Genomic DNA, 72,089 nt, shown 5'->3' with positions numbered 1-72,089 from the left:
CTGCTCCAAGCCCAGTGCCCTGCCTAGGAATGAAGCGGTCTGGTCTGATGTCTGACATGCCTGATGTCGCAGGTCGCCCTTCCCCTAGTCTTGAAAAATAATTGTTTTGATTTGTTTGATTGATTTAGGCAAACCAGGCTCACACACATAAAATGATAACAAAAGTAATAAATCACTCAGGGTCAAAAAGAATGTATTAATTTTCCAGAAGTAAGTAGGTAAGCTTAATATATAGAATTTTTCTATAGAACATGAAATTGTGGTAAACTCTAAACCTTGTATTTTACCTGTATTGTCTTTTTTCTGAATTTTTTTTAGAAAAAGCAATATTCACATACCACAAAAAATACAAATGTATAAAATTTATGGTAGGAAATCAGTTTGCAACTGCAATCTAGCTATTTTTCTTTGCCTCACAAATCATCTTAGGCAAGGGAGTGAGAAGGGGAAGGGGAAGCAGAGAAAGGCCCTCCCACCAAGAAAGAGACTTAAGCACTTCCCAGCCAGGCAAGAGCAGGGAAAGAAGGAGGGAGCGTGAGCAGATTCCAGGATCCTTATGTCCCATTTCCTCCTCTTGAGGCAGAGTGGGAGGGTTACTGAACAAACCCCCAGAGAAGTGGGGAGAATTGCAGGAAACCAGAGGCCCTGTCGCTGCCTGGAAATGGGGTGTCAAACAGCAGATTCGGACCTCCAAGGACTCCAGACAATAGATTTACTCTTTTGGTTGGACCTGGAGTGGGTCAAAATGCAGAGAGATGGCAGAGGCAGGAAACTGCCCCCTGGGCTGGCAACGTGCAAGGCCAATCTGTTGACTGCTTGATGGCTGTGATCTCTCAGATCCCAACTCTCCTCTGTGAACGCTTTCCCATTCCCTTGGATTGAATCGACCACTTGCTTTCTCCTCTGTATCTCTATCCCACGGTTCCCACATGTACATTTACCTCAGCACCTGGGACACCCCCTCTCAGTTACTTTTCATCAGACCGTCAACCTTTGGTCAACCCATCAACCAATGAAGTAGTAGCGACTCTGTTTGTGGCATCGGCACCAAGCGCTGCCCTGGAAATGATGATGAGTGTGCATAAAAAAAAGTTACTGAATGGATGGATATTTAGTAGCAGCAAGAGGAGAGTGTTGCTTTATGTTTGTAAATGTTTACTCTTTTTTTTTTAATATTTTTATTTATTTCTAAGAGAGAGAGAGAGAGAGAGACAGCGTGAGCAGGGGAGGGTCAGAGAGAGAGGGAGACACAGACTCCAAAACAGGCTCCAGGCTCTGAGCTGGCAGTCAGCACAGAGCCCGACGCGGGGCTCGAACCCACGAACTGCGAGATCATGACCTAAGTGAAAGTCGGACGCTTAACCGACTAAGCCACCCAGATGCCCCTGTAAATGTTTACTCTTCATAGCCACCCAGTGAGGTGGGTACTATTATTACTGCCATTGTCCAGAGAAGATGAGATTCCTGGTTGGTCCGGAAGGAAGTAATGAAGCCCTCAACGCCAGCATGGCGGGAGTGATGGGCAGGTGGGAAGGATACTGAGCAACAGAATCTCTAGGACTTGATGTGGGTGCACAGTGGGAAGGGAGGGTGGTGACTCTGACTGTTAGGTTTCCAGCGAGGGCGGCTGGGTGGGTGCTACTGCCATGTGCTGATGTGAGGGCATACAGTGGTTCCCCTTTGGGCCTGTCTGCTCAGGGTGTCTGGGAACACCCAAGGGGAAGTCCCATCAGCACCTGGATATATTGGTCTGGAACTGAGCAGGGTGTCCAGGAAAGAAACCAGAGTCATTACCATAGAGATCTGCCAGCCACCGTGCACACACACAAACACATGAGCCACGAAAGTTCTTTCAGTCTGTTACACGGTCAGAAATTCCAACAGTTAGCAGTTTATCAAAGCCATAAGCCTATTTTAAAAATGTAAAAACTTCAGGGGCGCCTGGGTGGCTTAGTCGGTTAAGCGTCCGACTTTCGCTTAGGTCATGATCTCGCGGTTTGTGGGTTCGAGCCCCGCGTCGGGCTCTGTGCTGACTGCCAGCTCAGAGCCTGGAGCCTCTTTCAGACTCTGTGACTCCCTCTCTCTCTGACCCTCCCCTGCTCATGCTGTCTCTCTCTCTCTCTCCTAGAAATAAATAAAAACATTTAAAAATAAAATAAAATAAAATAAAATAAAATAAAATAAAATAAAATAAAATAAAAATGTAAAAACTTCAGGACAAGGTTTCCATAGTGTGTGCAATGGCATTCTGGAGCCAAAGGTAAGATGGAAGAGGCTTTATACAAGGCTCTGTAGGTGAAAGGTTAGGGAGACCTTCCTACCCTCCACCTTCAGAAATTCTGACCAACAGTCCATCAGAAATTCTGGGGAATCAGTAATCAAGAAATCGGTAATAAAGGAATCAGTAATACAGAAATAGATTTAACCTAAAAAATCATTTGTCTGTATACTTGCTGAAGATAAACGCAAGGGTCCAGTGACACTGTCCTGACGCTTACACCAGGAAGACTGTCTCCAGTTCCTGCTTCTAAGAAGAAAAGACATTGTTCATCCATTCAATCATTTATTCTACAAACCTTTATTGAGCTCTACAGTGTGACAGGCACCACAGAGTAAACGCATTTTATCTGTATTGTAAGAGGCCTTAACCATCAGAAGAGTTTCAAGTTGCACTGCCTTAGGGGTACTGAGGGGCTCCTTGCTCATCATGAGATGGGATGGTCACCAACTACTTTGCTGAACGAGATTACTTGCAAAGCTAATATTAAAATTTTAATGAATGTTTGTTGCAAACATTCATTGGCTTGTTTTGACCCATAATCTAGCCAACTTCACCCCGTGTCACAAGTTCTAGACTTCCCTCCAATGTTGGGTGATGGCTCTTGGGAAGGAGCAGGAGGGATTGAGAAAGGAACTTATCAGTCTGGGGCCAGGTGCATCCTAGATGGTCTGGTGGCAACACCCACATCCCCACATCAGGCCTCATTAATCACCCACTCCTCTGCTGACTCACACTGGAACGTGAGGGACTTGTTCTGGGCCTCTGGGCATTCAGGAGCTCACCCTCTGCCTAACTCCAAGCACTATCGTCCTTTCATGCCAAGTCTGTCATGCCTCCCTTGGAAGCTGGGTCACCGTCCCCTTAGTACACTGAACTAGATGGCTGATGGTCTTATCCCATTTGAAGATACAGATATTTTGATATGCAAATGACAAAAGATGGAATCATCAACCTGAGAAATCTGAGGACAAAATTGTTTTACGACCACTTTGTCATGCTAAATAAACAAAGCATTGGACTTTCAGCTTCTTCAACTGGATTTTAGCTAATATGTGGGCACTGGGTGATTTTATTCCATCTTCAGGCCTCTCTGCCCCCCATGGACTCCCTTCTCTTCCTCATCCTCCCTGATTCCCCCACATCCCTGAGCCTCACCTCCAGCCCTGAGCTTCACTCCCTCCTGCTCCAGCTGCTCCTATATCTGCTCTCCATCCCTTCTCTCTGATCCGCAGATATGGAGGAAGAGTCAGAAGTGGAAAACAGTAGCCATGGATAACAGTAGGCAGAAGTTTGTTCTTTGGATATTGGATGTCAAAATGCCCATTCCAGGGGCGCCTGGGTGGCTTAGTCGGTTAAGCATTCGACTTTTGCTTAGGTCATGATCTTGTGGTTCGTGGGTTCGAGCCCCGTGTCGGGCTCTGTGCTGACTGCCAGCTCAGAGCCTGGAGCCTGTTTCAGAGTCTGTGACTCCCTCTCTCTCTGACCCTTTCCTGCTCACGCTGTCTCTCTCTCTCTCTCTCTCCTAGATATAAATAAAACATTTTTTTTAAAAAAAGTCAAAATACCCATTCCAGAACCTGCCTCAACTGAACTTATCCACTTTGGGCCTAGGGCACCAGGGTTTGGAGAAGAGAGGATAAAGGAATGTCTGAATTGAAAGTGATTTCTTCCAACAGCAGACCTGGACCTCCAGAATGTTCTGATTTCTTCCACTTCCCCTCTGTTTCTGCCTGTGTGGTTATGAAGCAACCATATTAAAGCCAAAAGCAAAACAAAAAGCAGAACATGAGATCTGGGTATGCAAAGGGCTCCCAATGCCTAAAAAGAAAGGAGCCATATCAACTCACAGAGCGTAACTCTCAAAGTATTTTGCCAAGCGTAGAGATGTCTAAGACCAGCATCTAATGACCATGACTGTTAGCCAGAGGAAAGGCCCAGCCAAGCCCAAAGGAACAGGGGTTATCAAGAGAGGCAGTGGAAGGTCACACAAGTCCCACCAGACCAGCAGAAAATAGATTTTACGGTTCAGGGCAGGGCATGAAGGAGACGCGCATGGACATCTCACTCTGCCAACAGCAAGGAAGGTGTCAAAGGCTAATGGAACGAAGTCAGAGGAACACACCAGCCCACCTAAAGGGACTTTCACTTGCCTAAGATCAAACAGTTCTGGCACCTAAGTGGATAGTGTCTGCAATGGACTGAAACATCACAATGATACAAGAACAAAATGAAATAACAGAAAACTGCGTCTGTCACTGTTAGAAGTTTTAAGGGCACAAAACCCAGTTCTCTGACAACTGATAAATAAATGGACAGAATCAAGTATTTATCCTATCTTTACTGGATCGACTATATTTCAGGAAGTTTTCCTTTATAGAAGAATTCCAGCTAGTAGAAGCAAAGAGAAAGATAGAATCAGAAACTTGTCATCTGCAAGCACCATGAAACCGTGAACGCAGGCAGTGATCATTATGAAATGCTGGAACCACAGTGTGAAAGTTGATGGGGGGGAGGAGGCGCCTGGGTGGCTTCGTCGGTTGAGAGTTGGACTTCGGCTCAGGTCATGATCTCGCAGTTAGTGAGCTGGAGCCCCTCATCAGGCTTGCTGCTCTCAGCCTGTCAGTGCAGAGCCCGCTTCAGATCCTCTGTCTCCCCATCTGCCCCTCCCCTGCTTGCACTCTCCCTCAAAATAAATAAATACTGAGAAAAAAAAAGAAAGTTGATGGAGAGCTTATAATGGGAGGGATCAGACCAGTGCCACCTGAACCTGTGGAATGGTCTTAGCACCACCAGAGGTGGCCAGGAGCTAGTATAAGGCCCCCAGTGGGTAGTCACAGCAAATTCCCAGTTTGCCTCCTCTCACTTCTTCTTGCCTCAAAGGTGAATCTGAATATGAGCAAGCCTCTACACAAATGAAACAACAGAAAACCCTGCATCTGTTTCTGTTAGAATTTTCAAGGGCACTTCCAATATACAGGCAATATAGGGAACGGAAGAGCACCAAGGGACATGGGTGACACCATGGACATAAAAACAAAACAAAACAAACAAACAAACAAACAAAAAACCCCACCCAGAATGGGGAACATTCTATAAGACAATTGATCCACTCTCTAAGAAATCAATGGCATTAAAACAAAAGAGAGAAGGCTGCCGTGGCCCAAAAGGTACTTAAGAGACATACAACCAAATGCAACGTGTGGACCTCTTTAATCCTGAGTCAAACAACCCAACTATCAAGACACCTTTGAGATAAGTGGAGAAATGAATAGGGACAAGCATTAGATGATATTAAAGGAGTCATCATTAATTTTAATGGTATGTGTTTTATTTCTTAATATTCTTATATGAGTTAGAGAAGCATGCCAAATTAGTACAAAGAGAAATGATACATCTTGGATTTGCTTTGAAACAATCCAGTACAAACAGAAGAGGAGGATAGATAAAATAACCCTGGCAAAATGCAAATAATTGTAGCTGAATGATGAGTATCTATGAGTTCATCACACTATTCTACTTTTGTATATACTTGAAGTTTGTACAGTATAACTTGTATATACTGTAACAAAAAGTTAAGAGAAGGCAGAAACTGACCAGCTCTAAACTTGAGCAAATCAGAATCACCTTTCTGGGCTTTGGTTTCCTTACCGGTGAAATCAGTTCATTAAAATAACCAGCTTCCAGCTCTGGAGTTCTGTGGTTTTTTATCCTCTCTTTGATCTGGGAGCCACTTTTAAATGCTTTCCCAGTTATGTCCATGAGAAGAGGCATCTGTAGTATTGGTTGCACAGGAAGTGTAGGGGTTTGGAGGGAAGAAAGTAGAATGCAGAACCAGCTCAGGGTTAAACGGTGCTAAACAAGAGTTTATTGGTGTTTGTTTTAGCTAACCAAGGAACTGCAAAAGGGAAGACAGATTCATCTGATGCAACTTCCTTTTTTAATTTTGTTGTTGTTTGTCAGTGTGTATGTGCTGTTGGCCAATTTCTTGCAGAAACCTCTATGCCAAGGGTCTGGACAGAATTGCTTATTTACCAGTTGGCCTAATGCAGAGGAAATGGCTTTCTTCATCGGGGGTGATGTGGCTGGTCAACCCCAAAACTTCTTACCCAACATTTTATGTATGTATGTATGTATGTATGTACATAGGTATTTTAAAGATTTATTTTTGAAAGAGAGAGCTCAAGCAGGGAAGAGGCAGAGAGCGAGACAGAGAATCTCAAGCATGCTCCATGCCATCAGTGCAGAGCCCAACGTGGGGCTCAATCTCATGAACCACAAGATCATGACCTGAGTCGAAATCAGGAATCAGAGCCACCCAGGCACCCCAGCATTTTGTTTTGTATAACAGAGTTCGAAAAATGTATGGAAATGTTTGCAATGAGGCAAGAGAAACTTGTGAGCTGGGAAAGCAGAGGGTAGAAAGTTCTTGATGAGAACCTGTAGATTCTCTGTTATGAAATATAGAAACACCAGTCTGGCTTCTGCACCTTGTGCTTTCTATCAGTATTCAGGGTTATATTAGATTGGGCCAAATGACAATGAGACATTTGAGAGCTCACACGCTCTCTCTCAACATAAATAAATAAATCTAAAAAAATTTTTTTAAGTCACTGTAAAAAATAAATTGGGATTTATTTATTTATTTTGAGAGAGAGAGGGAGGGAGGGAGAGAATCCCAAGCAGGCTCCACTCTGTCAGTGCAGAACCTGACACGGGGCTCAATCTCATGAACTATGAGACCATGGCATGAGCCGAAACCAAGAGTCAGACACTTGAACCAACTGAGCCACCCAGGTGCCCCAAATTGGGAGTTATTTATATCTTGCTTATTCATCAAGCTATAGGAAGGTGACTGGATTGATCTAGAATTCTTTGCTCTCAGGATTCCTCTCCCAGAGCTTTAACTACCATCTAGATGCAAAGGCCCTTGGATGGATTTCTCTCTCTAGCCTCCTCTCTTCTGTGAACTGCAGACCCTTGTTGCCCCTTCAAGATTCCTACCTGGAGGTCCTGAAGGGTCCTCAAACCTCACATACCCCCATATGAAGTCATGGTATCCACTACCACCCCCAACATTCTACTTGCCATCCCCCCTTTTTAATAAAGGGCAACTCCATTCCTTCAGTTGCTCAGACCAAATCTTAAAGTCACTCTTGACACCTCTTACACTTCCACACCCCATAGCCAATCCACTGGCAAATCCTGTTGGATGCTTCCTTCAAAATGTTTCTGACAGAGTAAATGGGAGTCCCTGACTAGGACTGGATCACCTCCTTATCTCCCAAGTCACAGCTTCACCATCCGTATCTACCTTGAGAAACTCGGGACTTACCTCTTTTCTGACTTTGCTGTCTGCTTTCTCCTGGCACCACAAGTATCTCTGGACTCCCTGGAGATCCCTCAGCCCCAAGACACTCGTCCTCATGTAACTGTGCATCAGCCTTTCGGACTCTTTCTGGCAGCCCCCGCCAACTCCTGGAACCATTACATTGTCCCTTCAGGATGTTTGGTCAGGTGTCTGCTAAGTGTCCTGTGTCCTCCATTGTTTCATTAGCTATCTCCTTCACCAAGGCTAAGCCAGCACTGCCCAGGAGAAATGTAATGCCAGATACCATATGTTTGCACGTATAGGTGGATTAGGAGGAACTTAAGGGAGGACCATGGGGGAGAAGAAGGGGAAAAATAGTTGGGGAGAGGGAGGGAGGCAAACCATGAGAGACCCTTGAATGCTGAGAACAAACTGAGGACTTAAGGCGGGGGGGGGAGAGGAAAGGGGGGGGTGGGCATAGAGGAGGGCACTTGTTGGGATGAGCACTGGGTGTTACAGGTGTTATATGGAAACCCACTTGGCAATAAACTATTTAAGAAAAAAAGGCAAAAAAAAAAGAGAGAAAGAAATGTAATGCCACATATGTAATTCTAAATTTTCTAGTAGTCACATTAAAACAAATAGAGAAAAAAAGCAAGTAAAACTAATATAACATTGTATGTCAATTACCTTCTATAATAAAAAAAAGTAGGTGGGACTCCTGGGTAGCTCAGTTGGCTGAGCTTCCAACTTCAGCTGGGGTCATGATCTCCCGGCTCATGAGTTTGAGCTCCACATCAGGCCCTGTGCTGACAGCTTAGATCCTGGAGCCTGCTTTGGATTCTGTCTCCCTGTCTCTCTGCCCCTCCCCCACTCACACTCCATCTGTCTCTCAAAAACATTAAACATTAAACATTTTTTAAAAGTAGGTAAAATTAATTTGAAAAAATATTTCATCTAACACAATAGGTCTAACATGCAAAAACATATTTTATGTAGCCCAGTGTATTTCAACAAGCAAAAAGTATAAAAATATTCATGAGATATTCTACATCTTTTTTTCCCCATACTGTCTGAAATACGGTGTGTACTTTATACTTAGGATGTATCTCAATTTTGTTTTTTGATGGTTAGTGAAATGTAGTCCTACCAAAACATTAAAGCTGTGTTTAACAGAAAACATAATTTATCATGCTTCAATATTTAAATTAATTGGAATTCAATTCTATTAAATATTCAGTTTCTCATTTCAAAGTACTCTGTAGCCACATGCGGTTGACGGCTGCCATATTGGACTGTGCAGATCTGAATGAAACTTCACTTTCCCTACAACTCTTTCAAGATGTGGGTCTTTCCTAGATCTTTTGTGTTATCTGTGGGCCTGAAGGTGGATAGATGTCTTCCTTGACACTCCTTGTTGCTTGGCTGGGACATTCTCCCTGCTTCCCGCCGCAAAGCCTAGGTAGATACCTCTCTTCCTTGAAGACTTTCCTTTCTGCCTCACTGCTACTTTCTTTAACACACTGCAGTCATGGTCCTTGGAAATATCAATATCTTTAAGTAATATTCCCAACAGAAGACCTATCAGTTCTCCACCAATTATCTTGTCTGATCAGCCATTCATTCCCGTGATCATACCCTAGACCTGTTCTGCTCACTGTCAACACCCCCTCAAAACAGAAATGTCATGCATCACCCTCTCTTGACACCATCCACCCCTCTCTTATGCTTTCCCCTCAACAAGACCACCAGTGCATTGATTCATCGCCTTTAACTACAGCACCCCTCCTGTCTCGCGAAGCTTCAATTGTTAGAATCCTTTCCTCACCTGTGCCCTCAAGGCCCTGCCCAGTCTTGTTTCATTACACCCCTCTGATTACATCCATCTCATCTCCAGATCTGCATCTACACCCAACAACTGAGCATGCTGGAGAAGGGAGGCAGCACTTCTAACTGGCTTGCACCACCTTCAGCCATGAGCTAGCCTCAGTGGGTCTGCTGAGCTGGTCTGAAATCTGACAGTTCTGTATGCATTCATCCCTGATTCCCCTAGATGATATTTTACTCTCCTTGTAAAAGTGCAGAAGACTTCCCCTTAGCTACATTTGTCTTTTCCCTGGATAGATCACTCAGGGAAGTCACATGATATCACATTTTCCTGATTTGAAAAAAGAGAAAAAGCCCAACCTACAGGATTATTATGAAGGCTTTACTTAACTTTACATAATGTATGTAAGCCACATTGCCAAAAGTGTGCATATAAAAAACTAAGAGCCATTCTTTCTAGTGGAAACCCATATGCCGAATATGTTCTGATGAGATTTGGCTATTTTCTTTCCCTCCTTTCCTTCCTTCCTTCCTTCCTTCCTTCCTTCCTTCCTTCCTTCCTTCCTTCCTTCCTTCCTTCTCTCTCTCTCTCTTTTTTTCTTTCTTTCTTTCTTTCTTTCTTTCTTTCTTTCTTTCTTTCTTTCTTTCAAATTAACATATAACTGACATACAACACTGTGTGAGTTTTAGGTGGACAATGTATTGATTTGATACACATCTATATCCCCAAATGATTACCAGTGTAGTGTTTCCATCATGTCAAATAATTCCATTATTTTTTGTGGTGAGAACATTTAAGATCTATTCTCTTGGCAACATTCAAGTGTATAACACAGTAATGTTAATTATAATCACAACACTGTGCACTAGATGGATTTGGCATTTTCAATAATACTAATAAAAAGATAGAGAGAGAGAGTGCAAGTGAGAGAGGGAGAGAGAGACAGGAGAGAGAGAGAATTCCAAGCAGGCTCCATGCTGTCAGTGTGGAGCCCAATGCAGGGCTCAAACTCATGAACTGTGCGATCATGACCTGAACCGAAGTCAGATGCTTAGCCTACTGTGCCACCCAGGCACCGCAAAAGATGGGAACTTCTGATTTCCTGTTTGCTTTACCTTGAACTGAATCTTGTTCCCTTCCCCCAACTGAGTCTGGTGCCTGAGTTTCTGAGTCAGATGGGTGAGTGTGAACCACTAAGCCTGAAGCGGCAGGATTCCCCATGGCTGAAGATGAGGTAGATGTGCATCAAACAGACCTCACCTGCCTCCCTCCTACCTGGCTGCCTCCCTGTCTCTTCATCCATTCACCATCTTCTTACTTAAGCACTATGTATTATTGAGTATCTTGATCCCCTCCACTCATTGTCATAAGTAGGAATGGAGAAAAGCCAAATTTCCAAATTAAAAAAAAAAGGTGTAACTACTCATGTCCAGGCACCTCACCTGCTCCCCGCCCAGCACCAAACTGGCCATGCGTTTGGATATGGGCCACACAAAATCAGCCGTATATACTTCCCTGAGATCTGCTACTTCCATGAGTCTTTTGCCAACTCATGGCACTTGGGTATCAATGTAATTTTAGTCCTACAATTACTGGAGTGAAAAAAAACCCCATCAGGTACCCATATAATGTTATGAAGCTTTTTCTTGACAATAGTTGCTAATTAACAAATAGTCTCACTATTTCAAAGGGTTTTTCTCACTCGGTGTTAGATAGAACATGCCAATGATAATATTTGTTATGAAATATATATTTTTTTTTTACAAATAGTTTATTGTCAAATTGGTTTCCACATAACACTCAGTGCTCATCTCCACAAGTGCCCTCCTCCATGCCCATCCCTCCTCCCCCCCACATCCATCAGTCCTCAGTTTTTGTCAGCATTCAAGAGTCTCTCATGGTTTGCCTCTCTCCCTCTCCCCCACTATTTCCCCCCTTCTTCTCCCCCTTGTTCCTCCGTCAAGTTTCTCCTAATCCTCCTATACGTGCAAACATATGATATTTGTCCTTCTCTGCCTGACTTACTTCGCTCAGCATAACCCCCTCAAGGTCCATCCATGTTGCTACACATGGCCAGATTTCATTGTTTCTCATTGCCATGTAGTATTCCATGGTATAGATAGACCACATCTTCTTGATCCATTCATCTGTTGATGGACACTTAGGCTCTTTCCATGTTTTAGCTATTGTGGAGAGTGCTGCTATGAACATTGGGGTACATGTGCTCCTATGCATCAGCATTTCTGTATCCCTTGGGTAAATTCCTAGCAGTGCTATTGCTGGGTCATAGGGGAGTTCTATTGTTAGTTTCCCGAGGAACCTCCACACTGTTTTCCAGAGGGGCTGTACCAGTTTACATTCCCACCAACAGTGTAGGAGGGTGCCCGTTTCTCCACATCCTCGCCAGCATCTAGAGTTCTCTGATTTGCTTGTTATGAAATATTCTTGATGGAAAGAGAAATACCCTTTCAGTTAGTCTGTTGGTCCTAGACTTCACGAAATCATGAATCAGTAAAAGTTCAGACATGAGCATCACCTAGAGGAGTCCTCAAGTACTGAGTGGCATTGAGTGTCAGGCTGGCCAGGTTGAGTGCACCTCAGGCTTTACTTGCTCTGTGCCGTTACCAAAGTTCTTAATGATTCTAGTTCCTACTTTTCCCGTCTGTAAAATGGAACTAATCATAGCTATTCCAAACGGCTGCACTAAAGTTTAATGCAAAATGCATGTAAGACATTGCCAATATGCCCAGCATCTGGCTAAATTATTAATGAATGAGATGCAAGGACAGTATCCCACACAGCCAGTCTCAAGCCATGAACCCAAGCAGGAAACCTGTGCTTAATGAATCCCTTCATCAAATATTGTTATTTTTTGGCTTTGACTGTGCAAGATACACAGTCTTAACTACATGATCTATGTTCATCCTCTGAATCTAGGTATCTACCTAAAGAAATCCTTCATGAGTTTGCAATGCATAATCATAAAAACATGCTTCATGGTAAATCTGAAAGTGTAAGGTTTTCCAGAGCATGAGGACGTTGCTGGACAGTTTAATTGCTAGGCTGTGTGGATGAAATAGTTTGAATGTTGTGTGCATGTGCTGCCATCTTGTGGTACTTAGAGAAACACGTCTCTGATGCATTCTGGAGTTGTTAACTGACTCGGTGCATCCACCCTTTCTGGTTTACACACACATCCACACACATGTATCACATGGACGCCCATGCCTCCGCACACACACAACACTGGGTTTCACAAAGTGGGTCACTTTTCCCATGAGATTGTTCAAGGTTGTTCTAAATGTAGGAGAACAGATGGCAAGGCATTTTTATTCCTGTTTTACTCTATTTTTAAAATTTCCCCTGAGATTTCCTTTTTGATTCACGTATTATTTAGAACATGTGGTTTAATTCTCAAGGGTTTTGGAAGTTTTTCTCATTGTCTTCCTGTTATGAATTTCTAGTCTGATTGCTGAGCAACTAGTTTTCTGTTCCTTTCTGTGCTGTCCTGGCTAATCCTAGCTCACCTCTTGCTGTGAGGGGAGGGGGTCACAGAGGGACCCTCATGCCGTCACTGTGCCTCTCCGAGGTACTTGATTCTGGGAGCTGCCTCTCTGCTTGCCCCAGCGCACCGCCCAGTGTCAGAGGGACCCATCAGTGACTGTTCTTCCCCACTTCCAGTTCCTGCTTCCCTCTCTCCGCACCCCACCCCAATCTGTCCATAGTAAAGTCAATTACACGTCGCAGGTTTGCACAAGAAGAAATATCTGAGGTTCAAAGAGGGTAGCATTGCCACAGTTGATAGCCAGGGGTGCAGATGCAATGAGCAAGAACGCAGGACTGGGGCCTCCAGGTGAGTGGCCAGGCTTTGAGGACTCAGACAAGAAAAGGTGAGATGCTGAAGCTCAGGACTGTGGACCTGGGGGTCAGGCTGGCAGCCAATGGGGCACAGGAAACCAGGGTCTCATCAGCTTAAGCAGGGGAATATGGGTAGACGTTTGGCTCAGGCATCCCACCAGATGCTTCTGGGTCCTTGGTGGCCAGTGGTAGGACCAACCTGAGGAAGACATACTGTGGCGGGGAGAAAGGGCTCTGTTTCTGGAAGACCTTGATGTTGGTGGGATTGTCCTGGAAGGGACCCGGTGCTTTGCCAGCAGAGGCCTGAGACCCCCGTAGGGGACAGGGTCTATAGGTCATCACTGGCTGGTGGCCAGGAAAGGGGTTCTTTTATGTTATTTTTTTTTTTAATCAAACGTATTTATTCACATAGATTGAACAAAGAACTCAAAGAGGTTTTCTCTCAGGAAACCTCTTCCCCTGATCTGTCCCCAATCGCCTGCCCACTAAGAAAGCCATTTTCTCCTGTCTAAGCCAAGCTGCAAAGCTCTTCTGTCCCATTCCCTCCCTCTCCCCATGCCCCCAGCTCTGCCAGCTCCTTCTGTTCTGGGAGCTCTTACATCTCACCACTGCTGCCTGGTAATTCGTGGCAATAATTTGGGTCATCGTTATCCTTGCTCTCACATTCCAGTGAGCATTCTCAGTGGGATTTGCTTTGCCTTTTCTTTTCTTTCTAATTCGTCTTTTACAGCCTTCCCCCCCCCCCCCCCCCCCGCCCCCGGCACTTCTCTCTGGCTCTTACCACTCTTATGTGTTCTTGAATGATATAAGCTTTACCCAGATTGGTTTTTAGCAGAGGGCCTGTCCAGAGGAGGACAGAGCACTGTGGCCCAGATTCTCACAAATCTCACTGAGACTAAGGTTTTTACGTGTGGGGTCTTTTACCCCATCTTGAAAAATTAAATGCAATAGACAAACTCAAAAGAACGTAACAGTTGCATACCTGAGGCAGGAAGGGAACTAATCACAGAATGTCTCCCGGTGGAGCTATCCCTCAGCCCCAGAAACTGTCCCCTGTGATGATCTCTGCAGGTCCCTGTGCACTCCACCAGCCAATCCTCAGAAACCAATGTCCAGAATCATGGTTCTCAATCAGTTGCCTTTCATTCTTTCTTTCTTTCTTTCTCTTTTAAATTTTTTTTAAAAATGTTTATTTATTTTTGAGAGAGAGAGAGAGAGAGACAGAGTGTAAGCGGGGGGAGGGCAGAGAGAGGGGGGAGATGCAGAATCCGAAGCAGGCTCCGGGCTCTGAGCTGGCAGCACAGAGCCCAACTCTGGGCTCGAACTCACAAACCATGAAATCATGACCCGAACCGAGGTCAGACACTTAACGGACCGAGACACCCAGGCGCCCAAATCAGTTGCCTTTCTTTGTAGTTTGATTACAATTATTTGTATATTTGCAAAGGATACATTGAAAGGTTTTGCGTGTCTCTTCACACTTTGTTGCTCTTCTTGACCCTTGGCCACTCCACCGTGTTTGTGACTTGCTTGCATATTGAAGTGTAGCAAGCTTGCATGTCTGTACCTCTGTGGGTATGCCACTGCCGTGGTTCTACCACGATTTATTTCTCCATTCTCTTGTAAATGTACATTTGGATTGTTTTTAGTTGTGCTCCTTAGAACAAGATTCACCTGTCCTCTGGGACACGTGTGCAATGCTCTATCTAGTAGTGAAATTGCAGAGCCCAAGGGGCAAAGCTACACGCTCGACTTCATGGGATGAGGCCAAACTCTCTTCCAAACTGGTTGTACCAAACCCAGTGTAAATGAGTTCCTCCTATTCTACTTTCCTGCAGATGCATTAATTTTTGCGTTAATATTCACCCTTCACTTCTCACCCAGCTGCCAGTGACAGGTAATCGTCAGTTACAGTAACTGTAGCGCTGCTTAGGAGAAAAGTCTCCCCTTCTTCCTCCATCAACGTGTTTTTCATCGTAACGATTTCACCACCCAAAATCACTGTCTATTCATTGTTGTTTCCCCCTCCCTCTTAAAATAGAAGTTCCAGGGGACAGGGATTTATTTCATCTGCCTTTTCAAAGCCGTTCCTCAGGGTTTAGAACTGTGTAAGGCACAGTTCTCGATAAATACTTGCTAAATGAATTAATAAGAACATGAACTAAATCAGAACTATTAAGGTAAAAACACTAAATCACATAGAGCCTTAAAATTACACAAACACTTAGAAAGAGGCCCAGAGTAAAAAAGAAATCCACAGAATTGCCTGGGAAGTGTCCTAGTTCTCTCTCTCTCTCTCTTTCTCTCTCTCTCCTGTTCTCTCTCCCAGATTAAGTTCTCTGTTTAGGCACTTATTTCTGGCCATCATCCCTTCTACCCACTTTCTAGTCCCTTTTCCAACCACAGGCAAGTTTCTTGAGAGGACAGTTACAAATTCTGAATAGCTTCAATCCAATCTCATCTGATCTCAGAACCCGCCACTCAGAACCCCATCTGACCCTTCACCTCTGGACAGCGTGCCCCGGGTCGACTACTCTGTTCTTCTAGACCCCTCTTTGCCTCAATGGCACCACATCCACCTAACTCCAGCTTAACCCATTAGCATTCCTGCACGGGACCCCTCCCCCCTCCCATTTAGGATCCTAGAGACAGTGCTGGGCACAGGATCACACCACTAGTTGGAGGCAGCTCCCAGGAGAAACTGAGGGAGCGAGCGGGGGTTCTGCCCACTTGTGGATGCGGTGAACGGGCACCTCTGCCCCGTCCTGGGGTGCTGCACCGTGTGAATTGCACTCTGTAGTCTGCCCCATCTCTAGACAAGGGACGTCCACCCTCGATCCCCTCACCCCAGGCAGGCCTTTGCTGCAGACCTATAGGTGGCAGCCGGCACACGTCCCCGCCCAGCAGCAGGGAGGATTCCAGCGTGATCCTCCAGAGGACGTAGGCGGGGCGAGCCGCTAGGCTAAGACCCTGGAATCCCTGGGACCCCCAGGGCTTCTGGGCGGGCACAATGGACCTTCTCTTACAGGAAGTTCTGGAGAGCATCTCCAGGACAGCCTTGGGTTTTCTCTTCATTTCCTACTCTCCCTTTCACAAGCAGGTCCCTGCCATTGGCTTCAACTGCTGTCTACACACCAACCGCCCCCAAAGGCTTTCCTCTCATCCACACCTTTCCTCCGAGTTCCAGACCTGACAGCAAACTGCTCCGGACCATCTCCTCCTGATGTTTATTGGGCATCTCAGACTCAACCTTTTATTAAACAAAGCTTTTTTTTTTTTTTTTTTTTTTTAAGTCTGTGTCACAGTGAAAGGGTGCAGTGGACGCTGTCTGTGGCTCTGTCTTAGGGTGAGCACAGTGCCTGGCACGGTAGGGATTGAGTATACATGTGAGGGAGGGATGAATGAATAAAGCAAGATGCTGGGAGGTGGGACAGGACAGGGCCAGGGCTGGGCGAGGGGAGAAGCAGCACCTGTGGAGGAGCAGTGAACAGGCCTCCACGGAGGCTCAGTGGTAAATGCACTGAAGAAATCCCTCAGATTTGAGTGGGTTCTCTGGGTTGGAGATGGATAGCCATAGAGTCTTAGGGAATAGCTGGGTTTGAGATCTGGGACTTGAATGCTGTTGGGATTGAGGATGATACACTGCGGGGTTGGCGGAGGAATCCTTAGGTGTTGGCGCAAGGCATCAGATGGGTTGGTGTGGCTGGGGCTTGGGACTTTTGAGGGACACCGGGTGCTCTGATGGAGAGGTGGTGCTCTGTAGACTCACCCAGGGAAGGCCCTGAAATATGTACAGGAAGCGTGTGGCAGTCACAGGTGAAGAGAGTCCTCATTAGGGAAGCAGGGATGTGGCCACACAACTGCTGATGGAATCGCTCCAGTGAGTGAAAAAAAAACTGGGTTTGAGGGCTGGGGGTAAGACTGGGGGTCACTGAGGATAGATTACGGGTCTGGAGGAGGAAGTGTTAGGCCCTGGTGCAGGGGAAGGTGAGGCTGGAGCTTGGAAGTGGTGTAGCAACTATTCTTTCTCTGTTGGACCCTGACAAGTACAACTCCCTGAGTTGATCTACAGGTTCAACACATGCTTGTCAAAACTCCAGCTGGTCTCTTTACAGTAGTTGACAAGCTGATCCTAAAATTCATGCAGAAATTCAAGGGACCCAGAATAACCAGAACAATCTTGGGAATGAACAGCAAAGTTGGAGGAGTCACGTTTCGTGATTGCAAAACTTTCTATAAAACTACAGTAATGGAAACAGTATGGTACCAACATTAAGGGTGGATACATAAATCAATGGAATAGAGTTAAGGGCCCAGGGAGAAAAATTGATATTTATGGTGAATTGCTTTTTGAGAAAGATGCCAAAACACTTCAATGGGGAAAGGATAGTCTTTTCAGCAAATGGTGCTGGAATAACGGGATAGCCATGAGCAAAATAATAAACTTGGACCCCTATCTCACATCATATATAAGAATTAGTTCAAAATGGATCAAAGACTTGAATGTAAGCTCTCAACTATAAAACTTTTCGAAGAAAACATAGGAGTAAATCTTTGTGACCCTGGGTTAGGCAATGATTCTTATTTTTAAGTTTATTTGAGAGAGAGTGTGAATAAGGGAGGCACCGAGAAAGAGAATGCCAAACAGGCTCTGCACTGACAGTGCAGAGCTGGACCCAGAGCTCGAACCCACCAACTATGAGATCATGACTTGAGCTGAAATCAAGACTTGGACGCTTAACTGACTGAGCCACCTGGGTGCCCCAGCAATGATTACTTAGATATGATGCCCAAAGCACAAGTGACTAAAGAAAAAAAGAAATTGGACTTCATCAAAATTTAAAGTTTTGTGCTCCAAAGGACACCACAAAGTGAAAATACAGCTCACAGAATGGAAGTAAATATTTGCAAATTTTATATCTGATAAAAGACTTTTTTTTTCTGATAGAAAGAACTTTTATCTAGGATACATAAAGGACTCTTACAACTCAACAAAAAGACCCAAAAAATGACTAAAATATGGGCAAAGCATTTGAATAAGCTTTTCTCCAAAGATGATATACAAATGGCCAATGACACATGAAAAGATGCTCAACACCATTAGTCATTAGGGAAATACAAATCAAAGCTTGAACTTGAGACACTGATTGACTAGGACGAATGAGATGCCTTCCCACTAGGGGGTCTGTCAAGAAGACAGGTGATAACGAGTGTTAGGATGGGGAACAAATGGAGTCTTATCATATTGCTGGTGAGAATCTAAAGTGATGAAGCAGCTTCCAAGACAGTTTGAGGACTCCTCAAAAGGCTGAACACGTTGACCCAGAAATTGCCCTCCCAGGCATATGATTCTCAAGTGATGAAAACCTATATCCACGCAAAAACTTAGCATAAACGTTCATGGCAGTTTTATTCATAATAGACACAAAGTGGAAATAATCCAAATTCCTATCTGCTGAGGAATGGATAAATACCATGTGGTGGATACGTACAATAGAATATTTTTCAGCAATAGAGGAATGCGTTTTTGAGACATGATTTATTGCAGAGGAACTTTGAAAGCATACTAAGTGAAAGAAGCTGGTTACAAAAAAAAAAAAACCATGAATTGTATCATTCCATTTATATGAAATGTCTGAATTAGCAAATCTCTAGAAACAAAATAGATTAGTAGTTGTGTAGGACTGGGTGGTGGTGGTGGTGAACAGAGGACAGCTAAGGAGTACAGGCTTTCTCTTTGGGGTGATAAAATGTTCTAAGATTATATTGTGGTGATGGATCCATGACTCTGAGGACACTAAAAACCAGTGTACATTTTAAATGGGTGCATTGTAGGTTATGTGAATTAATAACACATCTGTTAAAAATCAAAAAAGAAAAATAATAATGAGGTAACTCAAAGAGCCTTTGGTCAGCCCCTGGGCATTCCGGCCCAGCCTCCCCTCTCTTCTGGCTACTCCGATGTCTCAAGCCATCCTGACTCCCAAGGCCTGTCCCTCTGACAAGCAGCTGGTGACCAGTTGGCCGCTGGGCCTACGCTGCTCTGCTCGGCCAATCAGCATCACCCGGCAGTTGGTTCCCTGGAGACAGAATCAGTTAAGCTGACAAAGCCTCTGCCAGGCTCCTGGGGGAGTCAGGACTCTGCTGGTCTAGGCTCAGGCAGGAGGGCAGTTACTGGAATGTTCGGGGCCAGGGAGGTGGCCAGCAGTCAGCAGGGGCAGGCCACGAGGGACAGAGTGTATACCGCCTGCCCTGGGCCCTGAAGACGTGCAGACACCTGCTGTGCGTGGAGGATAGAGGAGCCGGTGAGGATGGGAGGGTCACCCCCTGGTAAGAAGTGACAGCACGCAGCAGGGCTGGGCAGCATGAGACCCCTCCGGGGTCAGGCCCCCCTCCAGGGGCTGGACTCCCACCTGCGGCCTGAGGTCAGGCCTCCTTGGAGCAGACTGAGGACAGGCTGGGACTGGGGAGGATGTGGGGGCAGGAGCTCTGGCACAGGGATTAGGGCAGGGTCCTGGGCTCTGACCCATTGGGGTCAACGGGGCCGTCTGTCCTGTGCGGAGTGAGAATAGCACCCACCATGGCTGATGTGGGAGATGACGGTCTGAACCCTGATATTCCCTCTTCTTTTGACGGGTACAGGTGAGGGTGCCCTGGGAGCCGTGGCCTGGGTGGGGAGGGGCCCTGTGCTGAGCTCACATTCAGCCTTACGTGCCTCGCTGTGCTGTCTGCCAAAATGTGCCTTGGAGGGTGGGCCGAGGGGCCTTAGGACACCGGGGCCACATCCCACTTGTGACCTGACCACAAAGCCACCCTGTGCAGGTGACAGTGCACCTCTCCCGGCCTCCGGTTCCTTATGTGCCAGTGCCAGGAGCGGCACCTACGTCTGGGAGCCCATGCATTCAGGAGCCTCTCTGAGCAGCTGGGCCTCCTCTTCCTGTGGGTGCTGCCCCTGGGGAGTGGCCCCCCTGCCGGTCCCCTGGGGGCCCCAGAGCTGCGTGTGGTGCCCAGGGGGACGCACCTCTCCCCCGACGGCCCCAGTCACCGTCCCCTCCAGGTGTCTGGTGAGGTGAGTGTAGCTCAGACAGGTCCCTGGGGCTTCCTCCTCGTTCTTCTCCGGGAGGCCAGCCAGACGCCTGCTCTGTTTGGTCTTGAAGTTAGCAGAGGAAGACTTGTGATCTAGAGAACACCCTCGCTTTGATGGGTTCTTCCACGTGAAAGCAGACAGGACACAGTTGGGGAATTTGGTGGAGAGACGCCTCCCTCCAGCTCTGGGAACTACAATGACCAGAGAGGCCCAGTTTGGGAATCTCTGGGCTAAGAATGGGGTCTGGGAGTGCGGGGAGGCTGGTGGATCTGGGAAGGTGATGGACGTGAGGACTCAGGCTGACGTCTGCATTCTAGGTGCCTCAGTCGGGCCCGGGCCCCACGTGCCACACTGATCCGAGGTAAAGACTTGACCTGAATGAGCTCTCCCTGCTCTTGAAGTGGCTCCAAAGGTCCACACAGAGGGGAAGGGTTTGTGGTGTTGGAAAATCCACTCTGGGCCAGACTGCTGGGTTCCAACACCAGCTCCCTCCTGTATGCACCCTGTGGTCCTGACCATTTACTCCGCTTCTCTGCTTCCACACCCTCATCTGTGAAGCAGGTGTGATGATAGCTTCTCTGCATGGGAATAAGTCAAGGATGCGGTTCGTCAATATCATGGGCTTAGAGCACTGCCAGGTGCCCAGGAAGCGCCCCCCCCACCTCAGCAGGTGACATCAAGGAATTCGGCCAGCACACGCCATCCTGTTAGCAGGACAGACACCTGCTGATCAGTGGTGACCTGGGAGTCATCCCGGCCATGGAGATACTGGGCTCTGTCCCCTGTGCAGGGAGGTCTCTTTGATGTCTTTGGGCAGAGTGGAGCGTCCAAGGGGCACAGCACAACCAGGCTGGCCGTGGGCCCTGTTAGCCAGTGGGCAGGGTAGGCACAGTGCCCACGGCCACAGACCTATGGGTTGCACAAAGATAGGTTCTTGGTCTGATTATTAGAAGAATCCCCAGGGCGTTCAGCTCCAGGGGAAGTTTTGCTAAGCATGTTCACACAAACACAGAAGTACGCAGACACACAGGAGACAGACACACTGAGACACACCCACATTCAGACACAAACTGCCCTCCTCCCTGCAGCCCAGAGGAGGATGAGGCCATTGGAGTGGCTGACACGCTGAACCATCCCGGGACGAAGACAGGGACTAGTGCCCGCCCCCAAGACCCCTCAGCTCAGCACCACTGCAGGGGCCATGGCCACACCAGACCCAGACACACCCACCACCTGCAGTGGGGCAGAGGCTCAGAAGAAGTGACAGGACTGGAGGACGTGGTCCCCAGGCTCCACACACTCCCAGGGGTCTGCAGGTTCCCAGCACCTCCCTCCAGGCTCCTGCGGCCCCACCCCCTCCTCTGAAGGTTTGCACGGGACGGGGAGGCCTGAAATGATACTTCCATTAACCAGTTGGTGGTGATATTTTATATATTCATATGCTTGAAAAAACAAATTCTGAGAAACAGGGAAGGAACCGTACAGAGAACACTCAGCAGGTTGTTCTCTGAACTGAGCAGCTGTGCCTTGCTGTTTCTGTTCCAGCTGCTGCTGGACTGCGCTGTAGGCATCAAGGGGTCAGACTCCCAGAAGGACTGTCAGGTGTACAAATCCCAGAGGCTGGACCCATGTGACTCCTGCCTGAGGCGGTGGCATTGGCCACCCTGCCAGGGGACAGGAGGAAGCCCAGGGCTGGCCATGAGATCTGCTCTCTCTCCCACCTGCCCTGTCCATCTGGGCCTCCCATTCTGATCAGGACATGAGGAGCACAGGCAAGACCCAGAGAATCAACAGTCAGTATGGATCATAATGCCCCCGGGCCTTTCACTCTCTCCTGCCAATTCACAGGTGTTCAACTGGTTTGGATGCAGATGGAATGGAAGGAGGAGGCCCCATGGGTGACCTCCGCCCCTCCTGAGGTTCCAGGCTCTGTTTTCCACACTGAGGGAGGCCCTGAGTGCACGATGCCTCCTCCCTGTCCCACCCAGGGCGGGACAGGGCTCTGCTGATCCTGGGGAGACTCTGTGTGCCTTGTGGCTTCCCCTGGGACCTTGTGCCCAGCAGGGCTCCCCACTCTGCTTCCATCCTGCTCTTAGCCCCAACGCCTGCCAGGAGAGAGCCTGGACTCCAGAAAGAAACATGGAACTTGCACCCGGCGCCTGAAGGTCCTGCTGGGTCATTTCTTGGATTCTCAGTGCCTCAGCCTTGTCCTTCTCCTCCTGTGTGAGGCCCAGGGAGAGAGTGGGAGCAGACAGCTGGGAGGGAGAGAGTCCAAGGAACCAGGATGTACCAGATCATGCCCTTCAGATGCCTGGGTTCAAAGGTGAGCTGGGCCACCTGCTGGCCATGTGTTTTGGGCAGGTGTAAGAACCTCTCCGTGCCGTTGTCATTTTCCTAATGTGGTGATAATAAGAGAACCGACTGCAGTGGCATCTGTGCAGAGACCCAGGGCAGCATCGGGGGCCTCTGGGCGAGGGTCCCTCCTCATCACGGTTCATTGCCAGGAGAGGGTGGAGCACCATGACCTCTCAGAGGTTGGCCATCGGTGTATACCTCATGCCTCAGTCGGGAGGGTCAAATGAGATAAAGGTCAGAGCTTCAATAGCCACCCAGCCAGCCATGTTTAACTCCCTCTGGACCTCTCACATCAGAGTCCTGTTGAGATGGCCAGTGGGTCCATTTCCCAACTAAGACTAATCTCAGGTGAGGTTATTGGTGCTCTTTTTGGTGTTGCTTTCCATTACAGAAAACAGAAGTATGGGAATGTGTTTCATGTAGCTCACCGGACGCGTGGCTCGAACTCATGAACTGTGAAATCATGACCAGGGCAAAGTCAGATGATCAACTGACTGAGCCAGCCAGGCGCCCTGGCTCCTTTAATTTCTGGGTCTTGTGTATGTGCAAGGATGACAGGGAGCTGGCACTTTCAGCTATTCTTTCATGTCTATGCACATAATAGACTGGCTGAACCTGGAGGTGGCTTTTAGTGTCTTTACTGGCCAAACACTCATGTCCTGCCCTTTTTGTGTGCATGCTTGACAAAGGAAAGGCCCTGTAACTACCCCACTCTACTGAGAAGCAAAACTGCAAACCTGTAGCCAAACTTAGCATCACTCAGTGCATTGTATAGATTAATGCCACAGCCCAAGACTTGAACATGTACTTCACCAGTTTGGCCTGTGCAGGACTTGGATGAACTGTACAAAGTGACTGGTTATCACTAAGTTAATCAGTTAAGGACCTGTGATGGCAGGCTCAGATAAAAACTTTACTGGAGCAAATGCATATGGCCCCTGGGACCTGATACACAGCTACTGACCAGGCTAATATCTTTTACTTCATATCGACTTGCAAGGTCCACCAGCAAGTTTGGTTTTACCTAGCAGTGCTAACAGTAAACCTTCACAGAATTGCTACAGGGCTTGGCCTATTCTGTTCTCTGCCATGAAAGAGTCCACAGAGATACTGATTGCTTGACACTTCACAAAACGTAACACTGGTCTGCTATATTGACATGATGCTGGTTGGATTTGATGAGCGGGAAGTAGCAAGTATTTTACATGCCTTTAGTAGGACGTGTGAACCACATTGAGGAAGTGGAAGACACAGATCATGAAAATTTAGGAGAGTGATGTTTCTGATGGTTCAGTAGTCTATTGTAGGCAGAGATAGCCTCGGAAGAAAGACACTAGTCTCTGCATCTTGCACCATTTACCGAGAACAAAAGGAACAGCCCTTGGTGGGCCTTTTTGGATTGACGCAACACATATCACACATGTAGTTTTTTGACCCATCTCTAGAGACATTGACAAGCCTGCCAGTGTCAAGTAGGATCAGAGAATGAGAAGGCTCTGCTGAAAGCAACTCCTGGCTTGCTATGGGAACTTGAGATAATGAACACCTGACTCTAGCACATCATGTAATCCTGTGGCCTAAGCTCCTCACCATGAACACACCTACCCGTAAGGGTGGGCAAGTGCAGAAGCATTTATCATCAAATGGGAATGGTATAGAAAAGATCAAGTTTGAGGAAGTTGGGAAAACGAGTAGATTGAATTGAGCAGGTGCCTCAGACTCCTTTGAAATGAACCCCTGCTGCGTTTGTTCTGTCTTTTAATCCATGCCTCTGGCCTCATGATGTGTTCCTTATGACCACCCGACTGAGAAAAACATTTGGGTCTGATTTATAACTGGGTTTGCACAATAAGCTGTGACACAAAAGTAGTCAGCTACAGCACTGTGGGGTGACCCTGAAAGACAATGGATTTGACTTCCTTGCCAGAACACCATCTGCAGATTTGTAGGATGCCTCTCCACCGTCATGGCATTGGCCCATTGTTATGTCTGATCAAGGAGCTCATTTCACAATGACGCTCAGCAGTAAGTTCATGCTCATGGAACTAACTTTTTGCCACATGCTTCATCACCCAGAAGTGGGTAGCCTAACTGGAAGGTAGAGTGGCTTAGGTTTTATTGCAGCATCAGTTGGGAGATGACGCCTATGAGGACGGGCTCTGTTTTACCTGATGCAGTATATGCTTTGAATCAGAGACCATTATATGGTATTGTCTCCCCATAGCCAGGACACTGGGCTGTAAAAGAGAAGAATTGGGCATGGCTCCTTTTGACACCTAGCAACCCACCTGCAGAATGTTTGCACCTTGTCCCAGCAACTTAATTCTGTTCATTTAGATGGTTAATCTCCAAGAGGTTAATATCAAGGGACATAGAAATTATTCCACTGGGGGCACCTCCGTGGCTCAGTCAGTTGAGTGTCCATCTGATTCTTGATCATAGCTCAAGTCATGATCTCATGGCTTATGGGATGGAATCCCACATCGGGCTCTGCGCTGACAGTGTGGAGCCTGCTTGGGATCTTCTCTCTCCCTCTCTGCCCCTCCAAGTGCATAAACTCTCTCAAAATATTCTCAAAATTCCATTGAATTCTACCTGAATAGACATTATTCCACTGAACCAACAGAATCAACAGACAAAGATTACTTATCCTGGTTCCAGGGATTTTGTTTGGTGGAAATAGAGATGTTGCACTGTTTATGTGAGTTCTAATATGTTTTGAAGTTTGCATATGGAAATTCAGTAGTCTAAAGGGTGGTGGCTGTCCTTTTCCTTATTCCCTGTAGGTGAATGACCTGCCGAATGACGGGAGCAGAAGTCGGACGCCTAACCAATTGAGCCACCCAGGCGCCCCTGGGGAGGTCAGAAAGGGGAGCGAGAGCAGAAAAGTTGAGTACAGGAAGACTTGTCAATTACAAACCCCAAGAGAATTACCATCAACAAGAATGATCAGTTACAGGCCCCAGCAGGAAAAGATGTACTTGAAAGCTGTATAAGAAACCAAATGCCCCGCAACTCAGCCAACGAGAAACCAGCATCACCCTGAACTCCTCCAATGGACTTTCATTCAAAACAACTCTCTCCTTTGTTGAACTTGCCTGTGGTCTTGCCATAGCTTACAGGTCCTGGATTGCAATTCTCTGCTATCCACAAATAAACCTATTTTTGCTAGGGAAATTAATTTTAAAGAGAGGACATACCTGTGTAAAAAGAACCAGAGAACTACAAAAGGCTAGCAGGTCTCATCCCCAGAGGGTGGGAGTGCCCCAGACTTCAATTCAGGCAGAGCCTTTGGGGAGTCTTCGAAACAAGAGCAACAAAGTAAGGGGGAGAGTAGACACAAAGGCTCCTTCAGTGCAAATGCCCCCCCCCACCCGCCCCGGGGTGGGGGTATGTGGAGACCTGCAGCCACACAGTCAATTATGTACCCATAGGAGGTGGTCAGCCACAGGGTTTCAAGTGCACAGATTGGGGACCGCAGAAGGAAACATGGCTGAGAGAGCCCAGAGGTTCCTTATGTCCCAAAGTTAGGTCCAGGTCCAGCCGAGGGAACATCCACTAGGGTTTTAGGAAGTTTTAGTTCTAGGAAGCACTAGAAGACTTTCTTGCTGATGGGATCCTCTTAAAAGAGCAGGCAGGTGGGGCCTGAGCCCCAGGGGCTCCAGGCATTTATAATAGGAAAGAAGCTCTTTTAGTATGAGACAGCATGAGTGGGGAGGGGCAGAGAGAGAGCATCCCAAGCAGGCTCCATGCGGTCAGTGCAGAGCCCGATGTGGGGCTTGAACTCACTAACCATGAGATTGTGAACTGAGCCGAAACCAAGAGTTGGACACTTAACCTACTGAGCCACCCAGGCGCCCCTAAAACTATAACTTGTGATGTTACCTCCTTTACTAATTAATCAACACACCTAATCAGTGTTTTCTGAGTTAACCTTTAACATTAGAGAGTTACCTTAGCCCCAGTCAACAAAACTCCAAAATGACCTTTGACTTAATGTCACAAAATCTTCCCACCTTGCTGCAAAACTTTGGATAATTCTACTAGTTACATAATCCACAGCAATTCTTGCAACATCTGCTCCAGGACACAATTGCCAGATTGTTCACAATAGTATTATCTTCATTAGTAAAATCTGCAAACCACTCAAATGTTTATTAGGAGAACAATGGAAAAATAGTGTGGACAATAAAATGATCCAGCAATAAAAACAAACTACAGCTACATATTCCAACATGGGATAATTCTACAACATAATTCTGACGTTTGACTTTGGGCTAAACAATAGGTCTTGCTTTGGCCACGGATTAGCAGACGTGATGCAAACTAAAATCCAAAATGAGCTTGCATGCTTGGTCTTGTTCCCTTGCGCTTCTTTTGCACGCCTCAAGGAGCTCTAGGTTCAAACAGCTCAGAGACATGTGGATCAGATGTGGACACAGCCTGGATCCTGCACCCAAGCCCAGCTGAGTGCCACTGACCCCAGCACATACCTGCGAAATGTCTACTGTGGCATCCCACTGAGATTTGGGATTGGTGAGCAATAGCTACAAAAGACAGACAAAAATCATTTTTATATAATGTCCAGGACATGCAAATGCAGTTAATGAATTCTGCAAATATGCCAAAGACGTAGAATTATAAAGAAAAGCACGGGACTAGTAAAATTCAGGTAGTGGTTACCTTGGATGTGAGGGAGGGAGATAATGTTTGGGGGCACACAAAGGACCTCAATATAAAGGTGGTTTATTTTAATTTACATCCAAGTTAGAATAGTACAATTATTTCAGGAGTAGATTCCTTAATGTCCCTTACCCATTTAGCCCATCCCCCCTCCCACAACCCCTCCAGTAACCTTCTGTTTGCTCTCTATATTTAAGAGTCTTGGGGTGCCTGGGTGGCTCAGCTGGTTAAGCATCTGACTTCGGCTCACGTCACGATCTCACAGTTCATGGATTCAAGCCCCGCAACAGGCTCTGTGCTGACAACTCAGAGCCTGGAGCCTGTTTTGGATTCTGTGTTTCCCTCTCTCTCTGCCCCTCCCCCACTCATGCTCTGTCTCTGTCTCAAAAATAAACTATAAAAAAAAATTTTTTTAAGTCTGTTTTGTCCCCTTCCCTGTTTTTTTATATCTTAAAGTCCTCATATGAGTGAAGTTATATATTTGTCTTTCTCTGATTAATTTCACTTAGCATAATACCCTCTAGTTCCACCCACATAGTTGCAAATGGCAAGATTTTTTCTTTTTGATTGCCAAGCATTATATATATGTGTATATATGTAAATATAAATATATATATATTTACATATATATAATAGTGATATATATATATCACATCTTTATCCCTTCATCCATTGGTGGACATTTGGGCTCTTTCCATACTTTGGCTATTGTTGATAGTGCTGCTATAAACATTGGGGTGCTTGTGCCCCTTTGAAACAGCACACCTGTATCCCTTGGATGAATATGTAGTACAATTGCTGGATCAAAGGGTAGTTCTTTTTTTTTTTTTTTCAAATAGTTTATTGTCAAATTAGTTTCTACATAACACTCAGTGCTCATCCCCAAAGTGCCCTCCTTCATGCCCATCCCCCCCTCCCCCCCACATCCATCAGTCCTCAGTTTTTGTCAGCATTCAAGAGTCTCTCATGGTTTGCCTCTCTCCCTTTCCCCCACCATTTCCGCCCTTCTTCTCCCCCTTGGTCCTCTGTCAAGTTCCTCCTAATCCTCCTATACGTGCAAACATATGGTATTTGTCCTTCTCTGCCTGACTTATTTCGCTCAGCATAACACCCTCAAGGTCCATCCATGTTGCTACACATGGCCAGATTTCATTGTTTCTCATTGCCATGTAGTATTCCATGGTATAGATAAACCACATCTTCTTGATCCATTCATCTGTTGATGGACACTTAGGCTCTTTCCATGTTTTAGCTATTGTGGAGAGTGCTGCTATGAACATTGGGGTACATGTGCTCCTATGCCTCAGCATTTCTGTATCCCTTGGGTAAATTCCTAGCAGTGCTATTGCTGGGTCATAAGGGAGTTCTATTGTTAGTTTCCTGAGGAACCTCCACACTGTTTTCCAGAGGGGCTGTACCAGTTTACATTCCCACCAACAGTGTAGGAGGGTGCCCGTTTCTCCACATCCTCGCCAGCATCTAGAGTTCTCTGATTTGCTCATTTTAGCCACTCTGACTGGCGTGAGGTGGTATCTCAGTGTGGTTTTGATTTGTATTTCCCTGATGAGGAGGGATGCTGAGCATCGTTTCATGTGTCTGTTGGCCATCTGGATGTCCTCTTTGGAGAAGTGTCTGTTCATGTCTTCTGCCCATTTCTTCACTGGGTTGTTTGTTTTTCGGGCGTGTAGTTTGGTGAGTTCCTTATAGATTCTGGATATTAACCCTTTATCTGATATGTCATTTGCAACTATCTTTTCCCATTCCGTTGGTTGCCTATTAATTTTCTGGGTTGTTTCCTTGGCTGTGCAGAAGCTTTTAATCTTGATGAGGTCCCAACAGTTTATTTTTGCTCTTGATTCCCTTGCTTTTGGGGATGTGTCAAGTAAGAAGTTGCTGCGGTGGAGGTCAAGGAGGTTGTTTCCTGCTTTCTCCTCTAGGGTGTTGATAGTTTCCTGTCTCACGTTCAGGTCCTTTATCCATTTTGAGTTGATTTTTGTGCATGGTGTGAGAAAATGATCTAGTTTCATTCTTCTGCATGTTGCTGTCCAGTTCTCCCAACACCATCTGTTAAAAAGGCTGTCTTTTTTCCATTGGATATTCTTTCCTGCTTTGTCAAAGATCAGTTGGCTGTATACTTTTGGGTCCACTTCTGAGTTCTCAATTCTGTTCCATTGGTCTATGTGTCTGTTTTTGTGCCAATACCATACTGTCTTGAGGATGACAGCTTTGTAGTAGAGGCTGAAGTCTGGGATGGTGATACCTCCCGTTTTGGTTTTATTTTTCAGTATTACTTTGGCTATTCGGGGTCTTTTGTGGTTCCATACAAATTTTTGGATAGTTTGTTCTAGTTTTGAGAAGTATGCTGGTGCAATTTTGATTGGAATTGCATTGAATGTGTAGAGTGCTTTAGGTAGTAATGACATCTTAACTATATTTATTCTTCCTATCCATGAGCATGGAATGTTTTTCCATTTCTTTGTGTCTTCTTCAATTTCCTTCATAAGTTTTCTATAGTTTTCATCATACAGATCTCTTGTATCCTTGGTTAGGTTTATTCCGAGGTATTTTATGGTTTTTTGTGCAATTGTGAATGGGATCAGTTTCTTGATTTCTCTTTCTGTTGCTTCATTATTGGTGTATAAAAATGCAACCGATTTCTGTACGTTGATTTTGTACCCTGCAACTTGGCTGAATTCTTGGATCAGTTCTAGTAGGCTTCTGGTGGAGTCTGTCGGGTTTTCTATGTAGAGTATCATGTCATCTGCGAAGAGTGAAAGTTTGACTTCCTCTTTGCCAATTCTGATGCCTTTGATTTCCTTTTGTTGTCTGATGGCTGATGCTAGGACTTCCAGCACTATGTTAAACAACAGTGGTGAGAGTGGACATCCCTGTCGTGTTCCTGATCTCAGGGGGAAAGCTCTCAGTTTTTCCCCGTTGAGGATGATGTTAGCTGAAGGCTTCTCATAGATGGCTTTGATGATGTTTAAGTAGGTTCCTTCTATCCCAACTTTCTCGAGAGTCTTTATTAAGAAGGGATGCTGTATTTTGTCAAATGCTTTTTCTGCATCTATTGACAGGATCATATGGTTTTTATCTTTTCTTTTATTGATATGATGGATCACAATCAAAGGGTAGTTCTATTTTTAATTTTTTGAGGAACCTCCATACTGTTTCTAGAGTGGCTGCACTAGTTTGCGTTCAGTGGTTTATTAAGCTGAGAGTTGGACGCGTAGTTTGTGATCTCACAGTTTGTCATTTTGAGTCCCACATCAGGTGATCCCACACAAAATTTTGACAAAAATTGAGTACAAGTAAACTCAACTCATTCAAATCTGAATTCCCTACAAAGGATCAGCACAAAATTGAGTCCAAGATGAGACCAGAAAAAGAAAAAGGACAGGAAGATCATCCAAAACAAAACAAAAGGCTGCCATAAAGCAAATGAAAAGTATGATCAAGAATTGTCTGATTGATATGATTTATTAATACAGCAGTTAATAAAGGTAATAAAGCAGTCGTCTCTTAAAGCAAGAGGCAAATGTAGAGATACAAGAGACTATAGAAGAAATATCAGAAGGAAGAAGACGAAAAGATAGCTGAAGAAGGTTTTTTTAAAAATAGGAAAAGGTCAAAGGACAGTAGGTCAGGGTAAGAGCAGCCTGTGCAGGAGGAAGAGCAAGCCCTTTGTGCAACGTGCATAACTGTTTCTTAAAATGTGAATTTGTCATTTGGATCTTGCACATTTATAGAAATCACCTTTTCCTACCCTTCCCTTATGCTTGAGTCCCCTTCACACTGTCCCTGCTGCAATGTTTGGGCCTCCAGTGCCGGGAGATCCCACACTGATCCACATGTCTGCCTTGTTCTTGGACAACCTTCTAGCACCCAGTCTTCAATCCAGCTAGTTTGAGCTCTGTGTGCTGGGACCACATAAACATCATTCTTAAAATCATGCCTATATTTTTGTTTCCCAGTATAAACTTGGCCCCCAAACCCCCATTCCCCTGGGCACTGATACTCAACTCCCAAGGTTTGAAGACCCTGAACTCAAGAATCTCCAAGCCTCCAGCCTCTTTTTTTTTTTTTTTTTTTAGAAAGAGAGGGTGTAAGTGAGCAAGGGGCAGAGAACCCCAGGAGGGCAGAGACAGAGAAGTGGGCCTCCCCCTTAGTGGGGCTCATGTTCACCCAAAGCAGGGCTCGAGCTCACCCAATGTGGGACTCGAACTCAAAAACCATGAGATCATGACCTGAGCCAAAGTCAGATGCTTAATGACTAAGCCACCCAGGTGCCCTCCAGACCCTGTTCTGACTCCAATGATGCCACTCCCTGGGTCTGGGCCATCACCTTCGGGTTCAATTCCTCAATTCTGTTGATAATATTTGAACGTTCATCATGGACTAAGATGAGAGGAGACATGGCAGTAATGGAAGAGGCAACAGGTAAATTTTATTTACTGTCACCATGGAAACCTCAGGCCAGGGGCACTGGGTAGGGCTTTGAAGGTGGCAGTGTCAGACAATCCTTAGGCCCCATGTCTATCTTATCTCTTTGGGGACTCTTGGACATCAGGAATCCCTGGGAGGCAGCCTGGAATTATAAACCCTGGATTAGAGGTTTTACCAATTGCCAACTCCATTTGATCTTACGAAGACCACTCTTTCTGAGCCCAATTTTCTTTTAACCTCTAATGCATGGGGCATTTTCTGACTCCATAGGGAAAAATGAACAGGTAGGATGGAGTGAGAGACTGGCCAAGCTGGAAGAAGAAGACAAGGGACAATTTGAGGATGGTTTCCTCTGCAGCATGGACTCAGAGAGCAAGCAGATCCAGGGAGATGACTATGGATGAGTCACAGAGAGAGGGAATGGGTGGATGCAAAGGTCTCACTGAGATCCAATGAGCGTAGGATCTGGCTCTTGGCCAGACAGTCACTGAGAGGACATAAAACCCTTGGGGACAATGCATAAAAAAGTCTGGGTCCAGAGAGACTCTCCAGTCCCTGCACTTTTTCTGACACATTTCTTCCTAACACCCTACAAACTCAACTGTATTGATGACTGCACTTGGTACCACTGGGGCACGGAGACATAGCCAGAGTGGGAAGATAAGGAGCCATGGGGATGGGGAAGGCAGCAGGTCAGTGCCTCAAGGGAAGGCCAACCAATCAGGTACAAACCCTCTCTAAAGGAGGTTCACGTCTCATTGGCCACTCCTTGGACCTTGGATGGCAACTACTTAGTGACACTTCTCAATCAATGAGATATTGACAAGAAATGGAAACACCAGTAAGCAAAATAAATGAAGCCTGTTACTCATGAAGAAATATGAAAAGTCATGAAAAAAATGGGTCTTCTAAAGGAACTGCCTACATCAGTTCTGACTTGATTGACTCCACTGGATCCAAAACACAAGTGTCACCATAACCTCAGAATAACTCTCATATCTAAAGCCACAGATGAGAGAGGGTAAGATTAGGTTGGTACTGGCTGCCCCACCCAGGCTCACAGACCTGGGCCAGAGTTTCTTTGAAGTGGGAGGGGAGCCCAATGTGATATTTTTCTTTTGACATGCTCCATAAACCCACGATATCATGGGATCAACAATGGATTTAGCAAGGATGTCAAAAAATGTCACCACAAAAACACAAAAGGGGTTAAAAGATTATCAGATTATGAAAAAGAGACAAGGCAGAAACACCAGCATGACTCCTCCAAAGAAGCAGAAAGAATGGGAAGAGGCGAGTATAACTCTCCAGGGATGTGAGCCATTGGAAGCTAGTTACTCTATAAGAACCTATGAGCAACCAACAAATGAGTTCCAAATGACAACAGTATGGAAGAGAACAGAGAAGAAAGTCATGGCCTGCAAGAGAAATACTTCAACGACCAAAGTCCGTGCTGCCATCTCCAGGATGATCTGGTCATGAAACCCTTCCAGAGAGAGGTCTTCAGACCCAAATTCATGACTTGGGGCAAACACTGATACTGGTGAGGCCCCTGGTACACCAATCATGTTCCACCTGCAATGACCTTCTTCCCTTTGCATGACAGAGTTGGGCTTAGAATGGAACTTGGGTTTGAAGAACTTCACTTCCTCCCCAGATGATTACAACTTGAGGCTACATGAAACACACTCCCATACTTTTGTTTTCTGTAATTTCATTACAGCTCACCATTACATCACCATTACAGCAACACCAAAAAGAGCACCAATAACCTCACTTGGTGAGTCTTACTTGGACCCACTGGCCATGTCAACAGCACTGGAACATGGGAAGTCCAGAGGAGGTTAAATATGGCTTACTGGTTGGTTGTTGAAGGAAGTCCTGACCTTTACCTCATTTGACCCTCCGGACTGAGTCACAAGTTATATACCAATGGCCACGCTCTGAGAGGTCATAGTGCTCTAAGCCTTGCATGGCCAGGAAAATTGTCCCCAAGGCAGAAGTGGCCCTCCATCTGTACCACGGAGGAGCCCAGGGTAGTGCTTCAGGCCTTCCCCGTCCCGTGCAGACCTTCAGAGGAGGGGGTGGGGCCGCAGGAGCCTGGAAGGAGGTGCTGGGAACCTGCAGACCCCTGGGAGTGTGTGGAGCCTGGGGACCACGTCCTCCAGTCCTGTCACTTCTTCTGAGCCTCTGCCCCACTGCAGGTGGTGGGTGTGTCTGGGTCTGGTGTGGCCATGGCCCCTGCAGTGGTGCTGAGCTGAGGGGTCTTGGGGGCGGGCACTAGTCCCTGTCTTCGTCCCGGGATGGTTCAGCGTGTCAGCCACTCCAATGGCCTCATCCTCCTCTGGGCTGCAGGGAGGAGGGCAGTTTGTGTCTGAATGTGGGTGTGTCTCAGTGTGTCTGTCTCCTGTGTGTCTGCGTACTTCTGTGTTTGTGTGAACTTGCTTAGCAAAACTTCCCCTGGAGCTGAACGCCCTGGGGATTCTTCTAATAATCAGACCAAGAACCTATCTTTGTGCAACCCATAGGTCTGTGGCCGTGGGCACTGTGCCTATCCTGCCCACTGGCTAACAGGGCCCACGGCCAGCCTGGTTGTGCTGTGCCCCTTGGACGCTCCACTCTGCCCAAAGACATCAAAGAGACCTCCCTGCACAGGGGACAGAGCCCAGTATCTCCATGGCCGGGATGACTCCCAGGTCACCACTGATCAGCAGGTGTCTGTCCTGCTAACAGGATGGCGTGTGCTGGCCGAATTCCTTGATGTCACCTGCTGACGTGGGGGGGGGGCGCTTCCTGGGCACCTGGCAGTGCTCTAAGCCCATGATATTGACGAACCGCATCCTTGACTTATTCCCATGCAGAGAAGCTATCATCACACCTGCTTCACAGATGAGGGTGTGGAAGCAGAGAAGCGGAGTAAATGGTCAGGACCACAGGGTGCATACAGGAGGGAGCTGGTGTTGGAACCCAGCAGTCTGGCCCAGAGTGGATTTTCCAACACCACAAACCCTTCCCCTCTGTGTGGACCTTTGGAGCCACTTCAAGAGCAGGGAGAGCTCATTCAGGTCAAGTCTTTACCTCGGATCAGTGTGGCACGTGGGGCCCGGGCCCGACTGAGGCACCTAGAATGCAGACGTCAGCCTGAGTCCTCACGTCCATCACCTTCCCAGATCCACCAGCCTCCCCGCACTCCCAGACCCCATTCTTAGCCCAGAGATTCCCAAACTGGGCCTCTCTGGTCATTGTAGTTCCCAGAGCTGGAGGGAGGCGTCTCTCCACCAAATTCCCCAACTGTGTCCTGTCTGCTTTCACGTGGAAGAACCCATCAAAGCGAGGGTGTTCTCTAGATCACAAGTCTTCCTCTGCTAACTTCAAGACCAAACAGAGCAGGCGTCTGGCTGGCCTCCCGGAGAAGAACGAGGAGGAAGCCCCAGGGACCTGTCTGAGCTACACTCACCTCACCAGACACCTGGAGGGGACGGTGACTGGGGCCGTCGGGGGAGAGGTGCGTCCCCCTGGGCACCACACGCAGCTCTGGGGCCCCCAGGGGACCGGCAGGGGGGCCACTCCCCAGGGGCAGCACCCACAGGAAGAGGAGGCCCAGCTGCTCAGAGAGGCTCCTGAATGCATGGGCTCCCAGACGTAGGTGCCGCTCCTGGCACTGGCACATAAGGAACCGGAGGCCGGGAGAGGTGCACTGTCACCTGCACAGGGTGGCTTTGTGGTCAGGTCACAAGTGGGATGTGGCCCCGGTGTCCTAAGGCCCCTCGGCCCACCCTCCAAGGCACATTTTGGCAGACAGCACAGCGAGGCACGTAAGGCTGAATGTGAGCTCAGCACAGGGCCCCTCCCCACCCAGGCCACGGCTCCCAGGGCACCCTCACCTGTACCCGTCAAAAGAAGAGGGAATATCAGGGTTCAGACCGTCATCTCCCACATCAGCCATGGTGGGTGCTATTCTCACTCCGCACAGGACAGACGGCCCCGTTGACCCCAATGGGTCAGAGCCCAGGACCCTGCCCTAATCCCTGTGCCAGAGCTCCTGCCCCCACATCCTCCCCAGTCCCAGCCTGTCCTCAGTCTGCTCCAAGGAGGCCTGACCTCAGGCCGCAGGTGGGAGTCCAGCCCCTGGAGGGGGGCCTGACCCCGGAGGGGTCTCATGCTGCCCAGCCCTGCTGCGTGCTGTCACTTCTTACCAGGGGGTGACCCTCCCATCCTCACCGGCTCCTCTATCCTCCACGCACAGCAGGTGTCTGCACGTCTTCAGGGCCCAGGGCAGGCGGTATACACTCTGTCCCTCGTGGCCTGCCCCTGCTGACTGCTGGCCACCTCCCTGGCCCCGAACATTCCAGTAACTGCCCTCCTGCCTGAGCCTAGACCAGCAGAGTCCTGACTCCCCCAGGAGCCTGGCAGAGGCTTTGTCAGCTTAACTGATTCTGTCTCCAGGGAACCAACTGCCGGGTGATGCTGATTGGCCGAGCAGAGCAGCGTAGGCCCAGCGGCCAACTGGTCACCAGCTGCTTGTCAGAGGGACAGGCCTTGGGAGTCAGGATGGCTTGAGACATCGGAGTAGCCAGAAGAGAGGGGAGGCTGGGCCGGAATGCCCAGGGGCTGACCACAGGCTCAGCTACTTTCTGGGATCAATGCCCCATCTGGCTCTCCTCTGTGGGGCTTTACAGTGCTCAGGGCCAACTCAGCCAGATCTTGTGAGGCTTAAGGAGTGTAGAAAGTCCCTGAAAAAAGTCCAGAGAGGATGCATTGTTGATATCTAGCTCTCAGAGATGACCATCTTAGATCTGAAAGATGTTAGGAGCCACCTCTTCCCAAACCCTCAGGAAAGTCAAGAAGGTATCAACTTAATACTCTCCAAATCCCATTTCCCTGCTCCCAGACCCCTAGGTGGCATGAGGCACCTTAGGGGATGCTGAGGCTTGGACTAGAGGCGACAACGTCCCCCCAAATTCATATGTTAAAGCCCTAGCTTTTATTGTAATAGTTTTCAGTGTTAGGGCCTTATGCAAGTAATTAGTTTTAGATGAAGTATGAAGGTGAAAGCCCTCGATGGGATTAGTACCCTTACAGGAAACACCAGAGGGCTCCCCTCTCTGTGTCCATCACATGAGCATAGTGAAGAGTCAGCTGTGTCTTCAAGCCAGGAAGAGATTCCTGGTAGGTATCCTACTGTACCTTGGTCTTGGATTTTGTAGCTCCAGAACTATGAGAAATGTCTATCATTTAAGCCATTCAGTATAGGGCATTTTGTTACAGTAGCCTGAGCGGATGAAAACACTTTTCTCCTTCTGCATGCTAAAAATTAGAGAACTGCCTTTTTCCCCACTAATGCCCTAGAATTCTTTAGTTGTGCTACCATTTAGTTTTGATCAGGCATTGCAGATTTCAGTAACAAATCCGAACATATTTAAAGTGTTTTAAATGATCTAGGAGCATCTATTCATAATAGCTCTCATTTGCTGAGGCTCTGTATTAAGTAGTGTTTGGTAGGTATTACCTTGCCCGATCTTCACAATCACCCTATGAAGTAATGTACCCATTAAACAGACAAGGACACTGGGCCTCAGAGAAGTGAAGTGATTTGCCCCAGATGATACAGCTAGGGACAACCAGAGCCAAGATGAGATTTCAAGGCTGTTGGCCTCAGAGATAATTCTGCTCTATTCTTTCTGCCTCTCTTTTGCAGAGAAATTAGATGCCAATTGCAAATAACTGTGACTCGTTGTCCAAATAAACGAATCCCGAATGAGAGACAGTGGTATTCCTTACCAAATGCATTCTGCTTCAGCCTTCTCCCAAGCCCCCCACCCCCACCCCAAACACTTGGGATGAATGGAACCCACCTCTGGATGGCCCTTTTTTGTCTCCCCACCACCCCCACACTTTTCTGTCAGGCTGCCCTAGATTTTTCTAATTCCCTGCAGCTCCTGTTTAAGATCTGTTTCCCCCTTATTGATTCATACATTACACACAGGCCAGTGTGGGTTTCAGGAATCCAGAGTGAAGGGCGAGAGTTTCCAAGGGAGACAGGGAAGGGGACAGAGAGGGGAGGTCCATGAGAAGAGGCCCAGTCTCTGGAAAGTGGACCTTTTGCCTAGTAGTGATTTGGAGAGCAGTTGATGAGTAAGGAGGAAAGGAATGAGAGCAAGGGGTCCTGTCTCCTTCCTCTATCTACACCCCCCCATGCCCTCCTCTCACCCTCCTCCCCACATCAGAAATCCATTTCTCCTTGAGGACGCAAGACACTGGCTTCCCCAGAGAGGCCTCATTCCTCCCTTCTCTGTACCACCCCCCCCCCCAGCCCTTTTTTGTTCGGTATTGGCCACTCTGGCTCTGCGTCTGGTCAGCGGCTGACGTGCCTCTCTCACCCAATAAACCTTAAATTCCTTCAGGGCCAGAGCCATGCCTCACTGTCTAGGGTTCCTGCAGCTCCAGGCACAGTGTGACTGACACACTGCGCCACTGTTGGTTGAGAGTCAGTTATTCCAGGGATGCAGTAAGAAGTGAATGTGTCCTGTACAGAGTGTGCACCGGGGAGCGGTAATGACCGAGGGGCAGTAAAAGCGCTCTTTGGCTACAACCGCTTTGCATCTCGGCTCGGGAATTAGAACGTTGCTATCCAGTCGGCCACCAGAGGGCGCTCCGAGCAAAAGCTCCTGAGATGGCTCTTCTGCCCTTTGACTTCCTCTCCCCCCAAACTCTGGAATCCTTGCTGTCTCCCAGAGGCAGGGGGAATATGAGTCCCATGCAGTTTACCAGGGTCTCAAGGCATGAGTGTTTACAGTTTGCTGGCATTTCCCCTGGGCGAGCAGAGGCAAGAAAATCACCAAATCGATGGTGGCCTGTTTGTTGAAGAACAGGACTGGGAGAAGGCAATGTGGTTAGGGCACAGGCGTCATGAGCCCTGAGCTGTCTAGTCTCTGCTTTACCAATTTCTGGAAGTGTGACATTAAGAAAATCATTCTCTTCTCTGGGCCTGATTTCCTTCTGTAAAATGGTGGGGCTCAAGTTCCAGTCCGTCTGGGGATGTCAGCTCTCACAACCCTCCTGGGTGGTCAGTGAGCATGCAGTTTGGTCCACACAGAAGCTTCGCCCCTGCTTTCTGCCTTTCTTGGGGACTTGCCGTCATGGAAACCATACCAGCCTGCAGCCCTTGCTGCAGTAGGAACCATTAAGTCTTAGACACTCCCCATATTTCTCCTGAGATGCCCCATATACAACCAGAGGAGTGAAACATTCAGAACAGCAAATGCAGCCCACGGCATCCTTCAGATATGAGCCTAGAATGGGTATAAGCAGAAGGAAACTATTCATGCAAATCTTCCAAAACACAACGATGACAGCATGTGATGTAGGACTCAATCTTGTGCATAACGATAGAACAACGTGCAAATGAATGAGGCAGATGAATCAGGAGGGGGGAAGACTTGGAAGGAAGACAAGGAAAGATGAGGAAGGAGAGAATGAATTGTTTCTGCAGCATTTTATTTCATAAGAGACAGGCAGATGGACAGACTTCAAGCATCTGTAGCAAAGTGTCAACTCCGATAAATCTGGTTGGTTCTTAAATTGTTTTCTGTAATCCTACATCTGACCCATTCTTTTAATTGAAAAGAAAAAATGATTTAAGATGATTTTTAACATAACAGAGGCCACGAGCCCCTCAGAACACCTCAGGACAGAACTTGGTCTATAGTGGGTTTTCCCCCCGTAACACAACTTTCCATAGCTGCAGATGTGTTTATAGAGCATCTTTGGTTTCCCAGGCCCAGGCGGGGCAGGGTAATGGTAAAGGAGGAGGCACATTGTGGGGGGAGGAGCAGCCTCTGCTCTGGATCTAAGCAGCCCTACTGTGACTCAGATCTACGGGGCTTTGTCTTCCCCATCTGTAAAATGGGGATGACATTTGTCCTTTCTATTTTACTAAGACTTGCATTAAATGAGGCATTTGTAAAGATACTATGCTGCTTGAAAATAATGATAGAAGCAGGTAAACAGTGATTATTGTCAAGCTATGAGTCCCCAGATCTCATTAGTAAAATTAACCATCACAACAACAAAGGAAGAAACGAAAGGAGGCTGAATTAAGGAGTATGGAGGGAAGGAACTAAGAAGAGGAAGCACCTAGTGATGAAAGCTAAAACCTCCAAGGAAATAGCTGTTCTTTCTAGATCCTGACTCGAAGCCTGTTTTTCGAAATAATGAAAATTATCCTCTGTGAAAAATGATCTCAGTGGTCACTGCGATTAGAACTTAGAAGAATGTTTATATATCTCACCACAGTAAGCCAACGGTTATTTCCTATGAAAGCCACAGGGCTTCAATTTTCAGACTTTGAATAATGAGCACAGAGACACCACCAAAGAAACACTTGATAAATATCAATATAGAATAAACTGGGAGAAAAAGAGAAAAACATCAAGCTGTTCACTGCAGTATTTCCAATAGAGATTCTGTTCTGCAGGACCTGGGGAAGGACATGGATTAGACAGTTTCCTGAAGCTCAGGTTAACCGTCGGCTGCAGACTTTCTGGGACCAGTGACAAGTCAGTTTGTCTTCTATAAAAACCTGGCACTAGGAAAATCCAAACCCATCAAATGGAAGCTTTGCAGGCAGATTGTTAATGGTATAAAAGAGTACTCAGAAATTCACCCACAAAGACTTTCTGACCGTCGCTCTCAGGGACAACTAAAGCAAATTGCACGGTGGGTGACAGTTAATTGGCCTTTGCCAACTCTGCTTCTTGGTCCTGTTCTCTGCTCAGGGTCCACCATTTCTGTCCCCTTGCACCATGCCAAGGATCCAGGCTTCTCTGCCTCTCTCATGGCATTCTTAACATAATCAATGTATCTGCTCTATGCTATTTCAGGCTTACAGTGATCTCCATTTCAGAAGGACCCCCAAATTTAAAGAGAATTCTGGAAGAGGACAGCACAGTGCGGTCAGAGCTTTGCCATCAGACAGACCTGGGGGTGAGTCCTGATTTCCACATGTGGTAGTGATTCTCCACCACGGCTCACAGTGACCCTTCCTCCTGGTATTCACGCCCTCGTTACTTCCTCCACATATGGAATCAGGGTTGGTCCTGGTGACCAATAGAAAATGGTGGACATGACAGCGTATGAATTTTGAAGCTAGGTCACAAAAAGCATTACAGCTTCTGCCTTGACTTCTTGGATCACTCTCTCTAGGGAAGCCAGCTGTCACTGCGTGAGGACACTCAAGTTGCTCTGTAGAGGGGACCCACATGGAGAACTGAGATGTCCTGCCAAAAACCAGCACCAACTTGGGGGCCTTGTAAGTGAACCCTCTGGGAAGTCAGGTTTTAACCCCAACTGACATCTGACTGTAACTCCATGAGAGACCTTGAGTTTGAACCACACAGCTGAGCTGCTTCCGAATACCTAATTCACCGAAACCATGAGAGATAATCAATAGTTGTTGTTTTAAATCCTAAATTGGGGGGCAATGTGTTACATAGCCATATTAACAAGAACTTAACCTTTCTAAGTAGTGGGAGCAGTTAGGGCTGATATTCATTTGGGAGACAATTTTACAGCTAATATCAATTGTTAAAACTGCTTAACTGCTTTGTAAAGAGCCCTGTACTTTAATGTGATCTTTAATGTGATCTTTGCTGGTTCCCCAAAGTCCTTTGTAAAGGCAAATCAAATCCTCTTCAGAAGAAGGGAACACTATCCTTGGGCTCAAATTACTTCAACAAATATTTTACAAATACCATGTCCACCACACAACCAAAGACAAATTGATACATGGCCAAATGCAGATTTTTCTTAGGCACCCAAAAGACATCCTTCACCCATAGCTTCTGCATTGGAAAAATTAAGCGATATGATGGCAATGGATTTGCTGTGTAGTGGGGAGGGAGAAACCAAAGTTTGGAAGGTGTGCAAATGGGCCTAACGAAAGAGGAAAGAGGCTCTGTTGCTTCCCCAAACTAGGACCCAGCTCTTGGAATAGCAGAGAGCAATCCCTTCTCCTCGATGTTCTTCAGAGGGTAGCTGGACCCCTGATAGAGTATCCAGAGACCCCTACAGCCCAGATTTTCATCTGTCTCCCAAATCCCATCCCCAAACTTGGCTAGAGAATGGCAACATTGCTTCTTCAAAGTGGCCCAAACCACTTTGGACCCATGAAAGGGACCAAAGTTATTGAGAAGATCCTTAGCTGAATGTTCCAGACTCCATGAGACCCAGAGATTCCTAGAAAACATGACTGAAGGAAGATGCATCTTCATCCAGGAAGGTGAAGACTTGAAACAGCTTTATGACATCTAAAGGTAAATTTTTGTACCACGTAATGTACAATAAAACAGCAACCCACTCTGGGATAGTAGCAAGATCTGTGGCAAAGTCCCTCATTAAACAGATGTGGAAAAGAAGAACGAGAAGATTAGAAAGCAAGTCCTAGACTACTGGTCCACACTGTGCAGCTTTGGCCTGGTGGCTGTTGTCACATCCTATTTCTTTCTTTTTTTTAATTAATTAATTTTTAAATTTACATCCAAGTGAGTTAGCATATGGTACAACAATGATTTAGGAGTGGATTCCTTAATGCCCCTTACCCATTTAGCCCATCCCCCCTCCCACAACCCCTCCAGCAACCCTCTGTTTGTTCTTGATATTTAAGTCTCTTGTGTTTTGTTCTCTTCCCTGTTTTTATATTATTTTTGCTTCCCTTCCCTTATGTTCATCTGTTTTATATCTTAAATTCCTCATATGAGGGAAGTCATATGATATTTGCTTTCTCTGACTGACTCATTTTGCTTAGCATAATACCCTCTAGTTCCATCCACATAGTTGCAAATGGCAAGATTTCATTCTTTTTGATTGCCAAGTAATACTCCAGTGTGTGTGTGTGTGTGTGCACATCTTCTTTATCCATTCATCCATTAATGGACATTGGGTTCTTTCCATACTTTGGCTATTGTCAATAGCACTGCTATAAACACTGAGGTACATGTGGAGAGCCTAAGTAACATCATTTTGAGATTAAGGCTTCCATTAAGAGCAACCTCGGGCTGCACGTAGCCCCAGTTCCTCAGATTGCTCAAGGCTAAAGCCATCCTCCGACCACCCTCAGATCAGCTAATCAAAAAATCATTCCTGTGGTCTGAGTCAAGGCTGGGAACTGTAGACAGTTATTCTGTACAAACTAGCCAATTTCTCACCACTTGCCTGAACTCCGTGTGGGTCTTTTGAACTCACCTCATAATTGGTCATTTTTAAAGGATCCTCAAAAGTCATGATTGGGTCCCACCAAAAGTAATGAACACCTCACAGATACTGAATGGTCAAAGCTGTTACCATGGGTGCTGTACAATTGTAATTGGTGCTTGTGTGATGATGCTATACGTACAACATGTGCACTGTAACACCCCCATCCCTTACCCCTTAAAAACCCTGCTCACTATTGTTCGGGGCTTTACCTTGCTGCCACTACACCGGTAGACGGGTGAGCCCCTGCTCGAGCTTGTAATAAAGACCCTTTTGTACTTGCATCGGTGTCAGCTCCTTGGTGGTCTCTGGGGACTCGCGAATTGGGCACAACACATGTGCCCCTTTGAAACAGCACATCTGTATCCCTTGGATAAATACCCAGTAGTGTAATTGCTGGGTCATAGGGTAGTTCTATTTTTAATTTTTTGAGGAACCTCCACACTGTTTTCAGAGTGGCTGCACCAGTTTGCATTCCCACCAGCAGTGCAAAAGAGATCCTCTTTCTCTGCATCCTTGCCAGCATCTGTTGTTGCTTGAGTTGCTAATTGTAGTCATTCTGACAGGTGTGAGGTGGTATCTCATTGTGCGTTTGATTTGTATTTCCCTGATGAGTGACGTTGAGCATTTTTTCATGTGTCTGTCAGCCATCTGGATGTCTTCTTTGGAAAAGTGTCTGTTCATGTCTTTTGCCCATCTCTTCATTGGATTATTTGTTTTTTAGGTGTTGAGTTTGATAAGTTCTTTATAGATTTTGGATACTAACCATTTATCTGATATGTCATTTGTAAATATCCTCTCCCATTCTGTTGGTTGCCTTTTAGTTTTGCACATCCTATTTCTACCTTACTCTTGGAATATTGACACCCTGAATTTTATAGACCAGCTGGCACTTCTTTTTCAACAAGCTAATATTGGCCCACCCAAACTGAAACACCTTAATTTGACCTCATTTCAAGTATCCCCTTTTTTCTTTCCTGACCCAAATTTCAACATCCATTGCTTTTTCCAGGCAAACATCCACACCAGAGCTTTCTTCTGACCCTGCCAACTCATCATGGCATACTGTTTTGAGTGGTACCATCTAGAATATCTTATTTCTCTGTGCCTTTAAGAGTTTTATACACTTATATATTCTGACAAATAGGAGCTTCCTCCTTCCTCTTTATAAAGTAATTTTGATTACTGATTCCCCAGTGGAGCTGCGGATGTGGCCAGAAATTCCCAAGTGCTCCCAGCCCCCTGAAGGGATAAGCTCTCTGTCCCCATAGATATTTGAACAGGATCTCAGTGTTGGTCTGCCATTCTAGTGAGTCAGGGAAGTTGGTCCAGATATTAAAGGCACCTTCCAGAATTAATCATTATAAATAAAAGCTTTTGATTTCTCATCGTTTCTTGGGTGCCTACTCTCCCTTACCACCACCACCCTCCCATCTTATCTCCATTCACAGCAATTTCCATTCTTTTCTTCTCTGCACCTGCATGGCAACCTCTGTCATGGTCTGGAGAGAGCCAGCTTCTGATCCCTACTTGGCTACCAACTAGCTGTGAAAATCTGAGCAAATTCACTAACTCCTGTGAAGCCCAGTCTTGTCCTCTCTCCCTGCATCATGTAGCTGCTGAGGAAAAGAGCGATCACGAATATGGAGGGCGAGGCAGTATGCAGGGCAAAGTTCCTCAGTGCACAGAAGCCTCCGCAGCCTGGCCACCCTGCGTTAAGATCGCTGATTCACATGTCCTCTGTCCCGTCAGCCTCTTGGAGGGTAGGGTCTGTGTCTTCTCTGTCTGTATCCCCAGCTCCTCACCCAGAACCTCACAGCTAGCAGACACTCCATGAATTCATTACTCAAACATTACTGAGGTAGAGAAATGGTGCTGTTTATACAGGGTCAGACAAGATCTAGACTCTCAAGGAAGTTGTATTCGAGCAAGTGAGATTTAAAAAGACCAGGCAAATGCTGAGTTCTTAGAGCTGAGTTGTAATTCTTAGCTTCCCTTGACCTTATAATGTGACTGCTACTGCTTTAGCATATGTCAAAATAATTGACCTGCATGGGCAAAAAGTCATTAAGCAGGGAAGCATTTCAATTAAGAGATATTTTATTTTCCATGGGGTCTTTGAGAGCTTAGAGAGAAAAGAAGCAATAGTAAAATAATAGCAAGCAGACTGCTGCAATTAAATGTGATTTACCACAACTTAAGTATCACTTTCAGATAGTGTCAAATTAAAGCATTTAAGAAGATCGCTGAAAAAAAGACTTTTTTTCTTATCTAAGTGAAATGCTGGCACAGGAGTCCTCCAAAGGGAAACTGCCAGATGCTGTTTTATATGCTTGGCATGTTGGTGCCTAACATCTCCTTAGTGTTTTTGAATTTTACATTGTCTGCAAAATTGCCATTTCATTAAAACTGCCTCCGAAATTTCTTTTTAAAACGATGCAGGTAGCTGTCAGTCCATGTCTGTCCTGCCTCGTTTGCATTTTAGAAATGCAGGAGTTATTTTAAAAAAAACCTTTATTCAACCTCAAATTTCCCGTGTTATCAGGAAAAAATTCCAGTTAGTCAAGGAAAGCAGAGGGATGGCATTTTAAAGGTGACAGGTTCACCTCTTTGTTTTAACTGTTAAGAGCTAAAACTTCCTAAAGTTTGACCTTCCTGTTGCCATGATAAATGCCCTAAATCTTCAACATTATTTTAGTTCAGAATATAGTCTCTTACTATTTGGGGTTCAATATTTGAGTAAGTGTGTGTTATAGAGGTAGAAGCAGACATAGATGTACAAATGGCAAGGTGGGAGAAACAATTTAATTTTAAATTTTAAAAAAGGCAATATATGGGGCACCTGGGTGACTCAGTCGGTTAAGCATCTGACTTTGGCTCAAGTCATGATCTTGCAGTTCATGAGTTCAAGCCCCACATCAGGCTCTGTGCTGACAGCTGGAGCCTCCTTCACATTGTCTCCCTCTCTCTCTGCCCCTCCCCCACTCATGCTCTGTCTCTGTCTCTCTCTCAAAAATAAATAAACATTTAAAAAAAATTTTAAAGCGATATAAAATATACACAAACAGAGTGGGGATTCAGCCTCACAACAAGTCAGTATGGCTTGTTCTAGCCTGGGGTCAAGGCTTAGTGTGGTTCAAATACCTATAGTTTATTTCTCAGGAGAAAATATAGATTCAAAAACAGTAGTAGAAAGGAGAAAATCTTCCTAGATGCCAAGAGCCAAGGTGAATTACAAGGTGATAGGTCGCATCAACAATATTGGACACACTAGCTAAAAAACAGGTCAAAAATATATGGGATGTGGAAAGTTTTTTGGTGCTAATTTATATCAGATCCTTTGGATTTATATAAAAATTTAATCTTTTTATCTTTTTCTATAACTTTCTTTTTCCCAGGCCAGTGAAAAATAACATGTCGTTTATATTTAACTATATGAAGTTCTTTTGTTATTGATAAAGTATGCAAGTGTTTATTGGTTTAAAAATTACAGTTTCTGGGGTGCCTGGCTGACTCAGTCGGTTAAACATCAGACTTAGGCTCAGGTCATGAAATCACGGATCCTGAGTTCCAGCTCCGTGTTATGCTCTGTGCTGACAGCCAGCTCAGAACCTCGAGCCTGTTTCAGATTCTGTATGTCCCTCTCTCTCTGACCCTCCCCTGCTCGCTCGCTCTCTCTCTCTCTCTCTCTCAGAAATAAATAAAACATTAAAAATTTTTTAAATAAAAAATAAATAAAAATTACAGTTTCCAACATCACTGACATGGATAGGGGAAATGGTACTGACCTAAGTAACTGGATGTGGAATAGAGTCTGTAACACTAAAGGTATAAAGAACCGAACATAAGCACTGTACTCTAGCTGATGAAGCTGTTTGCCATGTAAGTACAGGTTCACAATCTATAGATGTGCAAATATATGAGTGAGTATACACACATGTATTTCCTTGAGGTCAAAGTACCTAACAGAAATGAAACCAGGTAGTAACTAGCACACCTGGCTTCCAGATCTTGGTTTCTATTACCATTCTCCATTAAAGGAAATAGGCCTTCTTGGAGAAATGGCTGATTCTAGAACTGGGGCAGGAAATATACAAGATGGATCTGGAGCATCTTGTAGTGCCGAAAAGGAAGTGCTAAAAAAGTAAAACAAGTATGTCAAAGGGACATAGGACCCAACTGAATATCTCCCAATGCAAAGCTGGAACAATAAAGTAGTATTGGACTGTAACCCAAAATGTAGCATAAATATCCATGGGTCCGTATCATATAAATAAGTTATTGAATGAATGAATAAATAAATAGGAGAGAAGAGGTAATGCAGGAGAATTCCAAATAATTTATGTAGATACTTTGCTCTCAAGGAGGGGAGCATAAATCCCCACTCCTTAAGGGTAGGCTACACATAATGACTTCCTTCCAAAGAGCACAGTACAGAAAAAAGGGGTGGGGGAGGAGCAGTAGTGACTTTATAGTGGAGAAATCTGACCAACACTACCTAGTTAGGCAATCAAGGTCAACATCAACAGTCAAAGGTCATGTTCATAGTATGTTCCTTTTACACTACGATATGATAAAAACGGTACCTTACCTCCATATTTTTTTCTCCCCATACCCATAACCCTAGTCTGATCTTGGAAAGGTCATCAGATGAATTCCAATAAAAAGGAATCCTGCAAAGTACCTGGCCAGTACTCTTGAAAAAGGAAGGTCTGAGAAACTGTTCCAGTCAAGAGGAGCCTAGGGAGACATAATGACTATCCTAGATCTGATTCTGAAGCAGAAAAAGTACATTAGGTAAAAGCTAAGGAAATCTGAATAAAGCATGGACTTTTGCTAATAATAATGTTTCATATTTGTCCATTAATTATAACAAACATCCCATAGTAATGTAAGATGTTAGTCATGCGGAGAAGCAGTACAGTGTATATGGGATCTCTCTGTACTATCTTTTCAATCTTTCTGTAAGTCTAAAACTTTTATGAAAATAAAGTCTATGTAAAAAATCAAACAAAAGTGATATGGACTATAGGCCAAATGCAAATCCAAGGATACGGAAGTGCACAGAAAGAATATCATTGGCATTGATATGGCTATAAACTTGTATGATTCTCACATGAGGAATGTGCTATTCTCATTTTAAAATGAGTTGAATTTTTTTTAAATGATGAAATTATGGTTTAATGAGGTTTAATGAATTGTCCAAGTTTGGACAGTTAGGAAGTAATAAAGATTTGAACTTAGGGACTGTGAATCCTGCACCCACAGACTTAACCCTACTTGTACATACCAACATTGACAGCTGAAAGTAATGACTTTTGTCTTGGACGAGCTGATTTGTAGATTATTTCTGACAGAAGTTTGAAATCAGATCCTGTTGACTATTGGACATCCTGTGGGTCTGTGATTTTAAAAACTCATAAAACTTCAAAAACATGACCACCTCAGGAAAAATTCTCTTCATGCTACAATTTTACATAATGTTGAAAAGATTATTGAACTTAGAACATCTGGGTTTTGCCTGAAAAACTGTTTCTACTTATCAAGAGATGTTCTTCAATGGAAGTGAGTGTTTTGTCCAAGGCACTAACTTCTCATTAAAACATATGTATTTGGAGACAAATGCCTTTTTCCATGAGGATGTAGACTTCTCATGTTTGTTACTCTTAGTATGTTATGAGTGAAATTCATTAATATAACATTTCAAAGAAGTTGCTTATCCTAACACACACACTCCCAAGATACAGTCTTTGACCAGGAAGACTTGATCTAGCAAATGGTCCTTTCCATAATGTGAATATGACTTCCAGCTCAAGATGGTATCATCAAGCTTTTGCCTTAGAACTCAAGAACTTGACTTTAAAATTCTAGGGGCGCCTGGGTGGCTTAGTCGGTTAAGCGTCCGACTTTCGCTTAGGTCATGATCTCGCGGTTCGTGGGTTCGAGCCCCGTGTCGGGCTCTGTGCTGACTGCCAGCTCAGAGCCTGGAGCCTGTTTCAGTCTGTGACTCCCTCTCTCTCTGACCCTCCCCTGCTCACGCTGTCTCTCTCTCTCTCCTAGAAATAAATAAAACATTAAAAAAAAGAAAAAAATAAAATTCTAACATACTCCTCTCAAGGTAAAGTCATCAACAATTTCTTTTTTTTTTCTATGTTTATTTTTAAGAGAGAGAGAGAGACAGAGACAGAATATGACCAGGAGTGGGGGACAGAGAAAGAGGGAGACACAGAATCCAAAGCAGGCTCCAGGGTCCAAGCTGTCAACACAGAGCCCGAGGCAGAGCTTGTACTCCTGAACCATGAGATCATGACCTCAGGCGAAGTCTGATGCTTAACTGACTGAGCCACTAAGGTGCCCCTCAAAAACAGTTTCTGAACTGAGCAGAACATAGCAAGACCCGAGGATGATGAAAACACCCAATAGATTGGGTCTTAAAATCTACAACTGTAGAAGACACAAGAGTCCTACTTCTGAAGTAGTACCAGTGTGATCTGAGCTCCATGTTTCGATCCCTCAGCATTGGGTACAGGAGGGGGCTTTATATAGCTGGTGTTGGATTTCCTTGGGCCTAACTTGACCATGTCATCAGCCCTCATCATTATCTTTCATTCTGTCCCATTTGAGTCTCTCTTTGGTTATTGTGCTTCCTCCACTTTGTTCAGAGGAAGAATGGTGGAAGATATAGGATATGAAGTTCATTCTGCTATTATTTTTATATCTTTTGGCAGAAAGTTGGCAGTGGTGGTAAGGATGAGAAGATGTATGGAATGGGGCATGGTAGGCCATGGGTCACGAAGCCACTGGTACATCCGTAAAAGATAAAGGTCACGGGGCATCTTCTGACACCAGAAGTGCCAAGTGCTTTCCTTGCACTTTTCTGTGTGGTTCTGTGGTGGGTGAGCCAGCAGGGATGGGAGGCTTGATGGGAGCAGCATACCACCCAAGGCCCAGAGAGACGACTGTGTCAAAAGCTTCAGCCTCCAACATTTTGACAATCTAGGTGAGAGAAATAATTCTCCTAATGCCTGGACTATTTTGTTCCAGGCTGGTATATTATTGTACCTGCCCTCAGCTGTGAGAGTGCCAAAAGAAGAGAATGAGAGGCTCATGGAAGTTCATTCTAAGCTTTGCCTTTTTTCACGTGCAGCAAGAGCCAAGTGGTTCATAAACACGAATTTATTTCTCACAGCTCTGTAGGCTGGAAGTCCATGACCAGGGTGCCAACACGGTCAGTTCCTGGTGAGAGCCCTCTTCTGGTTTGCACACTGCCGACTGCTCCTTGTATTCTCACTTGGTAGAAAGGGTGAGCTGGCTCTTTCAGTCTTCCCTTGTAAGGGCAATCCCATTCATGAGGACTCCACCCTCATGGCCCAATCACCTCCCAAACACATCCACCTCCTAACACTACCACACTGGGAATTAGATTTCAACACAACTATTGCCAGGTGCCTGGGCAGCTCAGTTAGTTATTCGTCAAACTCTAATTCAGCTCAGGTCATGATCTCATGGTTCATGAGATCAAGCCCCATCTGGGGCTCTGCACTGACATTCTCTCTCTCTCTCTCTCTGCCCCTCCCCTGCTCATGCTCTCTCTCTCTCAAATAAATTAATTAATTGAAAATAATAATAAAAAATCAACATATGTATTGGGCAAGGGGTAGGAAGAAGGGACACAAATATTCAGTCCATAACACCCCCTTTCCAAGGACTGGTACTGTTGCTTCAGAGAATGTCACTCTCAGTGTCTGAAAAGCTGCCTTCCATGTGTCTAAGCAGGGCTCCCCCCCTCCCACAGGCCTCAAAAGCTGTATCCCAGAGGGGGGCTCCCCACAGGCAGCACTGGGCTGCTTCTTCCACGCCCACCTCCAGCCCCTCTCCTCATGCTTCAGGCTGAGATCTTTGGGGCAGACCGACACTGAGACCCACGTCCACACAGCATTTTGAGCTTTTCTCAGTGTTAAAGCTCGAGCCCTGGTCTCAAAAATGAGCTCTCCAGCTGATGCATAGGAGCACATGTACCCTAATGTTCATAGCAGCACTCTCAACAATAGCTAAAACATGGAAAGAGCCTAAGTGTCCATCAACGGATGAATGGATCAAGAAGATGTGGTTTATCTGTACAATGGAACACTACATGGCAATGAGAAAGAATGAAATCTGGCCATTTGAAGCAACATGGATGGACCTTGAGGTGTTATGCTGAGCGAAATAAGTCAGGCAGAGAAGGACAAATATCATATGTTTGCAAGTATAGGAGGATTAGGAGGAACTTAACTGAGGACCATGGGGGAGAAGAAGGGGAGAAATGGTGGGGGAAAGGGAGAGCGGCAAACCATGAGAGACTATTGATGCTGAGAACAAACTGAGGACTGATGGATGTGGGGGGGAGGGGGGAGATGGGCATGGAAAGGGGCACTTGTGGGGATGAGCACTGGCTGTTATATGGAAACCAACTTGACAATAAACTATTTGTAAAAAATAAAATAAAATAAAATAAAATAATTAATTTAAAAAAATTAGCTCTCCCAAGTCAAGACAAAATCAGGCAAAAATAGTATGGGCTATACAGAAGGAGGTCCTGAGAAGGTTGAGGTGAGTGGACTCTGCTGGGGCAGGAGACGGATTTGGGGACGGCTTTGCGGGTGACCCGTGTGCTTTGGGCTGTCCTGCAGACTCAGAGCCTCAGCTCCTCCGTCCATTAGATGAGAACAATAATACCAGTGCTCAAGCAAGGCTGTCTGTGGAGTAATAAAATAGCATCTGTTAGAGTACTCCACTGACCACGGAATGGTTGAATAATCAAGAGCACACATATCCATCTAGAAAAAATAAAGGCTGGAAGTCATGAGGAGGTGGCTCTTCTTTGGGAAGGAGCACAGGGGGATTGGAGGAGAGTCCTGAGGCCTGGGAAGGAATCCAGAGGGGTAATTCAGGATGTTTCTATAAGAAAATGTGCTTGCACAATGGCCCTGTGTGGAGACTCTGTGCTGAGAGCCTGGGTGTCACCCTACCTGCTGTGGTTCGTGGGGGAATTGGAAGAGAAGAGCAGCCTGGTTTCTTCTGTGTAACGGAGGAGTCGATGGGGACTGCTGGGCAGCTAGGAACAGGCGCCAGGGACAGACTGGAGCAGGGTCCCCACGATGCCTTAGGCCCCAGGACCTCAGCAGTTTGGGCACCTGGATGCTAGTGAGGTTGTCCCAGGGTAAAGGTGGGGGGCTCCTTCCTCCAGGGCACAGTCTGCTGGGTAAGGAGAGGCACATTTCAGTTGTCTTTTGAAATGGAGAGTTCTCTTGCCCTTGGGGAAGGCGGATTATTGATTTATCATCAACCTATCTTTCTCAGATTCTGTAAAACCCACAGACCCACAAAAAACAGAGGTTGTTTTTCTTTTGTGTTTAACTGGGATTTCCGTGTGGAAGTTGAGGTAGAGAATGCTTCATTAAAAAAATATTTTTTTTAACATTTTATTTCTGAGAGAGAGAGAGAGACAGTGTGAGAATGGGAGGGCCAGAGAGAGAGGGAGACACAGAATCTGAAACAGGCTCCAGGCTCTGAGCTGTCAGCACAGAGCCCGACGCGGGGCTTGAACTCACGAACTGTGAGATCATGACCTGAGCCAAAGTTGGCCGCCCAACCGACTGAGCCACCCAGGTGCCCCAAGAATGCTTCATTTTTTAAATATGTTCAATTACAGAACAGCAAAGGGGAATATTTAGAGGGGAAAAAAAAAACCTGAGGTGCTACTGACTCTGCGCATGTCTTGCTGCTGTCAGAGTTGGGATTTCCTAATATGGTTTTGTCCCAGTAAAGCATCTCAAGATTTCTGTCAACAAAACACTGAGTAGCAGCTGTGCACAGTGTATTTCCTTTAAAGCACCTTCTCACTCCACTGCTAATCTTCACGGGCCTTCTTCCAAAGCCTGATTTTTAAATTTGTTATTATTTTATTTTTTAACGAACTAATTAATTAAGGTGCGCAAATATCCTAGGATTCTTTCTTTCCTCCTTGGTAATTGAAAGAAACGTAAAGTCAGTTCTAGAGAAGAGGTTAGAATGATTTACTCCAGATCCCTTTAAAAGAAGTCTGGGGGTGCCTGGGTGGCTCAGTTGGTTAAGCGTCTGACTTCAGCTCAGGTCATGATCTCGAGGTTCGCAGGTTTGAGCCCCGCGTCGGGCTCTGTGCTGACAGCTCAGAGCCTGGAGCCTGTTTCAGATTCTGTGTCTCCCTCTCTCTCTGCCTTTACCCTGCCCACGCTCTGTCTCTCTCTCAAAAATAAATGAACATTAAAGAAAAATTAAAAGAAGTCTATTCAAAGGTCAAGCCCTGAAGACAGAAATAAATGGGGAGTTCCCTGGGGGGTCACTATGGGCTGACTCAGCCGTGCTACCCACCTGAGGGGGTTTCCTGAGCGAGGCAGCAGGATTTCCACTCACATCAGAGGGATCATGCTACCACCGGACGCTTTTCTCTCTTCTGTCAAGAAAATAAGAACCAAGAAAATCAGAAGGGGCATTTTGAGAATGAGATAAGATTTTTAGAAAGCAACATAATACTTTCCAATTACGCTGGAAACAGAATCTTTTAAAAAAAAATTACATTTTTTTAAATAAGGAGAAGGGTGCCTGGGTGACTCCTTCAGTTGAGTGTTCGACTCTTGGTTTCAACTCTGGTCATGATCTCACGGTTCATGGGTTTGAGCCCCGAGTTGGGCTCTGCACTGACAGTGTGCAGCCTGCTTGGGATTCTGTCTGTCTGTCTCTCTCTCTCTGCCCCTCCTTCTCTCAAAAATAATTAAACTTGAAAGTTTTTTTCCAAATAAATTTAGGAGAAATTTGAATGTCCCATTCCTTGGGAAGCAGAGGAAAGCCAGAACAATTGCCAGGTAACTAAGAACAGGTAGCTATTGCAGATAAATGAGATAACTGTACTTTCGCATTCATATCTCATTTCATTTCCAGGTGGGGAGCTGGTTGCATGAGGAACCATGTGGTTGGAAGGTTGGAACTTTTTGATTTACCCCAGATTTCCAAGGAGGGGTGAGGGGCTGGGGATTGCGATAATCACCATGGCCAACAACTTAATTAATCATGCCTACCTAATGGAACCTCTATACAAGCCCTAAATGACATTTTGGGAGAGCTTCCAGGTTGGTAAGCACATGCATATGCCAGAAAGGTGGTGCACCCCAAACTCCACAGAAGCGCCTGTGCTCAGGACCCTTCCAGACCTCCTTGTCTGGCTATTCATTTACGTCCTTTATAATATCCTTTCTAAGAAACCAACAGTAGTAGTAAGTAAAGTTTCCCTTGAGTCCTATGGATCATTATAGAAAATTATCAACCCTGAGAAGGGGGTTGTGGGAGCCACCCGCTTGGGGCCGTTTGGACATAAGTGTGGGTAATTCACCGCTTCCTGCACACAGTGCTAGCACACACACATGGAGGTCTTTCCCCCATGGGACACCTGCATGGAGATTGTGGGCTACACCCCAGGTCCTAATTCCAAGGCAGGAATCTAAGAACATGACTCTGATTGAAAGGAGATTTGAAATTGGGAGACCTGGGTTCAAGTTCTATCTCAGCTATTACTGGTTGTGTGACTTTTGATAAATGAGCTGTTTTACCTAATCCTCATTACGTACTTATAAAACAGACATAAACACCTAAGTCACATACTTGTTAGGATTAAATGAGATATTGCACATAAAATGTTTATCGTGGAGCCTGGCCTCCAGTGAGCTCCAAACAAAAGAAGGGCAGCTATCAGTAAAATTATTGTCATCACTACCCTCACCATCATTGGGGGGGGCGGGGTGTGTGGATGGTCTGAATGATCTATACCTTTCTGTGAAAAAAAAAAACATCAAAGATCCCACTTGATCTGAGTTTCCTTCCATCTTTATAAATCCCTGATAATCTTGGATCTTCTCTCTATAGGACCCAAGAAATCTCTTTCCTCATCCTGTCCCATGATAAAACCAAATACAACCAAGTTCAAACAGCAGGTCAAGTGTTAGCATTTTGTAAGTTCAAATAAATCATCCAGTTGATTTAAAACCATCACATCTCATTGTCACTTAAGTTCTAAATATATTGAGAAATATGAAAAAGGAAAGGATGGTGGACAAAATAACAGGTCATTACTAAAGTGGAGGATGTTATTTGGTGTAAGAACCAATTGGGCCTGCTTAATAGGACTCCAGGATTAGACAGACTGAATATCCTGTCCCAGGCAGTGCTACATGAGGCTCAGCCCCGGAGGAGAGGCAGAGAATGTGTGCACCTAGATGCAGCCAAAAGAAAAGAGGAAAGCTGAGTAGAATGTGCCCAGGCCAATCTTCCAGTATTTAATGTTCATAGATGTTACTCAACCTCCCTTTGTTGGATGGATGGATGGATGGATGCATGGATGGATGGATGGATGGATGGATGGATGGATGGATGGATGGGTTGGTGGATGACATACCAACATCTCTCCATAGCTGAATCTCACTAGAAGTTGTTTCTTGGGGAGGGTTCTCATAAACATTATTTTGCCTTAATTTTCAGCCCTATGTCTTACTTGGTTTGTCTTAGGATAGCCAGTTTGAGATATATTATTAACACCTTCCACTTTGTCTATGGCTGACTTATATGTCAAAGCATTTGAATGAAAAACAAACATTTCAGGAAACCCTGACTGACATCGAAGCTTCCCTTTCACTTACATCATACCTACCAAAGTGGTTCCAGTCCTTTAGCTCATCAGAATCTCCCATTTCCCCAGTAATATAGGGTGGCATGCCTGGAGAGGCGATGGAGGCTCTCTCTGTGTCTGTTTCCACATACCTTGCTCCATTCATCTCCTCCATCTGGCTGTTCCCGAGTTGAGTTCTTTTATAATAAACCTGTAACCTAGTAAATAAACAGTTTTCTGAGCTCTGAGCCAGGCTAGAAAATTACCATACTCAATGAGGGAGTGGTGGGACCTTCCAATTTATAGTCAATCAATGAAAAGTACAGGTGACAATCTGGGACTTGTGATTGCCATCTAAACTGGGGGCAGTCTTGTGGGGTGGCACCCTTCACCATGAGGTCTCCAGGTCAATAGCATCAGAACTGAATTAAATTGTAAGACATCTGGCTGGTGTCTGCAGATAACTAAAGGTTGCTTAGTGCAGGAAAATCCCACACATTTGGATTACAGAAGTATTCTGTGAGTAGACAGAACAGAAAAGAGCTCTTTTCCCTTGAGGCCTTTCCTGATTGATTGACTGATTGATTGATTGATTTACTGGTGTATTTATTTATTTACTTATTGATTGATGATTGATTTACTGATCTTTTACTTGGATATTCCTGAAGACTGCACTTTAACTCAGAGAAATGAGTAGAGCTGGAGAATTGGCAGCCTGGGCAGGCATGATGGTAGGGATATTTTTAGCACAGGAGGGTATTTGGGGCATTTGTAGCCCCTCGTGTGACATACTCATAGAGAGGCTGCTGCCTTGCATAAGGTAAGACCCCATGTTCTTTAAGATGAGCCCTCACCAAAGGCAGGACACTGATCTCATCCCTTCTGGGAGATCAGATCTGGTATTTAACAGGATTACAGTTTGGTTCTCCCCGCCAGGAGGTGAAGATAAATCTGCACTCTCTCTCTGTATATAGATACAGAAAGAGTAACTTGATTTTTTTTCAAATTAATTACGACTACATGAACGTGCTTCAGATGCTGGTGGAAGGAGAGTAGGTATGATTTTGTCTCCCTTTAAATTTAACCTAATTGTTGTCGGATTCCGTGCTGGGCATAGAGACTGCTTGGGATTCTCTCTCTGCCCCTCTCCTGCTCTCTCTCTCTCAAAATAAATTTTAAAAATTTGACCTAATTGTTTATTTGTGCTGAGTTTGGATTTCTAGGGAAATAAGCACATGGCATATTTATCTACATATGATTTTAGTCTCTATGCATGACAGCAAAAGGTTGTTGGTTTGTTTGTTTGTTTGTTTTCCTTTTTGCAAACAAGTTGAAATTGTACTAGGGAAACTCTTCAATGATTTGTCCCATTTCCAATCATTACATTTCCCCAATTGTATACTAAGAATAGATCTGGATTTTCTTTTTAAGGTCTGGCTTTAAATGAAAATCTCCTGAAAGGCTTGTAATTTAAAAAACCACAGTGTCCTGTCCTCAAGTTCTGCTCCCCAGAAATTTCTAAACATTTAGGTCTTTTCATCTTTTGTTCTGGTTGTTTCCTGCATTTTTCTAAGTAGTATGCTTGGGCCTTAATTTTATGATTTATCACTTTTAAACACTGTCAGATTCCTATTATGCTAGATGAGGAGTTTTATAAATCCCCCAATCTTTTCTCAAGATAGTTATCTTAATACTTTATCTTAAAGTACTAGTCACCATTTACATTATTATGACTTCTTAAATATTGTCTTAAGCAAAGTCCTTAGTGTCCTGTGAAAGCATACTTTCTGAGGTAGCTTCAGTAAAGTGGTTCAATGGTCTCTTTGAGTGGGATGTCAGGACCCTAGCCAATAACAATGCCTTCTCTAGAGAGAAAAACCCTCAACCCTGAAGGGCACCAAGAGGGCTCAGGGCCACCATACCAAGGTCTGACCTCATTGTTACTGCTATGATCACCAGTGTGCATGGCAGAGCTCAGAGGAGTCTTGGTATCTCAGTAGACGCCCAGAGAAGCATGTTCTGTGTGTGCATCACAGCTCCAGCACGGGCCACAGGAACGGGGGCGTGCCCTTGGATGGGTCTGGCATTTGGGGTCACAAAGATCAGAGTTTACGTCAATGTGGTAGACAGTATAATGACCCCTTGAGACGGTTAGTTTTATGTGTCAACTTGACTGCGGTAAGTGATGCCCAGATAGGTGGTAAAACATTACTTCTAGATGTTTCTGTGAGGGTTTTTTCAGAAGAGATTAGCATCTGAATCTAAACTAAATAAAGAAGGTCACCCTCACCACTGTAGGTGGGCAGCACTGTGACATCATCCAGTCCACTGAGGGCCGAACAGAGTAAAAAGGAGGAAGAAGGGCTAATTTTCTCTCCTCGCTTGAACTAGAATATTCATGTCCCCCCTGCCCTCAGACAGTGCTCTTGGTTCATGGGCCTTCAAACCTGGACTGAATTACACCAACCAGATTTTCCAGATCTCCAGGTGGCAGACGGTAGTTCGTGGGACTTCTCAGCCTCCATAATTGTGTGAGACAGTCCCTATAACAAAAAAATAAATAAAAATAAAAATAAGTAAATAAATAAACAAGTAAATCCTAGTAAGTCTTTTTTCTTTGTAGAATCCTAATATACCACCCAAAGATGTCCACGCCCTAATCTGTAGAAACTACAAATGTTATCTTACAAATGTTATCTTACCAAAGGGGAATAATGTTAATTCTATTCCTTCAGAAGCCCTTGGTCTAGCAAAGGTCGTATTTACTCAAATCCTTTGAGCTTGAGGAGACCATGACAAATGAGGAGTCCAAAGATGAGAGAGATAAATGTACCTTTGGAATTTAGTGGGTTGTGAAAAATGGGCCAGATCTGGAGACATGAATGTCTTCTTCAATGCTTGGGTAGACTGAAATGAAGTGATTTGTAGAGATAAAGGATCTCTTTTCCATCCTCTAAGTGAAGTCAATCATGATATCCACCCAGCTACTTCTGGGAACAGTAAACCTCACCACTGTCCTGTCTCCTTGACAGCCCTGGGGCCAAGTGGTTCAAGCTGGCAACTTCCAAAGCTTTGCTCTGATAAATTTTCCACTTTGGCATGTATGGCAGATAAGCACTATTTCTGCTATATTTTAAAAATTATTCAGCTGTGAAGACAGGAAACTTACAGACCATGATATTGTCTTTTTATCACTGCCCTTTAAGTGAAATAAATTTTTGTTAGATATAAGTTAAGAAGTTGGAACTAAAAATCTCTAAGAGTTAATACATCTTTCATGATAGAATGTCTATTTCGGTAAGGTGAATTTCTAACTTAAATATGAACTCACCTGCCTTTGGAACTAGTTTTGGGCTTAGGTCCTTATGGAAATGAAAAATCAGAGTGGAACAGTTTTTGAGATTGTTACTTAAAAATAGTATCTCCCATTATAACAAGTAAGCGCACCATCAGATTTCTGAAATGTTCTGGATGAAAATCAGCAGAAATCAACCAAATGGGACTGGTAATGGAGGTGCACTTTCTTGACATTTCTAGACAGTGCATTTTCCTTTTCATTGAAATGGACTCCCATGGGGGGCACAAGATGGGGCTACTACACAAATATATTTAATATAGTAATGAATGCATGCAAGCTTTCAGAATCCCTGTCTGTCTATTCCTCCCAGGCAAGGACTAGAGAAGAAATAAGATATGTACATTGGACCCAGATCTGCACCTTTATCAAGATTGTGTGGTATAAAATTCTGCTTAAGGATTTCATCACTAAGCTCTTTTAGGACAACAATCGAATATTTTCCCAAACTATTAAGCTAATTTCTCAATTTCCTCTATTTTGTTTTTACACAAGTTGCTCAACCTTGCTCCCCTTCCTTTGGTTTGGCCATCTGCTTAAATATTTAATTCAAAAAAATCACCTTCAAGTTGAGGCACCTATCAGCTAAAACTCCAAGTAATGATGACTGTGACATTTTATTTTTAATTTTTATTTATTCATTTTATAAATTACAGTATAACTAACATATAGTGTTATATTAGTGTACCATATAGTGATTCAACAATCCTGTACATTACTCTGCTCTTGATCCCCTTTACCTCTTTTACCCATTCCCCCACTTACCTCTTCTCTGGCAACCTCCTGTTCTCCACACTTGAGTCTGTTTTTTGATTTGTCTCTTTTTTTCTTTGTTCATATGTCCTGTTTCTTAAATTCCACATATAAGTGAAATCATATGGTATTTGTCTTTCTCTGACTTACTTCACTTATCATTCTACCCTCTAGATCCATCCATATTTTTGCAAATGGCAAGATTTCATTCTTTTTTTAAGGCCAAGTAATATTCATATATGTATAAACATCTTCTTTATCCAATCGACTATTGGCAGACACTTGGGTTGCTTCTATATCTTGACTATTGTATATAATGCTGCAATAAACATAGGGGTGCATATATCACATTTTAAGTAGATGAGAAGTGCCGTGTTGGGGAAAGATGCAGTTTGCTAAGGAGAGATTTCATGAGATAGAGATAGGGACATATTCTTAAGAGCATCCTATGTGTTTCTTGGAAATGGCTTTTAGCTTTCATTGCAAAAATTTTGCAAAATTGTTCTATTTTGGTCAACACTAGGACAAGTCCACCTGGGCAGAATGGGGTATTTATGGAAATGAATTTGAGCTATTTTCTTATTTTTTGAAAAATTTTAAATGTTTATTTATTTTAATTTTGGGAGACAGAGACACAGACCATGAGCAGGGGAGGGGCGGAGAGACAGGGAGACACAGAATCTGAAGCAGGCTCCAGGCTCCGAGCTGTCAGCACAGAGCTGGACATGGGGCTCGAACTCACGAGCCAGGAGATCATGACCCGAGCAGAAGTCGGATGCTTAACCAACTGAGCTACCCAGAAGCCCTTTGAGCTATTTTCTAATAACCACAAAGTAAATGGTTTGTTGTACCTCCCATTATTGGGCCAAAGATCTTCCATTAGTTCCTCTGTTTACATGGGTTAAGATACCACAATGAAAGCCCCATTAACTCCTGCATCACACCAAGGTATTCAGGTTTTTAAAGGTTTGCTTATAAATTATAGTCTTACTATAATGGAGTACATACTGTTCAGGAAGCCAGAATTTTGTATATTAAGTGTAGATTTTAATGTTTGTTTCAAATGTTTTCTTCAGCCGATGATCGTGTTTTCCTTACCAAATAACAACAACTTTGTGTAATTACCCTTCATTTTAAAAAAGAAGATCATTAGAAAAAGTAACTGAACTTCAACTCACTGAGCTGAATTACAGGGAAGAAGAAAAATAAATCCTCACCAATAATAACTGAAACTATGCTCTTGGCACAGTTCTTGTGTCAGGCGCCTCTAAGTTCCCTGGCTCTCAAGCTGGGCAGTAACAGCACTAAATCCCCTCTTTCCTCATTCAGGAGGATAGGATGGCCCATCCTGTGTTTCTTCTCTAGAAGAAACACCTCAGGCAACTTCTGCCAGATCCTAGGATCTAGAAGAGGCTCTTCAACGACTTGGTGGTGGCAAGTAGACCAGCCATCTTTGTCTTCCACTTGGACTACTATGAGTATGGATAGAAAGCCCTCGCTTCTGTGTCCCAAATGTTCTAAAGCCATTCACAAAAAGCCATCCCAGAGCCAGTGTGTCCTTACCAAAGAGACATTGCTGAGCCCCTGGCCTGTGCCAGGCAGTGCACTGGGGGCAGAGGAAACAATACATGAACACTTAAAGGTGCAATCTCTGGTGGTTAAAATGGCACCAAGTCACATGGTCCTTAAAAATAAAGAGGTAATTTAAATGGGAGAAAAGGAGGGATGTTTCCAACTCTGTCTTTGCTGTTGGGTGGCAGCCACCAACACTCTCAGCCCTCCAGGTGTCAGCTGCTCCCCAGTGCCAGGGAGTCAAGCACAGGGATGCCAAGTAAGTGCTCCCCACGAGATACATGTGGCAATTAAGCCATCAGCTGCTGCAGAAGCCTGCACTCTGGTTGTGTTTCTCTCCAAGGGAAAATAAATCAAATTACAGGGAAGGTTCCTATCCCCCCCCCAACACCCCCCCACACTGTTATCCGTGCCATGGAAATGAGGCAGCTTTCTTTAAAAAGATAATTGCCAATTTTAACAGAGTAAACTTGAAAATCCATGTATGGCTTTTGCCTAATGGATCAGGCGTGGGGGTCACAGAACAGACCCCAACACGGAGCAGGGAGTGTGGGATGTGCCAGGAGAATCAATTTCATAGCCAGAATCCTCGGAGATATTTACTTCATAATGATCCATTCTGAAGACGTAGGCATTTCCGTTCTCTTTCACCTTCCAATACAACCTGATCCCTCAGGAAGCTGAGTTGGTCCTGGGGACTCCTTTCTGGGGCAGACCACATTGTAGGTGTGTGCTTCCCTGGGCTTGAGTAGCCGCCAAGGGCTGTGGCCAGGAGAGATGTGGAAGGAGCTTGGACCACAGGCTGGAGCGTCTGAACACAAGGGAGCAATGTCCCTCTTGGTGTAGAATGTAGCTGAGGGTCGAAGAGAAGGGGAACAGGCATGAGCCATGAGGAAGGGATTGGTTGTCTTGGCACCATTATTTTCTGGTTCAGAAATCCAAGGGATATGGAGCCTCTGGGTGGCTCGGTCAGTGAAGCATGTCTGACTCTTGATTTCGGCTCAGGTCACGATCTCACAGTTAGTGAGTTCGAGCCCTGCATCGGGCTCTGCCCTGACAGTGCAGATTCTGCTTGGGATTCTCCCTCTCGTCCTCTCTCTCTGCCCCTCCCCTGCTTGTGTTCTCTCTCTCTCTCTCTCAAAAATAAATAAATAAACTTTAAAAATTAAGAACAACAACAAAAAAAGAAATCTAAAGAATATAAGAATTTGGACACCGAACAAGGCTTTCCAAGTGGTTATAGAGATACATGTGTCTTGGCAGAGGACAGAACATTTTTTTTCCTACAATTTGTTACCTTGATTTATAACTTTAAACATTTAGACAAAGGGTTTGAGGGCCTCATTCTTTGTCCAAGCCCCCCAAATGTCTGAGGTGGGCCTATAGTCTAGGGGCATGGAGGGGGCAGGAGTCATTAGCTGTCCCCTCAGGTGTCTGGATGAGAAACCACAAAGGGCTTTTCCCAAAGCAGTGGGCATTTCAGGTCTGGATTGTGAACTCTGGGGTCCCATTTCCGCCAGCTGCCAGCTTGTGATAAACCTTCCCATGCTTTACCCAGCCCAAGTCACGTTTGCTCATTTATATTTCATAAGCATGTTTCTCCAACCCCGGAACTGCCATCTGAACCACACTATGTGCCTCATTCATTTATTTCAAATTTCCTGTACATTCAGAATGACACAAAATCACCAGCATGGACTGCATTTTTATTAATAATGGGAGAAGAGGCAATCTGAAGCAAGGACACATCAGTCACAAGAAGTCTATAGTCAAAGAACAAAGAATGAAAATGATCAGAGGGAGATTTCTGGGGGAGGAGGGGAGGGGGAACAGAGTCTAAGAAGGGCCTATTGTGGGAGAAGCCTGCGAATTTTTGTAGAGCCCCTGCAGAAAGCCTTATTCTATTCTGACTGACAGCAGGCTAATACATTGGAGTGCCTGGGTGGTTCAGTGGGTTAAGTGTCTGACTTTGGCTCAGGTCATGATCTCATGGTTCCTGGGTTCGAGCCCCGCTTCGGGCTCCATGCTGACAGCTCGGAGCCTGGAGCCTGCTTCAGGTTCTGTGTCTCCTTCATTCTCTGCCCCTCTCCCACTTGCTCTCTCTCTGTCTCTCTCAAAAATAAATCAATAAACTTTAAAAAAGAAGGCTTAAAATATTGAACTAATTAATGTGACCAAATATAAAACTACCAGGAGTAAAAGTACTGAGGACCCAGGATTAAATGTGTCTGCGTAGGGATCTAATGGCAGTATCGTCTAGGATAGAGACACGCTTTGCACAAGGTAAAGGCAAGACAGAGGCAACTGCTCTGTGGCCATCGGACCTGTGAACCTTTGCTCCTTAGAGTGAGAGCCTCAGATCAATAGCATCAGCATTGTTGCCTGAGAGCTTGTTCAAAATTCAGAGTCTCAGGCCTCCTCAGAGGAGCCAGATCAGAATCTTCTCTCTAGCAGGTGGTTCCCATGCGCATTAAGGTACAGGCTAGCCTGCCATCCATCCTTTGAAATGCGGGGTTGTCAACTCTGACTGCTTTAGGAAGACTATAAAAATGAGGAAGCCACTCACTGGAAACCTGCCCTTCCTCTTTCCCTCACTATTTCTGTCTCTCTAGCCCTCTATGTCTCTACCCCACCACCTTTAAACCTACTGCCTGAGATCCTGGGCACCCCGGCAGCCAGACAGAGGCTTTTGAGGGTGCAGGGCAGAGGAGATGCTGTCCTTCTGGAGGCTTTGTGGGTATCGGGCTAACCCCTGACTCTGCCACAGGGAATGTCACCTCCATCGCTACATTCCTTCTTATCATAAGACCTGCCACTGTAATTCCAGATCTCACATTGCCATCATCTGACAACTTCTCACGGAGCAAAAATGATGGCCAGAACAGCGACAATGCTACTCAGATGCCTTCGAGCCGTGAGCAGTGTTAAGAAAGATTCCCCTGATTTTGAGCCAATTCAAAAGCCCTTGGAACAGAGAATGATGCCTGTTTTTGCTCCAGGGAAATTTTACTCAAAAGCATGGAAGGTGTCTCTAATTTAAATCTCATTTAACTCATGCTTTAAGAAACCCTAGCCAATCCGGCCCTTGAGAAAAGTCCACCCAATTTAACTTTTAACTAACCTTCAAGATTTGTTTTCTATTGTTCGCTTTTTTTTAACCTAATAAACCCTTGCCATATATATGTATGTGTTTGAGTGTGTTTTGTGTATTTTGTTTTCTTTTCATCATCGATTTTTATATTTTTGTGAAATAAATGAATTTCCGGGAACAGAACTCCAGTTTATAACATTGTGCCTCTAGGAAATAAGACTTTGATTTATAAAGTGTTGATTTGCGGCCATGGTTCTGAAATTTAATTAACTCATAAGTCAGGTGAATTGTGCTTCCTCTCCTAGCCCAAAGCCAGAGTCCCTGCACATGTGGGGGTGCTAATCATAATCACAGCTCCCAAGAACTCTTTCTGGAAATCAGTGGGGCCATTTGGGGAAGCAGCAAGGATGCGGCACAGGATTACAGGTTCTGGAGTCTGAGGTTACCTTTTCTTAGCTGTGTCTTCCCCTCTATTTCATTATTTCTAAAATGGAGTTATTGGGGTCAAGCAGTTACAGGCATCACAGTGCCAGGCACTTATTAAAGGTGCAATAAGTATGAGCTAGTAGCTATCCCTCCCCAAGAGTCAAAAGCTGTGTATAAGGCTGTGTATAAAAGAGAAAACTAGAGGCACCTGGGTGGCTCAGTTGGTTAAGCGCCCAACTCTTGACTTTGGCTCAGGTCCTGATCTCACAGTTGCAAGTTTGAGGCTCACGTGGGCTCTGCACTGACAGTGTGGAGCCTCCTTGGGATTCTCTCTCTCCCTCTCATTCTTTCTCACTCTCTCAAAATAAATAAACATTTTTTTAAAAAGAGAGAGAAAACTGACCTCCCTCCTGCCGCTAGGCATAATCCTAGATGGATATTCATTCCTGGGAGTGAAATCTTACCACACAGGTCTTGGCAAAGCAGTACTTCTGGGGAGCCTAAGCCTTATGTTTCAGCAGTGACCAGTAGTAGGTGGCCTCCTCCAAGTGTAACCTTGGCCAAACCGAACCATGTGTGGTCATGCAAGTGCCTTCCAGGGATTACAAAATACTTGAATAAGATTCTGGATTGGAGAAGGGATTTTGCAAACCTCAATGGCTTTTGGCAGGAAGCAAACAAAACCTTTCCCTGTGGCTGGTCCCACACCCATCTCACTGCCAAACACCCTATGGGACATCTGAGTTTAAAAATGGTCTGCTCAGTGTTGCTGAGACCTTGAACTCACTGAGGAAGTGTTTTCAGGGTTTCTATGCAGGGGACAACACAGGAACCCTGTAGTTAGGAAGCCTCAGGGCCTTTGCTTCACTCTCCAGCTGTCTCCACCAAGAGGCCAAGCACCATGGGAAGCAGTAAGGGAGCATTTTAAGGAGCTGGAATGTTCTATATCTCAATCTGCATGACTGTCACGTGAGTGAACCCATTAGCAAAAACACTCATTGAGCTCTGTACTTAAGATGTGTGTACTTTAGCCACTAAATTTATTACATATCTGTTACTGTCTTTCAATTAAAAAATTTTAAAAATAAGACCTAAAGAAGCTGTGGAAACCAACAGGCAGCATACAGACACCTGAAACACTTAGTGCAGACTATCAGAGAGGGGAAAATTAGCTTCTGCTTCTGATGAAGAAATGAGAGCTATCAGAATGCCAATCACAGGATGACTGGAAGCTTCGCTTCTGTTTGATTTCTGATTTTCATGGGTTTGGCTTTTGACCTTAACTGAAATCTACTGGTAAAGTTAAGAGCAAGGAGGGTTGGGTTTGTTGCTTCTCGGACAATGTGTTCCATTTAGATACTGAAGACCATTCACTCCTCCACTCTTGAGTAATCCTCACCAAATTTCTTCAAGAGGGGCTATGAAATCACAGCCTATAGGAGTTCTGATGAATTCAAAATCGGAAATCATTAGGGGCCTTAACAGCTACTTAAGCATTTGCTGTGAGAAATCCTTTGCCTCAGACACAAATGGTGGGTTATAAATTATTTATGGACCCAATTAAGGACATAATTGGAGTGATCTGGCTGGTTGCCATAGCACTAATGCATCTAAAGTTTTTCATCTTTCAGTTAAACTTTTTCCTTCTTTCTATTACATTTTGATATCTGCTCTCTGCTCTCCAGAAGTCTGTGAAAAAAAGTTTATGAATGTTTCATAAATGTGTATAAAATTCAGCTTTTGTAAAGAGTCGTTAACTCTCAGCAAATTAATCCTGCTTTTGCTTCATCATGCTCCCACAGTATTAGCAAAAAGCACTGAGCTCACGTCACTCATAAAGAAATGGCTTTGAAGTGTTTATGGAGACTCTTTCCTCCTCTAGTGTCATTTCAAGGACATTTTGTATCCCTTCTCTCTGTCCTCATGGCTGTCTTCTTGCTGCTGAACTTAGTGAGATATCTTAGTCCCCTATAATGATATCTCTGAACTTACACTAGCTTGACTGGATTTGGGTTTCTTGCACCAAACTGTCCCCATAACACAGAGTAAGCTTAGTTAACCCCTCCAAAATAAGTGTACCTTCTATCCCTTGTTTTGTCTTGCTCTTTTTAACACCCAAGCTCCTTCGTCTTCTTGATGCCTAGTCCCTAAGTGACACACTTCATGGCTTCCATGCTGACTTGAACCACGGGGACACTTGCCTTCTCAGAGACATCCTGGTCCATGTGGATTTCTGAGGTCATTGCCTAGCTGGGTCTCTCTTAGTCAGGTCCTCTCTTTCTTATGAATTCTCTATTAATTACTGTTACCTGATTGGTTGGCTCCACTGCTCCTCTGCAAGCTCCAGGATCACTAATGACCACGTTGGTGGTAAAGACCTGGGAAGAGCCTATTGGCTTCTCAGACAGCTCTCCACAAAGTGGCCATCTCCGTGGTATGGGCCTCATGCTGCCAGCTCAGAAATTTGATCTTCTTATTGTCCCAGAAAGGATGGGACTGGGAATGGGTCCATGTCTGTATAGCCAGTGGGCTGAGCTCTTAGTGCAGAATGCCACCGTATATATTTGGTTTCTGCAGCCTGGCTACACAGGAAGCCCAAATGCCTCTAGGGAGCTTGGACATTGAACAAGGAGTTTGGGCTAGACAATGGGAAGGCAGCCTGGCACCAGGCAGGGATGGCCCCTGTGGTCATCCCTGGAAAAGGGTCCTGGTGATGAGAGGTACAGGTCTTCTATGGATATTGCTAGCCTTCGTCTCTGAAGCTCTGTTTTTTTTCATGTCTCTACTTCTATTCAATCCATCAAGCCAGGCTAGTTAACACACTTAATTTTTAGAAGTGTTGATAACATTGTGGTAGATGATGTGATTTTCTGCCCAACTACCTTCAGAACTGAGGCACTCAATCCCCCAGCAGCTGCAGTGTCCCTGTTGAGGACTTACAGTTCAGTCCCTCCCAGGGAAGCTGTCTTGCCAAGCTGTCTTACTATCTCACTAGGGACAGCTGGCATCCAATGGCCAGTCCATGCAGAGGTATAAAAGCCCACCTCTCCATCCCAACTCACACTGATGGGCCACACTAGCTCCAGAGATCCCCATGAGGCTGGCTGAGGCCTTTATTGCAGCTCCATCAGTACCCAACTTCTCCACCTGCCCTCTTCAGGCCCTCATAGTGTCAGTTCTCCATCACACAAATTCTTGTCATAGAGGCCATGTCTTGGAAAATATGACCTAAGACAACTGTCACTCTGATACTCACAAGTCTAATGTACTCTGACTTTTCTGTATCCCTTCTTGGTCAGCACCTGTTCATTTAGAAACCATTGTTAGAAATTGCTGCTCCCTCCTTTTCATACTCTTTGGGGAGCACCCTTCGGTGTTGGCTTCTGTGTATATATCCAGGAGCCCTATCTTTATTTTAAGTTCTGTAATTCCTTACCCATGTGACTTTAGGCAAGTTACTTAATTTCTCTCTGTTTCAGGTTTTCTAACTATAGGATAAGGTTTTTAAAAATTCCTCATAGAGGCACAGTCTTGTTTTATTTTGTTTTTGAATATATTTGACACACACCATTACATTAGTTTTAGGTGTACAACATAGTGATTCAACAACTCTATACATTATGCTATGCTCAACAGTGAAGCTACTATCTGTCACTATGCAACACAATTACAATACTGTTGACCACATTCTCTATGCTGTAGCTTCACTAATTATCAGGGAAATGCAAATCAAAACCACAATGATATATCACCTTATACCAGGTGAGAATAACTAGGCTCAAAAAGACAAGAAATAACAAGTGTTGGTGAGGATGCAGAGAAAAAAGAATCCTTGTGCACTATTGCTGGGAAGGCACAGTTTTGACTGAGGAAGAAAGTAGGAACACATATTACCAGTGATGTGGTCAGCAGTGAATGTGTTTGTCAAATGAATGAATGAATGAATGAATGAATGAATGAATGGTATTAACAGTGTTAACTTGACAAGGTAGCCAAATCTCCTTGTGGGACTGGGATCAGAAAGCTTGAGGCTCAGCTTGTACTTAGGCATTTACTGACCCACTCACTCATTCATTCATTAAGTCATTAAGTCACTCATTTATTCAACAAATATTTGAGCACCAGGCTTGATGAATCATACAAAGAACATACAATTCTTATTCTCAGATATAACTGGGAGATAGTAGATCTTATGTTCTTAAAACATTTTAAAGCTTACAAAATGTTTTTCAATCTATTATCTCATTGATCTTTACAATAACTTGATGAGGTCAGGATTGTTATTTACATTTTAAGGTGCAGTTAAATGATTTGCTCAAGACCTTTCAGGGAGAAGTTGTATCTGGAATCCATTGTTTTGAATACAGGCCCAGGGGGCTTTCCATGACCACATTCCAGGCTCCAGACAGACAGATGTGAAAAATTAAAGAGTATGTAATTAAGTGCCAAGTGATTGAGCCAAAAAACATTGCATGCAGACAATAAGTGGTGAGAGAATTATGTGAGGGATGGATTCCAGCATTTCTTCTGCTTTCCTGTTATGGGCTATGTTGAAAACCACCTCTTAGTGATGCCCCTCTCTCTGCACTGCCCACACTCCCCTTTTCCAACCACCAAGATAAACTCTGGAACCTGGGTTCATTTTTTAAAATTACTATGTTCTCGCCTTCTTAGCCTTCCCCATAAATTAACCTAACATCTAGCTCCAAATTCTAGGTTCCTAATAACCATGCAATAGCCCTAGATATTAATAAAAGGTGAGACTGAAAGTTGAAAGTTTCCACTAAGGTTAAAAGATAGTTTTAGTGCAGTGTTTGATAGGAGGTGGTGGTTAGGAAATGGGATATTTGAAGTTGCCATTTCAGAAGTTACGGTGTAGGGTTTAACCCTAGGAATGGAGGTCTGAGTTGAAATGCTTAGATATGATTAAATCAAGAAAATGAGAATCTAAGGTGGTAAATGATTAACCCATATGGAAGTAGAAATCATCCAGAATGAGGCAAATGTTGAAGGGAGAAGAAGATCATGAAAACAGAACCCACCTTCTGGGCAAATGAGAGAAAGTGATGAGGATGTTGGTGATTTATAACAAAGAGAAAGAAGAGAGAGAAGACAAATGGAATGATCCTCAAAGGAACAAAGGTTTTCCAGAAGAAATAGTTGATATGTGGAAATGGGAATCAAGAACTCCAACTCCACTTTCTGGTCCTGAAGAACTTGTGCTGTGTGAGAGGAAGATAAACAAATAAAAATCAGGATTCACTTGGAAGAGCTGTACCAAAGAGGGTCTTTGAAGGACAGCCCATTAAAGTTCAGAAAGAAGGAATACTTTGAGGGGCAGCTGAGTAGCTCAGTAGGTTAAGGGTCCAACTTTGGCTCAGGTCATGATCTCACAGTTCGTGAGTTCAAGCCCCATGTCAGGCTGGAACCTGCTTTGGATTCTGTGTCTCCCTCTCTCTCTGCCCCTCCCCTGCTCATGTTCTGTCTCTCTCTCGAAACTAAATAAACATTAAAAAAAAAAAAAAGAAGAAGGAATACATTGGGAAAGTGTTGATGACAGGGAACTTTGTTGGCATACCAGAGGACAAAGACAGAGGCTTTGGGATGCAGGAGAGGTTTGGAGGATTTGTTTACATTAGGGCACAGACTCAACAATAGAAGGATGAGTGAGTGATGGTGGCTGGTGCTGAGATGTGACTTAGGACTCACCCAAAAGCTCAGACACGTGAAGCCAGCTGTCCACTGGGTTTCTCTACCTGATGTCTTATGCATTCCTCAAGCATATCTTTTTCCTCTTCTTCCTCCCTTCTCCATCCCAACTTGCTCTTCCATCTCAGTCAATGGCATCCCATTCATCCAGTGTCTAAATCTGAACAACAGGAACTATCCATCACAAGTTTATCTTTCTTTTTTCTACCCCAATAGATAATAAGTTATCAACTTTTGCTGCTTTCACTTCTTGAATATTTATTGAATATGTCCCCTCTTCTTCATTCCTGCTAACCATTCTCTCCTCTCCTGTCCAGATTGCTATTGCCTCCAGCCTTGCCCATCTCACACTCTCCTACACTTTGCCAAAGTGACCCAATGAAACATGAGTCTGGCCCATCACTATAGTCTTTAAAAGCCCACCTGCTCCCTGCAAGATGACACTGGGGACTCTCAGAAGAGCACATACAAGGACTCCATGACCTAACCCCATTACCTCTGCAATTTCATTTCCACCAACTCTCCAAACTGCACTTTATTTTTTTATAAGTTTATTTTCATAGAAAGAGAGATGGTAAGAGAGAGAGAACCAGCAGGGGAGGGGCAGAGAGATAGGGAGAGAGCACAGAGCCCAACATGGGCTTAAATTCACAAACTGTGAGATCATTATTTGAGTCTAAGTCAAGAGTCAGATGCTTAACTGATGGAGCTACCCAGATGCCCCTCCAACTTATGCTTTCTTGTCTAGAAATATCAAATTGCTTGGAATTCCCCCAAACACCACACAGTTCCCCACTCCAGACATTCCCCATGTTCTTCCTATAGACTATGTGAAAGCTGATTCTTTTGGATATGAAGAACATAGACACACTAGGGTTGCCTTGGGAAAGGTGCTGTTGCCTTTAAGAATGGAATTTACACTGCGTGGCATGTCCTCATGGCAGGACTGGAAGAAGAACACTGTTGTGTGGAGACCAGAATGTGGTTCAGGAGCTAACATGCCCTTTTGAGTTCTCCTCTACTATTTTGTAGCTCCCTAGCTGGCTTTATGTACCCATGGCTTCCTACTCCAGTGTTTTACCATATGGTCACTCCAGCCCAGTTTGTCTGTGCTTTGTCTTTTGCTACCACTGACTGAGTTCTATGCCCCTTCCCTCTGATTCATGGCTCTTGCTGTCTTAATGGCCCTTGCTTACTGCCTCCTTCTCTCTACATGCCTTTCTGTTTCTGCTCCCTGCTGTCAACTGCTCATTATCTCTTCCCTTCTGATTAAAACTTCCCCAAAGAAAGGCTCTGATGGGTTAAGCCAGTCAGTATCCAGTGTGTGCTTGTAGGGGGCTTGAGGAATTAAGAGCTGATCAAGGAAAAAGACATGACCACAGAGGCAATAACACACACAAAACTTTATTGA

General features: G+C 45.0%; 1 long non-coding RNA gene across 1 annotated transcript; it reads left to right on the top strand.

Annotated features, from left to right (window-relative positions):
- The first annotated feature begins 19,383 nt into the window (after positions 1-19,383).
- Positions 19,384-25,533, top strand: LOC120226301. Its single transcript, XR_005526989.1, has 3 exons — positions 19,384-19,605; positions 22,459-22,685; positions 25,504-25,533. It is a non-coding gene; the product is annotated as an uncharacterized LOC120226301 (long non-coding RNA).
- The last annotated feature ends 46,556 nt before the right edge of the window (positions 25,534-72,089 follow it).

Source organism: Hyaena hyaena, unplaced genomic scaffold, assembly GCF_003009895.1.
Source record: "Hyaena hyaena isolate Hyena2069 unplaced genomic scaffold, ASM300989v1 scaffold_16, whole genome shotgun sequence".
NCBI classification, from domain to species: Eukaryota; Metazoa; Chordata; class Mammalia; order Carnivora; family Hyaenidae; genus Hyaena; species Hyaena hyaena.
Note: the sequence above shows the minus strand (reverse complement) of the source record. Positions and strands in the feature narration are given on the sequence as shown.